Source organism: Amblyomma mixtum, chromosome 5 (genome assembly GCF_055824585.1).
Source record: "Amblyomma mixtum isolate Tamu chromosome 5, ASM5582458v1, whole genome shotgun sequence".
Lineage (NCBI taxonomy): Eukaryota > Metazoa > Arthropoda > Arachnida > Ixodida > Ixodidae > Amblyomma > Amblyomma mixtum.
In genome coordinates, this window is record NC_143016.1 from 75,298,703 (window position 1) to 75,370,791 (window position 72,089).

The 72,089-nt window shown below is 46.7% G+C and overlaps 2 protein-coding genes and 1 pseudogene across 2 annotated transcripts; 2 read left to right on the forward strand and 1 right to left on the reverse strand.

Annotated features, from left to right (window-relative positions):
* Positions 1-6,973: 6,973 nt before the first annotated feature.
* On the forward strand, positions 6,974-40,506 carry LOC149342703 (gonadotropin-releasing hormone receptor-like). Its single transcript, XM_089542213.1, has 3 exons — positions 6,974-7,005; positions 37,599-38,614; positions 39,421-40,506. Exons 2-3 carry the CDS (start codon positions 37,832-37,834, stop codon positions 39,829-39,831), a joined length of 1,194 nt encoding a protein of 397 aa, XP_089398339.1. The 5' UTR covers positions 6,974-7,005; positions 37,599-37,831; the 3' UTR covers positions 39,832-40,506.
* Positions 40,507-56,350: 15,844 nt separating this feature from the next.
* Positions 56,351-72,089, forward strand: part of LOC149342704 (uncharacterized) — a 17,270-nt pseudogene continuing 1,531 nt past the window's right edge.
* On the reverse strand, positions 59,143-70,695 carry LOC149342705 (uncharacterized). Its single transcript, XM_089545162.1, has 3 exons — positions 69,681-70,695; positions 68,313-68,420; positions 59,143-62,466 (listed from the first exon to the last, which is right to left on the reverse strand). The coding sequence occupies exon 3, from the start codon at positions 61,983-61,985 to the stop codon at positions 60,711-60,713; it is 1,275 nt and encodes a 424-aa protein (XP_089401288.1). The 5' UTR covers positions 61,986-62,466; positions 68,313-68,420; positions 69,681-70,695; the 3' UTR covers positions 59,143-60,710.

Consider the following 72,089-nt stretch of genomic DNA (forward strand, 5'->3'; position numbering starts at 1 on the left):
CAGCGTTGCAAGACGCTCTCGCGTTCCACTCTTAGAGGCGAAGCTTAACATCTTAACCACACATCAGTGACCACACTTTAGGTCAAAAAAGTGCACCCCCCCCCCCCCCCCCCTGAATTTTGACGGGTGTCCACCGAGCTATGTGAGACAGTTACTGCGTAATTTTCTTTCCTCAAATACAATTTTCATTTTCTTCAGTACGGGCCATCTTCGTCTTTCTTCTTTCACTCCCACTTCCTCCGTTCCTCTACGGTGCGGTTCAGGTGTCCACCGAGTTGACAGAGATTTACTGCGCCATTTCCTTTCCTCAAAAACCGTTGCGTTGAAACGGCAAGGCATCGCGCCGAACGGGTGGTGGCGTTCCGTGGACTCCCTGGCAGCGCTACAACACGCTGTCGCGTTCCACTCCTAAATGCGAAGCTTAAGCTTAATTAGCAGTTAATTAGTATTCAGGCATTAACCAGTAATTAACCATTAATTAGTGATTTGTCATCACTTAGTAATCAGTACTCAATTACATGTGACGCCACCAGTGCCACAGAAGCACTGAAAGTGGTGCGGAAAACGCTTTCGCCTCTACGCACTTTAGACAAAGTGCCCCCTGAATTTTTTCCCCACCAATGTGAGTCATGATGAATGTACTACTTCCCCCCCCCCCTTATGTAATACCCCCTGCCAGGGGCCTTTAAGGGTCAAATAAATGATGATGATGATGATGATGAACAGCTTGCGCAGTAATAGCTCCTCTTTTGCTGTTTGAGACTACTACTCTTCTGCTGGGCTCACAGCCTGCCATGTGCATTCAATGCATGCACAAACACTATTAATAAAAGCAAAATTTATGCAATTGCGTTCAAGTAACCTCTATTTCCATTCAACGAAATCGCACTCCACCGAAGGTCTTCGGAGAACAATCGTCAACTGAACCTTTCGCGCGAGTCATTCTCTTTGGAGGGTTATTTCTTGTTGTACGTTTGTTTCACATTAGCCTTTGCATTGAAGCTGCGCGAACTGAAATGACAAGTCCTAAAACATTTCCACAGAGCCTACAAAAGTGAGCAGTTCGTGCAATACTTTATTAATTATTGAAAAGCATACATCTCCACTTTCTCGCTAAATTTGTTCTACAAAGCAGGGCCACTCATTTTCAAGGACTTCCAGCTAGGCTTCAAGAATTAAAATATCCTTGACAATTTCTAAGGCACAGTGACAGTCATTTTATTAAAGAGTATGTGGGTCAAGTGCTCTGTAAACTCTCTTCTTGGATGATGAAGACGAGCTGGTCATGCAGCTGCGCCGAACATCGCAAGGCACTTCAGGATAGAATTGAAGGAAAAGTGATGAAGTGGGCAAGGCCACAGGACAAGAGAAAAAATGGACACAAGCAGGACAGACGGTTGTACCTAAATCTTGTGCTTTAAGTTTGGGCACACCTCTCCCTCTTCTTCACATACACACACAAGTATATTACGATGGTGAATCGCGGCACTTTTTCATTATTACTTGGCCAAGTCCAAACCTGAATGTACTAATGCTGGAAATAGTGCTCCTTTATTAAATTTTGTCGTCGTACTGTGTGTTATTTCGCTGCTTTATATCAACTTTGAGTTTAATATAATCTTGTCCCTATAACTGTTTCGTTTTTTTTTTTGTTAACAATGTTTTGTACACATTCATTAATGTCCCTCTTTTACTGCGTTCTTCTATTAATCTTGATAAAAATTATTTGTTGCTTCTATTACTCCACTACTAGCCCGTTCTCCTTGTCAGTTTCTTTCTGCTGCTTTTGCTCTGCACATGTGAGCCAAGCTCTCGACCTTGCCCAGACCCGCGCATTGCGTTTTTGCTCACGCGTTCTTCACCCTCCATGCAAATTGCACCTAAACCTTGATACACTTGGCTTCGTTAAGCTACTCTGTTTTCGACGCGTGGGAACGCTTCACGTGATTGCCTTATCACTATTAATTAAAACCTTGACTGAAACAAGCCAGACCAGCATAAATGGCGGAGGAGGGAACGAGCGGAGGGAGGGGGACAAGAAGAACTCATTCCAAAGCGAGAAAATATCTCTCCCTTTCTTATTTGGAGCGCCCAAACACGCCATCAGGAAAATCGGCACTGCAACTCCAAGCTTACCGCGCACACAAGGCGGATTTGGCTGTTCAGCTGATTCTGTTGTTGTTGCGGGCTTTGAACTTGACCTTTCTGATGACGTCAGAACGTCTTCGTCTGCTCCAATACTTTTATGTGCTGAAGAGTTCATGCCTGTTTTATTTGCTTATCATGCCTGTTTTATTTCTTCTATCCAAGTGTTATTTTTCTCGTTCTAGTTCAGAATTTGTAGTTGCTCATGGGAAAAGGAGAGTTTTATTTACGAAGGCTAAGTTAATACCTGCACCGGAATCTGTAACGCGCCCTAAGACTAAGCCTGAGTTAGATGGCGCCGTCTGCTCTCCCTCTATAGCCAGCCCCGCCACTTGGGCTCTCTACAGCCATCTGGTAGAGCTTAGCGGCGGCTCAAGCGCAGCTGCATGGCAGCTAGGATTAGAGGAGGATTACACAAAATCTCGCATATAAGAAGTCTGGAGCAGTCTTGGTTTATCTTGGATGTTCGAGATTGGATTCGCGCTGCGTTTGGAAGCCGCCCATTGACTGCAAAGGGATTTGAAATTCTTATTACACAGCTAGATTTGCTAGATTTGCACAGCTAGATGCTTGATTTGTTGTCTTTGGTCTATTCAAGTTTGGTGCTTAACTGTGTACTCTAAGTTTTGCACGGGGCAGTCGAACTCTATTTGTTGTAGTTAGCGTAGCCGAGTTCCGCTATGCGTCTGTCGGGGATGCAGGGCGGCTCACGGTTAAGCATTGTTTAGTGACGGCACATCTCTCACGAGAAAAGGCAACTGCCACTGAGCTCCGGGTTCATTTCGTTGTGTGCCAACGAACACTAACAAGCTCGTTTCTCTCGAAGCATGCTGTCTCAGAGCTAGAGTCAGTGCGTGTGTGTGCTTATGTGTGCGCGCGCCGTTCTGTCCAGTACTTGCCTTCTACACCAAATTTGGACCTACGCTCTGGCCGTTACTTTTCGCGCAAATTGTTACTAGTATCACTGGTTCTAATTACGTTAGTGTAACTATACTTACGACTACTCTTGCGTCTCCCAATTCTATCGTCCTCTCTTTTCGCTCGTCTCCAGTTATTTGCGATTCCTATCTGCAGAGACAAGTTGTGCTTATTGAACGGCTGGCCACACTTCTGCACACAGAATCAACCTTTCTCTTTCCTCTGTGTCACTTCTACGGACAAATAAAGTTTCTTTCTATACCCATCGTAACCCCACGCAATGTGCAAAGCCCTTAGATTGCATGAACAATATTGTTACATAGTGTAAACGTACAGTGGTATTTGTATGTGTTTTCCGAGGAGGCGGAGAGCGTAGCACGGCGATGCCTACCAGCTTCTTCCTCCAATACACTGATTCACTTCCTAAGCTTCGGCGTCGACAAAATGCGCATGCCATTTTTTCTTTGTTAAGGGTTTACGGCAAGCTCCCTGGGTGAGTTAAACAGAATCTACAGAGTTGAATATTTTGAGCCGAATGACATGCACCACTTGAACCTCGCATGAGCATTCGTCGGGCCTTATTCAGTAATGCGTGATACAATGTAGTTGAGATCACTGATGTGCTTCCGCACAATAAAATGCCCAGTGTAGTGTGACAGGAGGCTCTGACACAAACGATGCTTTCGGCGTCCACTGCCACCCTAAATTACCGGGGACATAGCAGATTTCTTGTGAAATAAACCAGCGCAAACGACACAAGGGACGTATGAAGGAAGAACACACACGACAGCAGATGTGCTGGCGTCGGATGTCACAGCGTGGCTTGGAGTGTTTCCAGGCTTCCCATGCTTATTTTACTGTTTTGTTTTTAATTAATTCGAACCGCCACTGCCATCTCATTAAAAGGTCCTTTAAGCATTGTGGACTGAAATAAATCAATTAAAGAAATTATTCAAGAAAGCACCTCCAATGGCGAGTTCAGTAGAAGAATGGAAAAGGAGATCATTGCCATCTAGTCAAGCGAGTGTGTTTCGAAGAAATCCTTTTCGACCCATGTCGAGGGCGAATTCGGTGGAACTCGATATATTACGGAGAGACTTTCAAGAAGGGCGGTCAAAGGCACAGCGCGGGCTTTCTATGCTGTTCTTGCTTTGACACACTCAGACGTGTCTTACTTTGCATGTAACGATCAGGTCGGCTCGTAGAGCGGCAGTAGCTCAGCACAGGAACACAGGGCAGCTCTTGAAGCCAAAATTCCGAGAAAAAAGATATAACAGCAACACTCAAGCTCATTCAAAGGAAGCAGATAATTAGGGATGCATAAGAAAGAGTCCCAAGAGGTATTCCAAGAACTAATGCTTTGTTGTTGCTGCTGTTTTGCTATTTTCAACTGTATTCGCCTTACATTTATATTTGGGCCTCTGCCTACAGTATGTAAGAAATAAATTACCTAATAAAAACAATTAATTAAAGCTGCGTTGTATAGAATTGAGTTTCAGTGTCCCTTATTTGCATTTAATGAAAGGCGCATCGCAGAAAATTTCGGCGGTGAAGTTTTCGTTCAAGTTGAGCTCTTTCAACAGGTGTCTCTAATTGAAATGAAGAAAAAAAAATTGTTTTTCATCTGTCAGACAAAATGAACGAGAAAATAACGCCATACACATTACAAAAATTCGTATTACAATTCATATTACAAAATTCAGATTTTTCAAAGCCGTACCTTCGAGCTTTTCAATTATTGAGGTTAGAAAGAAATTACTGACTCCCATTGCCTTACACCTGAGATTCTAGGGGTCAGATATATTCATTTGTTTGGTACCATTCATAACGATAAAAAATATGTCCTTAACAAAACACCCTTGTACACTCGCAGTGTGGATTATTCAACGCACCGGAATAAATTACGGTCGGAGAACTCCGTGCTTTTTCAATATTTGTTATTTAAAGCAACTATTCATTCATTAATACTAAGGAGAACAATTACTTATTGAATTTTAATTTTTTTATGCCCAGTGTTCAATCTCTTATGGCTCCGTCTACCTCTTCAATTTAGTTTTTCTCTCCTTGCATCTTTCATGGCGATCTCTCCATCCTCCAAGCTTGCACAGAAAATTTCTTTCTTTTTGCAGAGCCTTCAACATTTGTGCAAATGATATTGGCAACTAAGCTCAGATGATTTCAGTGAGATACTTGATCATCAAAGAGTCCGAACGCTCTTCCCGATCGCCTTACTATTCATTCATAAGACAAAAATCCAAGCAGCGTGATCTAACCTCGTCTGTCCTCAGGAATAAATTGTTTTCTAGCTTTTGGCCTACCTGTATACGAAGCTACACGTAAATATCTTAAAACAGTATAGGCAAATAATTTTGGAGGCGTGTTTTATTCCGTACAACGATGCGAAAGACACTAATATGCATGAATGCCCATGTAGTATTCGCCTCCGACCGCTAAATAATTTGTAATAGAATTTTTTTTGTGCTCTTTCGGTTTCATTTTTAACAGCCGAACAATGGCTGTGACGTCAAAGTGTGGTTATACGTCACGCGAGGCACGGAAAAACTGCGACATAATCGCTGCTTGATCGTTTTAATCCACTACAGTGCTGAAGACAGCCTTCCTCAAGAGCCGGAATGACAATGCACGTAGAAGCAGTGATTATATTGCAGTTTTTCATGCCTCACGTGACCTCTAACCATTCTTTGACGTCACAGTCATCTTTCGGCTGTTGAAATCAAAACCGAAACAGCACGAGAAAGAAATTTGATTATAAATTATGCAGTGGTCGTAGGAGAATACGACGTGGTAATTCATATATAATAGTTTGGTTGGTTTATGGGGTTTAACGTCCCAAAGCGACTAAGGCTATGAGAGACGCCGTAGTGGAGGGTTCCGGAAATTTCGACCACCTGGGGTTCTTTAACGTGCACTGACATCGCACAGTACACGGGCCTCTAGAATTTCTCCTCCAAAGAAATTCTAGCCGCCGCGGCCGGGATCGAACCCGCGTCTTTCGGGTCAGCAGCCGAGCGCCGTAACCACTCAGCCACCGCGGCGGGTTCATATATAATAGTGTGTTACGCATCGTAACACAATGTAGAAGAAGGACGTCGGGGACGGCGTCGAGGTCGGCGAGGGAGCGGGGTGATCAAGACCAACACGATCTGCGCGATGGCAGTTCCACAACTGATTCTTCTTCGTCGCATCCAGCAAAGGGGTCCATCTTCTTCTTCACACAAAGAAGAAAACACGAACTCAAAAGTTAGGTGCCTGTACTCTTATAAAGAAATGAAAGGTGCTTGAAATTTCCACGGGCCAAAATGGCAAGGAGAGACTGGTAGCAGTCAATACCGTAACCCCCTCCGTCCGGATACCTGGTGTACACAGACCACAACGAAATTTACTTGAAGCTTCGTCCACCCTAATCGCATGACTGCTCATAATGCATACTTCAGAACCCCCATTGGGCAAACCACATAGCTATTTCTTTCGGTTCAGGAGCACGCATAACAGCCTCCAACATCCCACTCCTCACTTACGCCCAGCTGCGCTGAAAATCAGGTGCCATAAAGTCTTGCACACCTGTGCTTGTAAACAGAGGATATCGGCGAAATGCGAAAACAAACAGGGCGTCATAATAATCGTGCCCGTGGCCCCGAACGCGCCGCAGGATCAAAAGATAGCGAGAGAAAGACAAAGTATCGGACGAACAAAGAGAGGGGGAAAGAAAGAGATGAAAAGTTTGGCGCGAAAGGGAGCAGGCTGGAAAAGGAGGGAAAGGGAGGGATTGCCGGCGCGATCGGTGGCGCTCCTGTCGTTCGGCTTTCTCGCAGCGCACTCGCGTCCACCACACATGCCGCGCCGGCACCAGTCGGTTGCGGTTCGAGCTCGATGGACGACGTCCTGATTCGGATTACACCAACCACAGCTGCGCCGCTTGCGGTAAGTTCCTCGCACTGTTATCCATCGCTGTAACGGCTTATCTAGGTGCTTGCCACCTGCTGGGAGCAATTTGATAAGGAATCGGTAATTACGTTGACAACTTAGGTGCATGTGCACAGTGTTGGCAATTCTTCATGCGCAGGCCGCTGGGAAGTTCAGGAAGTAAGGTAGGTGGGAAAGATAACTTGCTACTTGCGCGTTAAAAAGAAAGTTATGCGTATGAGAAATACTGTGCATTTTAACGCTTTGGGTTTTTCTCGTGTTTTTGATATTGTCCTGTGACTAAGACAATAAAACAGGGAAACAGCAAGTGTCAACGAAAGGGGAAAGTAATGAAGTGCCTTCTTGTGACAACACAGTCTTTCTGGTCATTTATACTTGCCAATTTATTTACTCTTTTTCATTAACAAAAATTTCAGCAACTTCGCCAGTTGGCGTAATATATACAGCGTGCGCGCATTTGTCTGAACAGTCAGTTGTAACAAATCCGAAAAGAAAACAATTACTGCATTGCACTGAACTCTATCGAACTTTCGCTTGTTTCCATTCGCCGCCGCGGTCACTCAGTGGCTACGGCGCTCGGCTGCTGACCCGGAAGACGCGTGTTCGATCCCGGCCCGCGACAGTCGAATTTCGATTTAGGGGAGATTCTAGAGGCCCGTGTACTGTGCGACGTCAGTGCACGTTAAAGTACCCGATGTGGTCGAAATTTTAGAAGCCCTTCCCTACGGCGTCCCCCATAGCCGGAGTCGTTTTGGAACGTTAAACCCCCGTAAACTATAAACCCCATAAACTCTTGTTTCCTTCCATTCAAACTATAAGTAAAAACCTGTGAGTAAAAAAAAAAGTAACGGATGAGCTCTTACTTCTTTTAAAACATTTCCACTTAAATTCTAATGCACTGGAGCTATGATCACTCCTAAGCGAGCAGCAATTACGCAGATGATGACCAAAGGTAGCGGAGGAGGTTGGTGCAGTGTACAGAGCACCTTACGGCGATAGCGAAGCCTTTTCACCTTTATCAAACAATATACGGGTGCAAACTTTTTGACTAATACAGTACGATATGATGTGTTTACTGTCGATTATAGGCCACTCTTGGGCTCTTCCTACAAGCAAAAAAAACAAAATTGACTGGGCATAAAAGAAATGATCGGAGAGACGCGCTTGTGAAGGCCTTCAGTCTTGTGAACGATTTACTTGAGAAGATTAACGGTGTAACTTTGAGGAGGGCCCGCGTTAGACACCGTTGTGTCATCTCGCTTCCGTTGGTATGCTCTCCGTGTCATTGGTCGACGACCTGCGATATGTCCGAAAAATAATTTGAAGTGCTCTTCTTTTCATAGAGCACTTGAAGCACCATTTCAAGTTGTCAGCATTAATTCCTGGGGGTCTCGGTAGACTTTTTCCAGCGTGATTCTTCGCATCATTTTCTTTTCGGCGGGAAAACTTTGGTTGCGCATCGCGACGTCTCATGACGCCGCTTCAGTACTCAAATGCTTAAACATGGGCGCAGTGTATTTAATTATTGACTGATTAATAAGTGTATGTGTGTCAGAACACTTCTGTTGATTACCGGATGTATCAGGCAAGCGAGAAGGAAGTATCAGGAATGTATTTGGCCATCCGGGGGTCTTTATTGTGAATAGAAGTCTTAGTACACGGGTGTTTCACATCTCCCCATCAACCGAAGGCGGCCTTACGCGGCATACGGAAGTTGGGCGGCTGAGTGCAATTCTCGTCCAGGCGTTTTTTGCGCAGTAATTTTTTTCTCTTATTTGAGGTGCCGCGATGCAGTGATGCACTAAAATGTGCGTGCAAGGCTACCTGAAGTACATGCCAAGAGTCTTAAGTAATGAACTAGAGAACCTATATAGAGAGCGATGCTGTGAGTAAACCAACAATCTTCATTCAGCCGGACGTTCGTCCAGTTGCGTAAAGCCGCCGGGATCACTTGGTACCACGGCAGGAAAAAAAAAATATGGAAAAGTGCAGTCACCTTAAGTGCTGCGCAGTCTGCGCAGCGAGATTGATGGAGTACTAGATCAAGGACCGCTATTCACCCCAGCCTCTATCTCGTTGCGGTCAGAGGCATTTAGTCCTAAACCTCTCCCGTGACCTGACACTTGCAACACAGCCATGGGCGAGATGGCGAAAGGTTTCGGGCGTAAATATGCTTTTCGGCCATTATTATCGTGTCAAGGCAAACAAGACATCGAATTGTTGTGAGTGGTGATGTTGGGTTGGTTGAATTGCAAAGCTAACGACGAGAAGACACGGTTGTCATCATACTTCATTTAACCGCGAGTGTGCATGTGGCCTGTCCGTATGCGGCTCGAGATCGCCGTAATGTGGGATGAAATGGGAAACAATGCACAGATTTCAAAATTTTCAATATTAGTATTAGTGAACAGCTGACAAGTTCGCCTGCAGAATGGCGCCCTGAACAAAAAACTTTTTTGGACCCAGCTTGCATTCACTTTACGGTTTATGTGCTCAACGCATTCCTTCTTAGATTTCAAAAAGAACAACACAAAGGGGCAACATACTCTACACAAAAACATAAAAATTGTAACTGCATTTCCATGGAAATCGCTGTAGTCCCACTCACACAAAAAGTGGGTATTAAAACTCGAACACAGAGCACAAAAGACCTTGCCTTTCTTTACTGTTCATAGTTTGTTTTTCCAGATAGATCAGCCACTCCTTAGTACCCCTGTGAGCATTGTTGAAATCCTGTTTTGAATCACTACATTCGCAAGGCGCAGTCGAGAGTCGAACGTTGCGAGTATAGCTTCGCGCACGGCTGCAAAAGCACGAAAGCAACCAGAAATTATCGGCCTAGAATTGCCCCACTTAAAGAAAAAAAAGCCTTCCGATTAATTCAGGCACCTCAGGAAGCTTAAATCACAGCAACGTAAGCGCAAAATCTCCACCATTTCTCGCTTTAAGCGCGCTGGTCCTAGAAAAATCTCGTTTTTCCCAAGGCTAGTTGTTCACCGGCTAAACAGATAGTTAGAATTATTATTTGTGTGAAATGTGTCTGCCAAAAGCAGAATTTATTTCCACACTTCAGTCAACCATATATTATCCCAAACAAGGGAAGGGGAATGAGGGGCTCGTTATAAGTATGAGAGATGCCAACAGCCACAGAAACCAAAGGATACAGGGGATTTTAATTTATTTATTTAATTTGTGGTGTTGATCAATTTAGAATATTACTGAATATGTTATTGCTTAAAGCTAATTGATTAGAAAAGCAGAAGAAAAAACAACCACATGCCGCCGGTGGGATCCGAACCCACGACCTCCGAATTACGCGTCCGGTGCTCTACCGCTGAGCTACAGCGACGGCTGTCTGATCTTCTGCTTTCGGGGGTATTTATGTTTGCTAGTGATCTAACCTTGACAGTGTTCATCAGCGCCACCCACGTTCATAAGCGGCGGACGTTCTAATCAATTAGCTTTAAGCGATAACATATTCAGTAATATTCTAAATTGATCAACACCACAAATTAAATAAATAAATTAAAATCCCCTGTATCCTTTGGTTTCTGTGGCTGTTGGCTTCTCTCATACATATATTATCCCATAATTCGTGCTAGAGTCTCCAGTTTGGAGCGTTTCCGATGTGTACGGTGTTAATTCCCTCAGGTGACACCAGTGCGAACTTCACCGCTGTTCGCGTACCCGTGGTTAACACTTCATGCGCCAACCGGCATTTCTGTTCACATATCTTTTTTTTTTTTGTCAAGTAGCTCATTCAGGCTTAAATAAAACAATTTAGTCACTTAGCAAGGCATAATATCAAAGGATTTTTCTTTACAGGTATGCAGAACGTACCATACAAACTGTCACAGTGGGTGGATATTGCGACCTCGAGACATCAGGATGAGTCAAATGAACACTCAAAGAATGAGGAGATCGTAAAAATTTTCCAAGATGCGCATAATTTGGTAACGCAGGAAAAATTATGTTATTGTGCCTGATAAAATCTGTCTTCACGAGAATTTCGAATGGCGTGCAGGTAAACTCACTGCTTGGAGAAATATTATAGACCATGGAATACTTTCTTTTAGCTGTAATTTTCGGCAAACTAGAGACCACATCATCCAAAAACTGCGTCGAACCTCAGGCCGAACGTGAAACCGAACCTTTGTGAAATAGTCCGAAATGCACCGTCTGAATAGTATCCGGGAGAAAAAAAAACTTTACCGTGGTATTGTCCCGTGCAGAGATACGAATCAGTGCCGGCGCAAACATGGTTGCTTCGCTTCCTGATGTCTGCCGCCGCGGTGGCTTAGTGGTTATGGTGCTCGGCTGCTGACCCGAAAGACACGGGTTCGATCCCGGCCGCGGCGGTTGAATTTCTTTGGAGGAGAAATTCTAGAGACCCGTGTACTGTGCGTTGTCAGTGCACGTTAAAGAAACCTAGGTGGTCGAAATTTCTGGAGCACGGTCGAAATTTCTGGAGCCCTCCAATACGGCGTCTCTCATAGCCTTAGCCGCTTTGGGACGTTAAATCCCATAAACCAAACCAAACCTTCCTGATGTCTTTATGACCTGTAGGTCATCATCGCAGCTTCTCGCGCTAGATTTTCAAACCATTGTCTTTACATTACATCTCTTAGTTTCACGTTTACATATGATTGGCACTAGCAACGCTGTTGTCACAGCCATGCATTTGAGCCGGGTGTCTTAAGAGGTGAAAAAGGCCCGCCTATGTCGCCAGTAGCAGCTTTGTATGTTTAGCAGCACACGAATGTGAGAAGGCGGCTGAATGCATCGTTAATCCCGATGAAGAGCGGGCGAATGTTTGGGAGTGTCAGACAGAGAAAGCAGACAGGGGGCACTGAGCATGCACCTCAGCGCGAGGAAGTGAAGCGGCTGAAAACTGCGGCAAGTAAAGCACCAAAAGCAGCGAGGAAAGCTGAGTGCGCTGTACAGCTAAAAAAAAGCGCCCAATGAGGTAGACTCGTCAAGCTGCGAATACTGCCAGGGAGAGACTGTACGTTGTGGATTATATTTAACAGAGTACACTGTGGGGCCAGTTGGTCATACATAATCTGAACGAAAGAACGTAGCATTGAAACAGGACACAGAAAGATGAGGACAGGACGGGGCTACAACTTACCACTGAATGAAATCGATCAACGAAAGACACATCCCTTCTCGAGCAAAGACACGCATGCACAAACTTGAAAGAATGGCAAAACTGTGATAATCTAGAAAACAGGCAGATGCCTAAACGTGAGGCACAGTGAACATGCATCTTCGCTTCGTCAGCAAACTGATGAGCACTTGCCAAAGCATTGCAAGAGCTGCACAGGTTGCTTTCCCTCTTTGAACCGCACGAATGTCTTAGGAAGGGGTAAAGATCAATTGGCGAGGGAAATCTTGGAAGCTCATGAAATATCACAACGTGGTAGTGACACGTGCATTAGCACACCATCTATTTAACTAATGGAAAAAGAAAGAAAGTTTCTAAGACGCACTTAATGTTTGTACAACAGTCTTCATGAGCGGTGGCTATTCCTCCCCTTTTCGTCTCTGTTTCTTTTACCGGATTTTTCTAGATTATCACAGTTTTGCCATTCTTTCAAGTTTGCGCATGCGTGTCTTTGCTCGAGAAGGGATGTGTCTTTCGTTGATCGATTTCATTCAGTTGTAACTTGTAGCCCCGTCCTGTTCTCATCTTTCTGTGTCCTGTTTCAACGCTACGTTTTTTCGTTCAGGTTGTGGATTATAATCCTGACTTGCAGCAATTTTTGTGATGATTCTTCTGCCTCCGAACAAACACCCCAACCGACAAGTATGTGTACCACGTCCTGCTCAGCCGCACTTGCAAACGCAGTCGGCGTTTCTTGTAGCTTTTCTTCCTTCGACATTATGAACGCTCGTGGACACCGGAGTACCGTCAGCAGGATGAATGTCAAAGGGCACAGAGAGCGTGACATAGTTTTATTTTTCATTAGATCGCAGCAGTGTTACATTGCTTAGCACCATCCCTCGTGATCGATTCCCAATCAATCGACCCTGCACACAGGAGCACTGCCCAGAGATCATAAAGAAGAAAACTGGAATTTTCGCATATCCATTTCTCTTTTTTTTTGTCCAAAGCGCTCCTCCACGTCATTAAGCGAAATGAACTGATATGAAGGGAACTCTGGGTGGAACAAGAATTTGAGAACTGAGCACTAGATACCGCGGTTGTGTTCTTGCCTTAAAACATAAGCTTCCTTACTCGTGCAGAGTGAAAGGAATGTAGCCCTGGGGCGTAGATAAAAAAAAAACAGCACATCAGTTACTCAACTTGACTACTTGGTTGCAGTGGGCGAAGTTTAAAAGATCGTGGTGTGGCAACTCTTTTAAGCAAATATGCGATCAAGAAACACAAAGGAAGAAAATTTTAGCCAGAAAACTTAGTGCGACTGGAAAATTTCCCGCTAGCAAACTTAACCATCAAGTTGCCACTAAATTAAAAAAAAATAATAGTTCCTTAAGATGGCACACCTCCACGTGATGCTAGTCAACTACCCTGGAAGAATGCTGCACTATGACTTCAGGAAACGCACTTTCAACCTTATCTCCATCGGAGGAAGTGTTGCAGGAAAAGGAAAATGGGATGCTTGAACAAAAATCGTCTAAAAATCAAGAATAATACATAGAACTTTTTCCGCGAAAAGACGCTAAAAGGTGGACTGCACGATGAGTAGAAACACTCAAGGCACATTCGTCGTCGCCGACCTGTGTGTCTTGCGCGTTTCTTCGCTGTCTGCAGTTTACTTTTGGTCGCCTTTTCGAAGAAAATGTCCGTCCAACTCCCCAGATAGCATGCGTCTACCGTAGAAAGTACTCCGCGAGCACCAAAAGACGGAGTTAACATGTGTCGTAATGCTACGTAATGCCTTTTGCCGCAAACGAATGGCGAAAGTACGAGACAGACAGAGAAGCCAGAGGGACAATCGAAAAACCCACCAGAAGCAAGCTTGCTCACTGCATTGTTGAAATTGTTTTGCCTCTCAAGGCAAGTGACGCCTGTCAACGCCTCTGCGATCTAGAGAAAAATTAGAACTCAAAGAACCGCCATCCCGTAATCGCATCAGACGTCACACAAATCATCAGGCATCAAGACACTGTGCGCGGTGAAAGCACTCTTTTTATTGTAATGTCGGCGCTACATAAAACAGCACTATTATCGTATTAAGGCGCGTAAAACTCACTTGTTTTATGTGTTAAACTCTATTCCTTACAACAAAAATGTCGCGTACGTACGTATCGTTCGCTCCTACTTTGTGTTCTTGCTTAGCACGAAGCCGAGGCTCATGCTTTAGACAGAGGTCTGAAAGGCGCCACAGCTCTTTTTCTTTAGAGTGTACTGGTTTTCCTAGTCACTTTCCTTTTCTTTTGTTCCCCTGCGTCTAATTCGTATGAAGACAGGTTTTCCAGTGCAACGCCTCGGTGTAGGACTGTCACAGAGGAAAAGCACGCGTGGACAGGTTTTTCTGGGACGGGACTGGGTAGGAAGATAAGCATGGTTGCTGCTGCGCGCGGTAACAAAAGGGGGGGGGGGGGTGTAGGAGCTTGTTTTATTTTTTATTTAATTTCTCTATTTTGTTTTCTGGCACTGAAAAACAAATGCCTCGAATTGCAACCGTGATCGATAAAACGACTAACTGGGAAAAGAAACACATCCCGGGTTTCCGCGAGCATGGGTGCACGTTGAAGAGATAGCGCTCACCGACCGGTGGGGCTCAGCCATTACAGCCTCCCGCTCCGGGATACGAGACTGCTGGATTGATATTCAGTGGAGGCAAAATGCAGTTACCTCCATGTGTAGAGATATCATTGCAGTTTTAAAAGCACCGGGTGAGCGCGTAAGGATTGATCAGATGACACAGTGTCCATCTCAGGACACTATGCGGCCTTGTGCAGATTCGATTATAATTAAAAGAAGTTGTAAAAACCCGCCGTGTCACACAGGTGAAACCACAGAGTACGTATCTTAGAAAGAAAGAAAGAAAGAAAGAAAGAAAGAAAGAAAGAAAGAAAGAAAGAGAGAAAGAAAGAAAGAAAGAAAGAAAGAAAGAAAGAAAGAAAGAAAGAAAGAAAGAAAGAAAGAAAGAAAGAAAGAAAGAAAGAAAAAAAGAAAGAAAGAAAGAAAGAAAGAAAGAAAGAAAGAAAGAAAGAAAGAAAGAAAGAAAGAAAGAAAGAAAGAAAGAAAGAAAGAAAGAAAGAAAGAAAGAAAGAAAGAAAGAAAGAAAGAGGATGTATGGACTGCGTTATAGAACAAAGAAAAAGGGAGCCGTGGGAGGGGGAAAGAAGAACAGAAACTAGAAAAAAAAATACCGGTTTGTAGCGGCACAGAAAACTGATTTGGAGTACGTAGGCTGGTGGTGGTTGTAGTGGTAGTAATACTGAAGTGGATGCGAGAGTAGCAGTGCAATAATCATACAGGTTGCAACTTCTATGCGGGCGCCTCATTGCAAAACAAATTATATCTCCTACCTCGTTCTCAAAAGCCTGGTGTCCTCTGAAAACTTCGAGAATTGACTAGCTAGGGCGTGAGTCGAAACTCTCGGACAATCAGGAAACAAAGCGAAAAATACAGCCCAGTTGCACATTCCATATGCCTTGTTTGAGCATTAGTACCTTGCTCTCATCACGAAAACATGGACAAACAAAGAGAAAGCGCTGAGCATCTCTCGCAAACACCCGTTTCAAGCAGAGAGCTGATGCGGCACACTGGATCTTGCGTAGCCTCGCCAGCATATAGGTATACGTGGTGCGTAGGCGATGCAGCACGCTGCCTGTCTCTCGCTACAGACTTGCTCTGTCGCAAGGATGCGGGGGCGGCCGAGTCGAAGTGCGGCGGGACGCGCCGCTTTTCGAAATTCTCGTATTTTGAAACCGCCATCCGACGGTGGGCGTTGTTGAGCTTCTTGCCCAAAGCAGTAAGCCGCCTTGTTACCAGCGGCTTTGATGTCATAGAGATTCCGACTTGGACCCAGGAACACAGCGGACTGAGGTTCGCATAACGAACCTCATATGCGACCTGATATTCACCAACTTTACATTCTTTGTATTTAACGGATGCTCCGACAAGCCTTGACTAATTTGACACAGTCGCTACGTAGTAGTAGTCGTAAGTGGTTGTTTTATTAACTAAAAAAAACGAAAGTAAAAAGATGTTGCTAGCCGCGCTATCTGCCATCGATTCCTGAAGCACCTGAGCTGCGTCTAGCGGAAATAAAAGGGATAGGAAAAGGAGAGCAAGGCGGAATGAATTACGGGAGTGACAGCGAGGAAGGATATGGGGAGGAGATATATATAAAACTGTGCATATAAACAGTGCCACGCCCGCCACGATAGTCCATTCCTGAAGGGTAACGATGACGGCGGGCGTGCACTTTCGCCCTGTGTCCACTCGCGTGAGGTAATCGAAGGGGATCATACGCGCGAGGAAAATCTGTATTTCATCAGCTTTACTTGCACTGCGTGGGCTTTATTGAGTTGCGACGGAGTTGCTGGTGTGTACAAGACATTATGGGGGCAAGCGATTCATGCCATAATCTAAGAAAAATGAAAAGCAGCTTATTCAGCAGAGTGACAGTTAATTCAATTTAGTACTCCCAGTCCGGAAAAAGCACTCATGGGAAGAGTACGGACTAGCTAGAGAACGGGGAAGGCGCACAAATCCGCCATAATCAAGGTTCACGTCCGCAACGAATTTGTGATATTTGTAAAGACATGGACAACGGCAACACCCACCACGCGCAGGCTCGTTCCGTGGATTATGCTCTATCTCAGAAGCATTTTCAAAGGTGTAACAACTGAATTTTTTGGGCTAATATTTTTTTTTTCCGCAGCGGAGAACATTATGCACAACATGCCCTATTCCGCAACGGTTTCCTTATCGAGAAAGTCTGGATAAGCGCTCCTTTTAATGGCAAGTTGTTTATGAACCCAATTTTTTCGCAAATCGAAATATTTCATCAAAACAATCAGTATTTCCGCAGATCCCCCCGGGGAAGCTTGTAGTTGTCTGCTATTTATTGTCGAAACGCAACCCACTGGTTGTCAATGGCAGTCTTAACTACTCGGTACGAGCGTAGGAATAACATTAAAAATACGAATTTGGTGCACATCGGAACATTAGGTCATTCTCAACAATATATTCAACAGTATCTCACAATATTGCAAAACACTGTCTCCTCGCAATTACTGTCAAAAACGCACATCACTGGTTTCCTATGGCAGTCTTAACTACTGAGTGCGAACACAGGACCGACTTTTTAAATGAAGAATTTGCTACATCTCGGAATATTACACCATTCACATCAATATGTTTATACCAATATCTTGCAATATCCCACAGCTGTCCCACAAATAAAAGTGATGTCCAAGAAAGCTGACTTGGTTAAAAACGGAACAGAATTTTTTTACAGGTCAGTGGATGCGCTCGTTTTAAGTATCCTGATGATGGGAACCATGATGAGTGAGCATGATAACGATAAAACTTCGGCGATATTAAGGAAACAAAAGCAAATATAGATCGAACCGCCAGACACTAATCAGAGAGTTTTAGTGGGGCAAAAAGTGTACTTGGGCTCCCGCACTCCAAGCCGTTGTGGCACACTTGCGTACGCCTCGTCGGTGAAAATTTAAATGAACCGACAAATGCAAAACACTGTGGTGCCATCTAGTTACAACAGCACAAAGCACTTTACTCGGTGGTGTGGGAGAACGTCACTGAAACTTGCATCTTTTTCACACCAAAAGGCGCCTTTGATATAACGCAAATGCCAACGCAGTGCAGTGAATAATTTTGAAAGGAGAACAAAATTTGCAGTAAAGAATAAAAAAGTCATATTTAGCCGTAATATGGTCACTTTATGGGATACGCCGATAATACCGAAGTTCGAGATTCAGCTTCGCTTCAGCTTGGTCTATGCGATTTTCAATGCCGAATTGTACTTACAAATTTTCGTCTCAGGAATCGAAACAACCGACTTTACCAATGTCAGCCGATATTTTTTATTTCTACTATAATTTCCTAACTTGTTCTGGTCAGCTGTCCGCCAATTCAAGCCAACCTAGAGCTCACCTAGAGAGTCCGCCAACCTAGAGCTCGAAATTATCATTTCATATTTGTTGACAATTCGGCGGATGTTTTTTGCTACTTATTTCAGAACACAACTTTTTGATTTGTGGCTGAAAATGCTATTTTCTTACTAACCAATTATCGCTTTTTTTCGGTCAAATATATGATGTTCCTGTCTTATCAAAAGTCGCGTAGAGTTTATCTCGTACTTTTTTAGCGCGACCAGCCCATGTAGCACTAATTAACACACAAGTGGTCGTATTAAGAGCTATCTTTGCAGAAAGAAGTCGTGAAGTTGTAACAAAAAGTAAATATGTCGAAGTTAAATGATCGGGTGGCAAGACAAAAGCGTAAGTGGAAATTTAGTTATAAAAGCTTACATGTGTTTTGGTGGCACTGCGTTGAACCACAAGAGCACGCATTGTGTGGTTCGCATAATCTCGGCAGCGATGAAACTCTCGCCTAATTGTCGCGGAAGCCAGAATATGACACTTTTTCTGGCCCTTTATGAATGATTTCGCGTTAACTGTTGGATGTTGGGTGTTACGGCTCCAAAAGTTGTTAGTGTCCTTACATCGAAAAGAAACTTGACTAAGCGATGGCCCTACGCCGTTGATAACACTCTCAGTCGACCGTAGCCGGCAACGGTTGGCTAGAATGTGGAGCCTTCCGATTTGCGATGGCGTGTGAGTTCACGGTTCCCAAAGTCAAAACACATAACCACAGTTCTATATTTGAAAGGTACCGCCGTTACGTCATGTTTCTGGTTCCAGCGCTTAGTTTTGCCCAATGGCCCATTTTAACTGGTACTGAATAGCCAGCTGGTTTCGGTGCATGTCACCTTTGTCGGTTAAAACACAGTTTCACAAAATGAATTCGACGTACTGCTATCGGCGTTCTTCGTATTAAACTGAAAATCCATAGACCATAAACCACTGATTTGGCTTGCGTGTGAGGAAACTTTGTAACCACAGTGCTGGAAACGACTATCATCTGGCCCTCTACTTGCAACTTACCTAGACCATAAACCACTGCCTTGGCTTGCGTGCGAGGCAACTTTGTAACCACAGTGCTGGAAACCAATTATCATCTGGCCTTCTACTTGCAACTTACCTAGACCATAAACCACTGCTTTGGCTTGCGTGCGAGGTAACTTTGTAACCACAGTGCTGGAAACCAACTATCATCTGGCCCTCTACTTGCAACTTACCTAGACCATAAACCACTGTTTTGGCTTGCGTGCGAGGCAACTTTGTAACCACAGTGCTGGAAACCAATTATCATCTGGCCTTCTACTTGCAACTTACCTAGACCATAAACCACTGCTTTGGCTTGCGTGCGAGGCAACTTTGTAACCACAGTGCTGGAAACCAATTATCATCTGGCCTTCTACTTGCAACTTACCTAGACCATAAACCACTGCCTTGGCTTGCGTGCGAGGCAACTTTGTAACCACAGTGCTGGAAACCAATTATCATCTGGCCTTCTACTTGCAACTTACCTAGACCATAAACCACTGCCTTGGCTTGCGTGCGAGGTAACTTTGTAACCACAGTGCTGGAAACCAATTATCATCTGGCCTTCTACTTGCAACTTACCTAGACCATAAACCACTGCTTTGGCTTGCGTGCGAGGTAACTTTGTAACCACAGTGCTGGAAACCAACTATCATCTGGCCCTCTACTTGCAACTTACCTAGACCATAAACCACTGCTTTGGCTTGCGTGCGAGGCAACTTTGTAATCACAGTGCTGGAAATCAATTATCATCTGGCCTTCTACTTGCAACTTACCTAGACCATAAACCACTGCCTTGGCTTGCGTGCGAGGCAACTTTGTAACCACAGTGCTGGAAACCAACTATCATCTGGCCCTCTACTTGCAACTTACCTAGACCACAAACCACTGCCTTGGCTTGCGTGCGAGGCAACTTTTTAACCACAGTGCTGGAAACCAATTATCATCTGGCCTTCTACTTGCAACTTACCTAGACCATAAACCACTGCTTTGGCTTGCGTGCGAGGTAACTTTGTAACCACAGTGCTGGAAACCAACTATCATCTGGCCCTCTACTTGCAACTTACCCAGACCATAAACCACTGCTTTGGCTTGCGTGCGAGGCAACTTTGTAACCACAGTGCTGGAAACCAATTATCATCTGGCCTTCTACTTGCAACTTACCTAGACCATAAACCACTGCTTTGGCTTGCGTGCGAGGTAACTTTGTAACCACAGTGCTAGAAACCAACTATCATCTGGCCCTCTACTTGCAACTTACCTATCCCTTTTCACTTATTCGTTCAATCCCAGCTCGCAAATTCGAATATTCGCTTTAAGAACCGTCGTTCTTGATTTGGAAGAAGGGATATTCGCTTTGTAGTTTATCGAAGTACACTTTGATTTATTAGTGACGCTGATGCTTCCAAGTTCTCCAGCAGATCAAGATACGTGTTTCATTTTTGGCTTGGTCCCACTTTCGTTTGAAAAAAGCGAAACAGTACAATGTCCTATTGTTTATTTCCCTAATACTCTGCCGCTGAACAGCGAACCCATTCAGCTTTTGTTTGTCGCCTTGTTTCGCGACAGAACTAAGATGAAGAGCTCTAGTGTGATCGAGGTTTTGATTATCGGCTACAAATTATACTAAATGGATGCAAAAAAATGATTTCGGGAGATCGGACTCGCTTTGTTCCTAGCATTTTTTCATGCATACGTATTGAGCCTGTTTCCAACCGGCTATTTAAGTTTCTTTCTCGCTGTGGTACAGTGAAAGATGATGCGCTAGCTACACCATGCCGAAGAAACAGTAAGTGTCGCCCTCAAAATGAAGGACTAAGGTTTCAAAGAAATGGAGCAGAAGTGTCCGGAAGAAAACTTCAGTCAGGACAACACCGGTGTCTACAATAAACAAACTTTTATACCGAACTTAGCAACCTAAGTGAAGTGAGAGTTTCCAACAAGCAACAGGGCCCGAAAGGGGCATAATCAGCACATACCTTCGCAATAAATATTGCTAGTTTAATTATAATATAAGCCTACAACTTTTATATTGGGCCAAGATTCGGCTCCTGTCTGCATAGTTGATAGAATGACACAGCTATTGTGAAAAGCTGCTCACCCTCTGAGCTCACACATCTTAAAGAGGCCAGCTGTGTAGCACACAACTTCAGCCAATGGTCAATATACATTTAGCCATAAATTTATGCAAAGCCGCAGAAGCCATCGAGCTGCGCGTTTCAAAAATTTTGAAGTGGAACCTAACGTGCTTGTTATGCGAAAATAGGGGTGCTTCTTGGTTTGCTGTGGACATAATAGTAAACATTAGAGTTCAGATTTTAAATAAAACCTCAGGTTAGAGATAGATCCTGATTTCCAGAATCCGGTGCCGATCTACACTGTGCAAAAGACAGGTTAAACGCTAGCCTCTATTGTTAGTTTCATGATGTCAGCACTCAGGAAGGTTCTTTCGTTCTGTAAGCCCGTGGACAGTCGCTTTGACCTAATCAACTTACTAAATACAGCGGGCAAGTATTGGCTGGAGGTTCTGCAAGTATATGCATCTTTTCACTTAATTATATGTATCTGACGATGTCGAAGTAGCACAAGAGGTCTCATCAACCCAATACCTTCTCAGTTCTTTTTCTGGTTCTAGCTTTCTAAAACCTTATTTGCTTTCTTTCAGAGAGCCTTTTTAACAAAACAAACGAAAACCAACAACAAGCGCTATGCGCGGTAAAGCGTTAGTTGTGCAAGTGCCAAAAGAAAAAGCACACAAAGGGTCAATGTGATACTGAGTTAGGTTATGTTAGTGCAAACAAATGCAGACATTAGGACCGCCTACTGATCGTACAGTCAAACTGGACTGGAGGCTGTACTGTCGTTTACACAGGCTGTGCACGAACCAGGCCATTTCATATTTCAAGCAGGCAGAGTTCTAATTTTGTGGATGCGATGCAACGCAGCTGCTTAAGAAGTAGCCATCGGTTCTTCTTCCCAACCTTCAATCCTTTCTCCTTACAGGAAACGGCTGCCGCGTAAGATTCCTTAATCACGTCTTGCGCGTTTGGTGGCTGTGCGGCATACGGCACATTTTCATTTGTTGGGTGCTTTGGAACTCGTCTAACTGCATTGCTATCTAGTGTGAGTTAACCTGCGACGTCCTCTGTTTTTATGATTTTTATTGCATTCAGTGCCTTATCGTTTTTGTTAAGACAGTTGAGGGTTTCAAGGCCGCGTCAAGCTACCTAGAGGAGTTTTTTTTGCCATGAGACCCCCCCCAGCCTGTTCTGCAAAATAAGATTGATTGATTGATTGATTGATTGATTGATTGATTGATTGATTGATTGATTGATTGATTGATTGATTGGTTGATTGATTGATTGATTGATTGATTGATTGATTGATTGATTGATTGATTGATTGATTGATTGATTGATTGATTGATTGATTGATTGATTGATTGATTGATTGGTTGATTGATTGATTGATTTACAAGACGAACTACGCTTGTAAAGCTGCATGCCCAACAAACAGGCCACACACAAGATATGCGGTGAGTTCGAATCGGTGAATTGACTTTCAAGCATGTCTCCTATGTATGCAGATTTAGCCATGAACAAAATGCTCTTTTAGACACAAAACTGTACGAACTACGAGTACCCATGGCTACATGGCCCACTTGTTTCAGCACCACCAATGAAGACACTTTTCGAAAGAGAATGTTGATTGGTTCTGCACCGCAAGTTTCTGGGGGGAATAGCAACCCTCAGGGGCCATCTCCTTCCGCTAGCACCAGCCCCGCCCACCCACCACTGAGAGCGTGCTAACCTGAGGGCCCGAAGAAACAGACACCAAGATTGTCCTTCTCCTCCTTCTTAGAGCGTCATCAGAAGCAGCACTTTGTCCCGGGACATTGCAGGGTTAATAAATAACAGAGATAAAACTTCTGACTCCATTACAATTACAAAATTAAGCAAAGTGGCAGCAGTGTGGTCGCGCGGGCTACTCTGAATTATGGTGCGTGAAATCGTGACGTCAAAGAGTTCAACCACACTGGCACGAAACATTTATTTATTTGTAGTTTTACAAGTTTCTGTTCTGAAAGCCACTTTTAGGGCAAACAAGTAAAAGAACAACAGCGTAAAGCTGTATAATGTGAGTGCACTTAAGTAACAAAATGCTCTGCAAATGAGTTAACATTTTTCTTTAAAAGGAAGCATATCATACTAGGCCGAAAGTAATAACGGTAGTGGTCGTGTTCAGCCGAATCGGTGTTGTAGCTCCAGAGCGACGGCTGGTGAAGGGCTCACTATATCGTAGCACACGACGTTAATGCTAAATCTATTTCAAAGCGATGTGAAAGTAATTTTCTAAGAACCTTAAACCAATAGCGCAATCAAATACCGAGCCGAATAAGAACTGAGCAATGGATGAGCTTAATCGAACACGTATAGAATATTTCTGTGATTACTTGCTACTTGCGCGAGTGTTCGTACAAACCGAGTATTCATCCGAAAGAGCGAAGTGCTAGTGGCGGCGCTATAATTTATGATGTTAAACCCGTAGCTGTCGAGAGACGCAAAACTGATCGTCACTAGGGGACATGCTACAGGAAATTAGGGTATTAACTCTGCTAAGGCTCATTCCGCCTGTGCATAAACACCACCACCCACCTTAATACCTCTTATGACCGCCATAAACGCATGAAAAAATCGCCTTTCGCTACTAATGACGAGAGCGAAAAAACTCGCGCTAAATCTCAATTGATGTGACGGACGAGGGTTTGCGCCCAATATCGATAGCGAAAGCCAAGTTTACCAAATCTGGCCTACCCACGTCACGTCGCCCAATCTTGGAAGCTATATGTATCAGCATTCTGGGCACCGCCACAGGAATGGAGCGCATTGCGGAGCTTAACTGTCCATGCTGCGCAGACAAAACGCTGAAGCATTTGCTGTGCGCCATCGGAGTAGGCCCCGTTTTCGAAACAGTTGTCAAAGAAAACTGGGGCGTGCTTTATTCGAACTTCGTGTCGGTTATTTGAAAACTTTTCTTAAACTTCGCAACAGCTTTGATTTGTTTTGAACAAACAACTCGCACCGAGAGGTGCTGTTCAGCTGCTGCCACCTCACTGAAGTTTCAAATTTAGGCACCCTACCATTGCGTGCCCTTATTTGCCAGGTTTTCCCAAGGTTCGTCTTTTCCCTTTCAGACGACACAAACTTTCAAAATTGAAACTCAGGTTTGCATATGCCGACGGCAGAAGTGCAGCAGCATTTTTTTAACGCACTTTGCTTCCGGGCGCTGCTGTATTGTCTTGAGCTTGTTTTTAGACGAGTGAAAACGTATGTATGCCGGGGAAAAAATGGCAGTGGTTTAGCGCAGCGAGGCCAGGATATACATAGCGAGAGTACGGTTAAACTTGATCACAACTTGTCGTTTAGCTTGGTTTCCATCCGGCTACGTCCAACGTTTACCTTCGGTTGCTATCCCCCCGTTGTGCCTAATTGCGTCTACATTAAAGACGTGACATCTGTTATGCAGCAAAGTGTGACGCATTTATTTTATTTCCGGTTCTTCATCTTGTATCTCAAGCCTGGCTTTTTCAGTCTCTCCGTCTCACTATCCGTATCCACCGACGTGGAGCCACCATCTATATATATAGCTGCACCAACCCCCTCCTTCTAAGGCGCATGCGCACAGCTGTTGCAACTCGGTTTCGCCGGCACGCCGCGGCACCGGCTCCTTCTGTAACGTCACGCCAGATGGCGCGGAGAGCGGCGGCCGCAAGCTGCGGCGGTTGCTAGGCAACGGCTCAAGGTCACGGTGCGGCCACGGTGAAACTAGTGCCGAGGCTGAATTTCGAGACTTGCGCGTAATGCGCGTAATGTAGCCCTCGCTACAACACTCTGTTTCTAGAGCAAAAGATACAGGAGGGACCTTCTCCTAGGAAAATGTCTCGGCGTCGGGATAGAGGTCATACTAAAATGCCGCCACCGTCTGGAAGACGTTCAAGTAATGAGCGTTAGCTGTTCGGTAGCGCCATCTATCGTACATGTGATGTATTGCCACGTGATTAGGCTACTTTTTCATACCTTACGGCGAGCGGGCGCCTACCACCTTGAGGTCCGATATTTTTTCACCAATCTGGTTCAAAAAAGTTTTTCGACTCTTTCGAGGGCCATTTTTCCTTACCTCAAGGCGGTAGGTGCCCGTTCGCCATGGGTATTAAATTGTGAGATACCGAGTGCTGACGACATGGCCGCCATGTAATTAAGCCTAACCATAAGTAAATATTAACCTTAAATAGACAATACTGAAGTCTAACATGTCCTACTCATCGAGCCCGTTACGAATATCCATTAGTTAGATCATGACGTTATCGGTTAGTTAATAACAATCAATTAAATACAAACACAACTATAACTAAATTTTAACTTCATTAGTTAATTTTGGTGCCTAACCTGTCCTGCTCATATAGAGGATTCCAAATATCTAATTCGTCTTATGATGCCTCATTAATTACTGAGTTACAAGTGATTAAACATAGTCATGTGACTAGTAAATTATGGCGCCACAAAATCAGTGAAGTCAATAATCACCAATTCGATATACTAATGACGTCACAAATCAATCACCAATTGGGTTGCTATATCGATTTACTACAGGGGCCTCCATCTTTAATTCCTCGTATTTCGAAAATTTCACTCCGGAGGGAGGTGGCAGCAGACCCCAATAAATGGAGAAACGTGATGAATAAGAGCTAACGTTCTTAAAAACCTGGGCTGCCGCTTTACCGGAGATCCCTAGCACCGCCCAGCGGCCTTAGCCGCACTTACTGTATAAGGTGAAAGCTTCTACCGCGTATAGAAGTGTAGAATATGGACCGAAAAAACGTCAAATACATCAGCATACCGCGACGTTTGCAAGTACCATATAAAAACGGCTATGATAAACGTGTTTATACTTGTTTTCGTTCATGGTCGCAGGAAAGAGACAGGCTCCAGAGATGAACGCAGGCGGTCGCGTGAGTGCACCAAATCCTCTTGAGGCTCACTCAAATGTTAGTTGTTTTTCCACACAAGCTTCTTTGCTTGAATCAATGCGGCTTCGTCAGTCGCGGCATAAGCAATCTCGGAGCTGGGAGCTGCACAGAGGTAAACAAGCCCAGGCGAACTGTTTTTATTGCGCCGCTCACCCTGCCCGCCCCATCTGCGCGTAAAAGTCACGAAAGGAAAGGAAACGCGAACTGGCTCCTTGGGTTTGTGGACACCTCAATCGCGCTTTGATCTACGTGGCGGTAGTGGCAGAGAGATGTGCGCTGCTTGCGTTTGCATTGACGTTTTGACAGAACCGCATTTACTCCAACAACTCCGTTTTCTCTGGCGCGGCGTCCCGCCGCGACAGATAAGCCTAGTCTGGCTTCGTGCTCATGCCGGGAACTCCGGCAACGAGGGAGTCGACCACCCAGCCCGAGGTTTACGAGCCCGGCGGCCGACGCGCCTTCCTAATCGGACGACACTGCGGAAATTCCCCAGACTACTGATCGCAAATTACGCGACCGCATAGCCAAACTCACAGAGCAGGCTGCAGCGTATGCTGCCGAACTCTCAGATTCAAATTGGATAGCACGCTGCGACGCCGCAGCTCATCAGATGAGCTCGAAGGGGACGTGGCGTCTCTTTCGCAGTCTAATCGACCCCTCCCAAGCAAGAGGGGAGACGCAAAAGCAGCTCCGGCGGGCTCTGCAAGGGTTCCAAGGTACGACGGCGCAACTTGCGGACACTCTGTGCGACAGATATCTCTGTCGTATGGACGACCCGCCTGGGCCAGAGTACATGTACTCTGGCAGGCCTAATGAAACACTCGATGCCCCTTTTGAGTTGCACGACCTTAAGGCGGCCTTAGCAAAAATGCGCCGGGGTACGGCTCCAGGACGGGACCACATAACAGTGAACCTGTTGGCGAACCTACCGGACTCGGCCTACCTCCATTTATTAGAATACATCTACCACATCTGGGACGGGCGTCCACTCCATCCCGAGTAGAAAACGCCACTTGTGACGTTTATCCCTAAAACAGGTAAGGCCGTGAATACGGACAACCTGAGGCCCATATCACTGACCTCATGTGCGGGCAAGCTTATGGAGACGATGGTACGGGATCGCTTCTCTCCATACCTGGAGAGTAAGGACTTCTTTGCAGTCACCATGTTCGGGTTTCGCCCCCACATGTCTGCACAGGACGTCCTTCTCCAGCTGCACAGGGATGTAATACGACCCACAACTATGCAACACAATGACAAAGCCATCCTCGCCCTTGATCTGAAAGGGGCTTTCGACAATGTTAAACACGAAAGCATCCTGGCCAACTTCAGTTCTACCGATTGTGGGGCTAGGACCTACGCGTATGTAATAGATTTCTTGACTAATCGCCAGGCCTTTCTTCGGACTGAGGGCGAGGAATACGGCCCTTACATGACGGGAACACGGGGTACCCCTCAGGGAGCAGTGTTATCACCGCTCCTGTTCAACATTGCTATGATGCGCCTCCCAAGCCAATTGGCCCGGGTGGAAGGCATTCAACACGCGTTATATGCAGATGATATTACAATTTGGACCACTCAGGGGAGCCTTGGGGATAAGGAGGACCGCCTTCAGCAGGCTGCTTCCATAGTCGATGCGTATGCTATTGACTGTGGGCTCCAATGTGCTCCAGCGAAATCAGAGCTTCTGCATGTCAGAGCGAACCCAAAGGATAGGACAGCAATACACATCTCTTTGTCAGGAGGTCCTATTAGAGAGGTTGAGGAGCCCCGTATTCTGGGCCTTTTCATTCACCACAGACTCACACCGGACTCCACTATTGCGAAACTCAAGAGAGTAGGTGAACAGGTAGGGCGCATGATCCGCCGCGTTTCCAACAAGCGGGGTGGTCTGCGGGGCAGGGACGCGCTTCGGCTCGTCTATGCCTTCGTGACTAGCCGGATCCTCTACGCCGTGCCATATCTCCGCACTACTAAGCAAGACGAGGTGCGAATAGACGCCATCATCCGCAAGGCAACTAAGCGAGCCCTGGATCTCCCGGTGGCTACCTCTAATGCCAAACTCAAGGCATTGGGGGTGCTAAACTCCTACCAGGAGCTGCGGAAGGCCCACCTCGTGCTCCAATACACGCGGCTCATGCAGATGGCTCCTGGGCGCCGCCTGCTAAACCGCTTACACATCCAACACGACTGCACTCCAGAGGAGGCGGAGCGTATCCCAGTACTGTGGCGCCATATGCTCTGGGTCTCCCCACTCCCCCGTAACATGGACACCGACATGCACGAAAACAGACGACAAGCGCGGGCTCGGGCTCTTGAGAGACAACACGGCTCCCGACCCGGTGTATATTATGTAGACGTAGCAGGGCCATCGCCCACGGGATTTTACACGGCCGCTGTCGTTCACCAGGAAATGCACGTTTATGGACTCTCCTTTCGAGCCCAGAATTCAATGCGGCCGAGGAAGTAGCGATAGCACTAGCTGCCGCCCACGCCAATTCGAGAATAATCATCACGGACTCCCGAAAAGCATGTGATCATTACTTGGCAGGGGAGATCTCCACCTTAGCTCCTTGTATTCTACGACGGACTGCCACTGATCCAACACCCAAAAGAATCATTTGGGCTCCTGGCCACCAGGGCTTATGAGGTAATGAGGCCGCTGACGCGGCTGCCCGAGCGCTTACTCACCGGGCTCCTCATCCCAGCTCTTCTGGCTCGGAAACTAACCAGCCGCTGCTGCGATTCAGGGAAATATTAACACATTATAGCGACAACCACCGCCTTTTCCCGGCCCCTGCAAAAGGGCTAACTAAGTAAGACGGAGGAGTGAACTTTAAATCGCCTGCAGACAGGTACTCTACTCTGTCCTGCAATCATAAAACATTACGATCCTAACACGGATGGGCGATGCCCATACTGTGGGGAGACCTGTGATAACTTCCACATGGTGTGGGCATGTACTCAAAATCCCCACCTCCCCCCTTCCCCTACCCCTTCCAGAGAGGCATGGGAGACTGCCCTCCTCAACTGTTCCTCGCTTGAGTCCCAAAGGGCTCTGGTGAAACGGGCGAGAGACGAGGCCTCGTCATGCGGTGTCCCGGGCTAGGGACGCCGACCATGTAGCGGGGCCACTCTGTGGCTCCCAAACTCTATGTCACAAAATAAAAGTTTTCACCACCACCACCACGCTTAAATTGCTAGCTTACACAGAGAACAACACCGTATATACCCTCCCCCATCCTGACTTTGGCAGGTCACAAGCCACCTTGTTCCGTCGATTACAAATCCCTTCCTTTCTAAGTTAATCCCGTTTGGCGCTTATCACCGATGATGCATTCGACCCTTCTTGTCCGAATGGTAACAAGCCTCATTAAAACATGAGCAAACATGTGTCATTTCACCGCAAATGCAAGCCCCTTTTGTTCCCTTTCGCAGTCTCTGACGTCCCAGTAGACTTGACCAATTACTATAAATACTTGAGTGTAACCCTAAGCCAAGATATAACCTGGAATTCGCATATGTCACTAACATTCTGTCATCAGCTAACAGAACCCTTGGTTTCTTGAAACTTCGTTTGCGTCATGCACCACCAGACGTTAAGCTTCTTACCTACAAGTCCCTTGTTCGAACAAAGCTAGAATATGCATCCCGCATTTGGAGCTCTAACCAAACTATATGTTAACATAACTAGAATCGCTGCAGAACCGAGCCACTAGATTTATTCATTCATGTTATTCATATGATATCAGCATATCATCTTTAAAAGGAGAGTTGAGCCTAACAAGCCTTGCCTGACGTCGTCGTATCGCCAGTATGTGTTTATTTCATAAGTTTTTTTACAGCTGATTGCGTATTCCACACTGCATTGGCCCTCCAGCACGCATTTTACTCCGCCTTGGTCTGCAAGTTTCTCGTCCGCAGGCTCATACCACAACGTTTCCTGCATCACTCTTTCCTCACTCAGCCAAAGACTGGAACTGCCTTCCACACGACGTCACGGCAACCACCTGTCCATTCACATTTTCTAATTTTTTAACTGTCATATTTAAAGAATAACATCTTCGTACTTAAAGTTTGGTTCTATCTGTACCTACCCCTTATGTAATACCCCTTAACTGGGGGTCTTCAAGGTAGTAAAGTGAAGTGACTGGTACCCTTGGAACACGGGTTCACATCGTCAATCAATCAATCAATTACTGCTTTTTAGTTTGTCCGCTGAGGTGGATCAGTGGTTACCGCTACTGAGCCAGAGGTCCCGGGTTATTGGTGGCGGAAACATTTATTAAGGCGGAAGCCTTTAATGCCTCATCATTGTAAGCAGAAGTTGTCGACAGAGTCACGCTTTTCAATTGGTCGAAATGGTCGTGACGTCACAGTGCGCGAATTTCAAATGGGACCAATTGTACTTTGGCTAGTAATCATGCAGCCAATTTACTTGGAGCGTCTGAGTTTAGTTAATTAACGAATTAGCCTAATTAACCTTTCTAGTCAGACCAGATAAATAAATAAAATCGAGTAGGAAATTGGTCGAGGTGGGGAATCGAACCTGGGTCTCCAGAGTGCGAGACGAGCACGCTACCACTCCGCCATGCCAGCTTTTTTTTTTCTTTATTGCCTGGCTTTGACACAAAAAACCGGACAACAAAAACAATCAACAAAAGACAATAACTATGTACACACGACTTGTGGTCAGCCAGCATAAATCTGGCTTCGTCCAATTAAAATTCACGCAACGTACAGAGCGGCTCTAGTCTTGAGAGCCACTCCGGAGGCTCCGCAGCTGCTTTCTGAATGGCCAGAAACCAGCTCGATAGTTTAGAATGAACAAAGGCGCGTCTAGTGAATACGGTGTCTTCGTTCACTCTCATCTTCCTGCCTTCCCTGACGGCGAGGTTCAGGTGTCCACCGATACACGCGAGACAGATGCATTTCTTTTCCTCAAAAATCAATTTACCGACCAGCAAGGTGTACAGCCGAACGGGCGATGGCGTTATGTGGACTCCCTGGCAGCGTTGCAAGACGCTGTCGCGTTCCACTCAGAGGCGAAGCTTAACAACCTTAATCACACATCAGTCACACAAGCAGCAACCCCGCGCCTAAGGCTTCCGCCTCACCGCACTTTAGGTCAACAAAGTGCTCCCCTGAATTTTTTAGGCTATTTACAAGAGAGTTTGGGACTGGCCTTAAGGACCAGCTCCTTATAAAATCTAGGAGGGGTGTCTAGTCCGCGACCCCTGTGGCTTGCGCGGCAGCTCGGGTTCAAACCCGAGCACAGCGGCAGCGTTTCGATGGAGGCGAAACGCAAAAAGGCGCCCGTGTGCTGTGCGATGTCAGTGGACGTTAAAGATCTACAGGTGGTCGAAATAATTCCGGAGACCACTGCGGCCCTTCGTTCTCTTTTCCTTTCCCTCCCACTTTCCTCCATTCTCTTACGACGTGGTTCAGGTATCCACCGAGATGTGTGAGACAGATACTGCGCCATTTCTTTTCCTCAAAAACTTATTTTCGATTTTTTCCAAGAAGGTTTAGTTCAGTCAAGTGCAGCGATGATGAAACTTGAGCTATACTTATATGCTAAGGCCGGTAAGCATCTACCTGGATTTGAAACTAAGGCTTAAGCCAGAACATCTGCGCAGGTGATGAGGCGAGATACGGACTACTTTGTTGTTGTTTTTTTACTGTGAGAAAAGTTTATGTGTCATTAAGCAGTTTGCCTCAGTTAGCTTGCAATGCATTGATACAATGTTTTATACGTAGCATGTCACTATGTAAGTACAAAATTCTTAAACGACTGTCATACATACGTGCAACAATTCGCTCTAAAGGCTGCGTGCGGAAACATAATAACATTAAATAAACTAGCTATCGCACGCTTCTCGGAATTAGCATTTTTAGCTGCACACTTCAAGTCATGACTTGTTTTGACTTTCTTGAGTCGTTCGCGGCAGTCCTTCGACCCGGTAGGGTGGGCCTCACCACAGATCACGCACTTTGGAGTGCAGGGTACGGTGGTGGCAGGAAAGCAAGAGGCGGACAGGATAGCTCGAGGATATACTAACTACCGAGCATCCAACGTCAACGACCTTGAGGAATCCCTGCCAGTACCTCAGGAAAACTCGGCCATACTCAACAACTACAAGGGCAGCAGGATGCGGTACCCATCACCGCACAAATCTTTAAACAAAAAAGAGGCTGTCACGTGGAAACAACTTCAAACGGGTCATATCCAAATCTAAACACACTAAGTAAAATTCACCCCAAACTTTACGCACACAATTGTCCGTGGTGCCATGAAAAACCTACACTGTATCACATAACATGAGCATGTCAAAAAGTCGACGTCGTCCCAATTATACAAAACCCAAGTGCGGAGCAATGGGAGGGTCTGCTCTCCAGCGACTGCCGCGATGACGAGATGTGTTTGATACGGCGAGCTCAGCTGACGGCAGCATCCAGCGGAGCCCTAGAATAGGGGCAACCGACCGTTGCGGATGCACTCATCTGACTGTATAAAAAAACACTTGTGCTTGAGCCAAATAAAGTTATCCTATCCTATCGGGTGGAAAAGGAGGCATCCTGCTGACTTAAGGAACACGCACTATACTCGGATCGTGACACGGTTTGAGCCGGTCGACTTGCTCTGTTTCACAGCCATGGTAGCGTGCATCCTGGGCCGGCAAAAGCGGTTCAATAACGTAGTTCACCGGAGAGGTCTGGCAGATAACACTGTACGGGCCCTGGTACTTCGAAAGGACTTTCGTTGATAGGCAGGGATCGCTTGAAGGAACCCAAAGCATCACGAGGTAGTCTTGAGTATAGGACTGAAAAGGAGGGTTGGGGGCTAGAAGGTGCTTCCGGCGATTCTGGTCCTCGTGGCAAGAAATCGGGCAAGCTGGCGGAATCCTTCAGCATATGTGGCTGCTTGAGAAAGGGTCACTGACTCGGACACATAAGGGCGATACGAAAGCATGGTATCAATTGTGCAGGTGGGCTCGCGGCCATAGAGAAGGAAAAACGGAGAGGCCCCAGTTGTATTGTAGGCGTATGCGACAAAGGGGAGAATGTGGTCCCAATATGAGTTGTCGGATGGAACATAAATGGCGAGCATAATGCTCAATGTGCGGTTGAAACGTTCAGTCATGCCATTTGTTTGAGGGTGGTAGGCCGTTGTAGATAGATACACGATGCGGCTTTGTTGAAGGAGTGCTTCGACGGTGTCTGAGAGGAAGACATGGCCCCGGTCGCTGAGAATTTCCTAAGGGAAACCATGGGACTCCGAGGATACCAAGGACTTAACGACTTGCGCAGACGCGGATGGCAAGGATGAGGTTTCTGCGTAGCGGGTGAGGTGATCTACCGCCGCGATGACCCAGCGGTGGCCAGCCGTAGTGATAGGAAGGGGACCATAGATATCAATGCTGACGCAGTAGAGTGGGCGCGTGGGGCAGGACAATTGCTGCAGCGGAGAGGTAGAACGGAGAGGAGGCATGTTGCGACGTTGACATTCTGGGCTGGAGCGAACGCATTGGCGGATGAAGCGGTACATTCCCCGCCAATAGAAGCGGCGTCGAAGGCGTGAGTAAGGGCCACTGCCCTTCTAGCTCACTCAGCGGAAGGTCCAGAGAATATCCAATTCTGGAATATCGACTTCGCCTTCATTGCCTGAGTTCAACGTCCTCGTACCCGCGTCCCCAATCTCTTTCTGTTCTTCCCACTTGCCTATTCAATGTGGCTGAACCTCAATGTTTTCTACCGATCTCTTCTGTTATCCCGCTGCACTGCTTCCACTGTGTCTTTCATCGCGGTCTTACCTCCTATCTTTTTTGTTTGTTGGAACCTTTCAGCATAGCAACCCTTGGCGTTGCAGGCACGCTTCCGGTTTCATTTTCTGTTCTTTTCAGCGCCTCTCTTCCGTTCAAACTCACGCGATGCTATCCGGCAGCGAAGCTACAACGCACACACCATTCGTTGAACAGCGTCGGCTACACACGCGAATTCGAATGAGCACGAATCATAGGGCCTGACGCATCAATATTTCAGTTGTCGTCTTTTTGCCTGAAGATAGCGGAGACGCCATTATAATTACGGGAGCGCGGAAGTTTCGCCGAACATGCTCCTTCTTTTATTCAGGGACTTTACCGTGTAGTGTATAATATCGCATTCAACTGACGCGTGCGCAGCGCTAACCACAACGCAGCAATGCACATCAACGTGTGTATGAATGCGCCTGTGCATATGATGTGCTACCTACGCAATCACAAATTATATATCGCCAGACAAATTTTGTACATTTTGTACATATTTGTATATATGAAGCCATAACGCACTTTCGTTGTTGCTGATCACTCGCTATAGCGACGCGCACAGCTAGGGAGTTCGGCTTCTTAGCCCAAGGAGGCGGGATCCAATTCCGTTCGTGTCATCCGTATTTCGGTGAAGGCAAAGCGTTAAAACTCCCGTGTGATATACGATGTCAGTCCATGTCGAAGACCAGCAGGAAGTGAAGATCAATCCGGAGCATTCAACCGAGATGCACTTCATAGCCCAGGCGCATTACCGGGACGTGATGCTCCTGATATCATACCGTCCCGTACCATACCTTCGCCACACCGCAACGCAGCAGAACGCATTACAATACAACACGCCACAGCCCCAACACAACATAACACAACACACCGCAACACACAAACATACCGTACCATACCAGGCCACACAACAGCATACTACACGACACTACAGCATACCATACCATACCATACCATACCATACAATACCATACCACATATGCCATGCCGTACACCATGCCATACCACATCAGACCATACCATATCATGCCATGCCATTCTATGCCATGTCTTGCCACCCTATACCATACCATGTCATACCGTACCATACCACAGCATACATACATCGTAGTTACTGTGGCGAAACAGTCGAAATATTTAGCAATGTCGACATTACGTTATGCCTTACACCGGAAATCTGGGCCACAGGAATTGTGCTAGAGGAGTGCGGAGATTTTTAGTCATCCAACGTCAAAGAAGCACGCAAATGTCATTTCATTTGTATGTCTGTATATACTGTTTGACGCCGTGCACCTGTAAGCTAAAGTAAAGGCTCAAACGCTGAGAGCGGGAAGCTAGGACATTATACCCCGCACCTCTTTATACATTAATATTTATTAGCAGGATGTTTCTGCGTTGTCGTCCGCAATTTGTGTATGTATGCGTGACGATATAAATAAGAAAGTGTAACTAAAGTGTTCGTGTCTTTTTTTTTCGTGAAAACCAAAAAATCTAGCAGCGAGAAAACAAGAAACCAGGTTTTTCACTTTTAGTGCCTTGTCTAGAGAGCATAAATGTACCGTTTTAAAACGTCGATTGGTTTACGCGTGCGCGTTAGTAACCGTCGACAGCTAACAGGAAGTAAATCAATAGAAAAACAGCGCTAAAGCAAACAAGAACAAGACAAATGTGACATGCAATAGCTATGTTCCTTGTACCACCTTTCATTTTCCATTTCCACTTTTCCTCCGTTTTATATATGTATATATATCATGGGCTACGAAACAAGCCCAGGCAATTAAGCTTAGGAGGTAGACGGGCACAAGCCGCTGCGCTATCCCGCCCGCCAGTACCTGTTCCGAGAGTCACGTTCCACAGGCTTGCTGAAGCGTGAACAATACGTTTTTAGACAAGAAAGAACAAAAGTAGCTGCTGAATCGGCTAGTACATACTCTAATAATACAACGACCCTAAATGGGAAATCTCTACAAAGAAACTACAATGCCCCCTTTCGTATCCTTTTTTTTTTTGTTTTCGGCGAAGAATGTGTAAGAAATAGCCTAAGTTGTGAAAATAGAACCGCCCCATGCCTCCTCCCCAGCTTTTCGTCCAATCGCCTTCTTCACAGGTTCCCTACAAATCAACCCCTGACGTTAAACTTTCACAGTGGACGTTTGCATAGTAAAGATTTTGCAGTGTAATCAGTTCTGCTGACTTACAGTTCATTTAGGTTTATACCCATCGCTTAATACATGGTGGAGGCCTGCCTGGAAAGAAAGTTGCATAGAAAGCTTGACTGATCTTTTCATCGATTTCTGCATCGACTGAATCGACGTTTGCAGCAACGGTTCCAGTGCAGCTCCCGTTTCATCAGTAACCATGTCTAACAAGAATTTTTTTCTCCTCTTTCATCATTTCACCGATTCAGTCTTGCAAAAACACGAGAACAAATTTTAACCGCAAAACTATTTTTCTAACTTTTCATTTTTCTTTTTTCTTTATCATGACGCTTTTTTTTCTGCCGATTCGAGCAATGTGCCTGCCAAGCCTTGTGAAAAAATGTCGGCGCAGAGTTTTGCATCTGATGGGCTGGGAGCCGAAGAGAAAGTTTAGAAACGAGGAAGCGCAGCTGGTTTATTCAATATCACGGCAGATGGCGCCTTGTCAGTAATGGAGAACGTCATGGGCTTTTATGTGAAATCGATGCCAACACGCTTCTCCTATGATTTATTCAGTACTTACTTATTGAATCTACCATTAAAACTCTCTGCCGAACTCACTACATAATGTTGGGGAAGGCTAGGGGACATTTGTCAAGAAAAAGGAGAAGAAAAAGGAAGCATTACACGCTAAATAGTGCTACTCCTTAGTGAGAACATTCATCGAGAGCTTTCGTGTACATTTCTCTGTGCACGAAGCTGCCCCTTCATTTTCTTCCTCTTCTTCTCTTTTTCTTTGCATCTTCCCTGTCTCTTGGCATGGCTGCCTCTTTGATTTGCTTTGGCTTGGCGCTGCAACGGGCTTCAGTTATACGACAACTCGTGCTCTGTTTTCATCGACTGCTATGGCCGTAAAAAAAATGTACTCTGCGTTTCGGGCTGGTACATGAAATTATTGTTACAAAAGATAAGGACAGCCGAGACATATTTTCGAAACCACGTAATGCATAGGGAGTCTTTTGCTGAGGGAAGTGCAAAAAACCTTCACACATGGCAATATGGTGCTTTGCAGTCATCTTATCCATAGATCGATAATTGTATTTTCTGCTATCATCATAATTGTAGTCGCAATCATAGCCATAAGCACAAACTGACAATTAAATAGCTGCGATGTAGATCAGAAATCTAAACCAAGATTTTTAACGTCATGACGCTACAACTCTTTTCTTATTAGAATAGTTTATTTTTATATAGTCAAAATTTTACTAAGAACATTAAAATTTTGCAGTCAAAGCATTCTTCCAGGTGCGCATTTTGCCGTAGCGATTTGTGCAATTTGTTTTTTGCGATGATACCGGTGTAATATTTCTTTGGAAGTGCTCGACCATATGTGCCAAGGAGCTGACGTAATCCTATGCGCATGTACCCGCAACATCAGGGAAAAAAAATTGAAGTGGCCTTTATTTTATGTCTACATGTCTTTTTTTTTCTCATTTACAGATGAAAACTGAGAAGAGAAACCAGGTAACCACATGGACTACAGCGTTCCGTTGTTTGCCGTGACCGCAGTGCGAGAATCTTCTCACCACGAAAGCGGAGCCGTGATGCTCTTTATATGCGTTTCACAATGTATCAAGCACGTAGAACAAGTTGCGCGTAAAACAAACATAGCCTCGCTAGCCTATGATTACCCTTGTGGATGGAGGACAACACGGGTCGCCCGACCTTAGGGAATGACTGAAACGGACGTTTTCGACGAGTCCCTGGAAGACCTGCCAGATGCCTTTAACCGATCAGGCAACGTCACTGCGCTTTGGAGCAACAGCACCGACTCCATAGCGCCCGACGAAGTCATGGGCCCTCGCTACCACAAGCGAGTGCGCATCGGCATCATCATCACCATGATTGTCCTCTCCGTGATCGGCAACAGCGTCGTCTGCTGCAACCTTCTCGTCAAGCAGAGGCGACGCCGGGTGTCCAAAGCCAGGGTGCTCTTCCTGAACTTGGCCATCGCTGACCTTCTGGTGGCCTGCATCACAATGACCTCTCAGGTGGTGTGGGAAGTGATGGGCCGCCTGTGGATCGCGGGCGACGCCTTCTGTCGCTTCTTCAAGTTCCTGCAGACTTTCGCGCTGGTCTCGTCCACGTACATGTTGGTGGCCATCGCCATCGACAGGTACATCGCCATCGCCACCCCTCTGGCACCCAGCCCGGACCCGTGGAAGCTGGCCGCCCTCACGTGGCTGACCTCGTGCATGCCATCGCTACCGAACGTGTACGTGTTCCACAGCGTCGAGGTGGCCCCTGGAAAGTGCTTCTGCGCGTCCATCTTCTACGACCGCGATACACCGCTCTATCACCGCCAGATATACATGGGTTTCGTGTTTTTCACGGTGTTCGTGATGCCCCTCGTGCTACTGATCGCGTTCCATGCCGGGATACTCTGGGCCCTTTGGAAGCACAGTGCGGCCAATCGCATGAGCCGGCAGACAACGTCATCGCTACCGGAGGCTAAGGTTGGTACGCAGCGGCTGCTTGGCCGCCAGCCAATTAGAGTGGGAGGCGTGATTTTCTGGCAGATGATATCGGTTTATGATTGCTCATTGAAACACGTTTTTTGTGTGGGCCTCGCGGATTGCGCCGGTCTCTTGCACGATGGCCGATGCTTGTGTGACACATCAGGAAGGTTCTTCAGCGATAGGCTGCAGCTTAGCTAGAAGATACAGACAGTGTAGATTGAGGCTGATGGAAGGGTGTCTCACCCACACCACTAGGGCATCACGGATAGAGGGAAAAGAAAGACCGTCCTTCTATAGGATTGTCTGCAAAGAAACGAATTTTTATCCTCTTGTGTATGGTGCCACTGTGGCTGCTATCAGCACTTTCTGCAGCTGCGTGTTTTGATCATAGTTACTCGTCGTTTCCTTATGGGGTGTGGCGGCCATTTATACTTACCCCCACCGTCCAAGCAAAGAAATTTTATTCCTTAGCTAGCGCTTGCCAATGAGCTTTTTCATAGCGCCATCTCCTGTTGGCGCTGTTCATCACAACAGCATTGGTCATGAATTCTCAATACGTATTCAACAGATTTAGATAGGAACATCTGTAAATACGTGTGTAATGACCTTGTAGCGCCCACGCGTGCAGAAAATGAAGTCACCCTTAAACAGTTTCAACTCAGGCAAAGATAAGAATTATAAGATGATAAGATGTTATCATATTTACATGACAAGGGGCAGCGAGTAGTGCAAAAGGGGGCAGGGAAAAAGCATTATCTTGTTGCATGTCTGAAAAGAGTCCTGTGCTGTCTATATTGGTGCAGGTGAAGACGCTGAAGCTGACTGCCGTGGTGTTCGGTACCTTCCTGGTGACCAACGTGCCGTACATGGTGCAAGAGGCCATCTTGGCCTTCGGAAACCCAGACATTCTGGATGCCAATGTGGTTGCCCTGTTCGGCGTCATATCAGCCTCCAACAGCGCCATCAACCCGTACATCTTCCTCTACTTCCAACGGCCGCGTCGGGACGCCAGCGATGACGGCTTCTGGCGGACCGTTTCTCGCATTGCGCGCGAGTCGCTCACGTGTCGCCTGCTCAACCGATCCCGCACGGGGTCCCAGATGTCCACAGATCCGGGCGACACCTTCTCTCCCACGTGCCATTCTAAGGCTTCCGTGGCCAGGAACGGAGAGACGGACACGCCGCCCAACAACAAGTCCCGTGCGGTGTGCTGATCGCGCAGGTTGTTGTGGTTGTGATGTGACTTCTCACCCTCAAGTCAGTGTTCTTGATATCTGTCATGAGGCCGGCTGAAAAACAGTCGCTGTTTGTGAAAGTTACCGGGTTTTCTGAAGGACCACAGTTCAGAGATGTAAAGTCTTCGTCCAAAGTTAGTAGTGTACCATCATCGTGACCCGGAGAAGGAGTAGTGCCGAGCGGTGGAGCTGTTATCGCTGGCTTTCGCAAGTATCCAGGATGCGCAGGAAAAGGAGGCATTTGCCTATCACTCTCGCGAGACCTCACTATCAGCATGAGTGGCAGACAGTCTTCCTCACTCAGTGCACTCCCAGCAACACTCTCACTTCGGATACGGCTGTAGTGGGATAGAAACTTTTATCAAAGACTGCACCAAGCATTTGCTGCATCGCAGGGGATTATTTCACTTCCCAGGGGAGGGTTTCGCTCTATGTTCGCTACCATAAGACGATAGTATTAAGAGTGACTGAAGCTCGCAGTTAACGACTGTTGTTACTCAAAACTTTCTTGTTAATAGCACAGCAAACAAAGAGACCATTGTGCAGAGCCCTCTTTCCCCCTTATATATGTGTACACTGTTTTTTCTTCTGAACACAGAGGACTTTCACCTTGTTCCAGTGTCATGCATAGACGATATGCTCTCTGTCGAAGCTCTTTCCATCGGAACAGAATAAAAATATAAAATATACACCTCGTCCCTAAGGACACCGAACGCAACTCATTTACATGTAACCGTGCTTCCTTCACACTGAACCTTGAAGGAATACACAGAAGACGAGGAGAACCAGCGGAAACGGACGGAGAACAAGACATGGGAGGCGCACACACAACAACACAACACCCAAACACAACACAGCGCTGCTATGTCCTACGTCTAAGTCCGCTTGCGCTGGTTCCGCCTTCTGTGCATAATGAACCTACTAGTTCAGCATTTTAGGCTCTTGTAATTATAATAGGCGGCAAATATTGCGATATTTGTCTTCTTTTCTTTTTGTGACCAAAAGATTAGCATGGTTATGGTTAGTTTTAAACGTGAAGTAAGTTTTCTGAGCAAACAACACTTTCCCTCGTGAACGTTTATCAACGAAAGGTTTTCAATATTCTAAAAGAGAGCGGAAGGAAAAGCAGCGCGTTCAAAAGCTACTGGAAACTTGACGCAGCTGACTATTGTCGCAGACATCCCACAAACGAAGCGTCAAATGCCCCACAAAGGCGGTCTTCCAGCCAATGTCTTCCACCGATTGTCATGACGTCGCGATTAATCCGTGGTTATTCCCGTTTCATGCTAGCGTAACAGAAGTTAGCCGCGGCTCAACCTATAGGGTAACAGAGGCTTGAACACGGATTATCCTCTGCCTCCTGGAAATCAGTCCACGCCTTTGGGTGCAGGTCCACCTTTCGCCTGCTGCTTTGTTCTTGAGTTCTGCCCTGAGAACAGGAGGTTTGATTGATGGCGCCTCTTCTCTTTCTACGACGCCAGCTGTTTTACTTCTGTTCCTCTGGTTTCACGGATTTGGTGTCGGTGGTTATGTCAGGTCTAACACTGACTTGCCACTGATCACATGACCAATTCGCACCTCGTTCTACGTGATACTTTCGTCAGCAACCGGTCAGTGCTGCTACGGAAGTCGCCATTTCCTGCTCAAATGATGAGGCAGCTGCGGCCATCGAATCCTTCCCCAGACAGTGTGCGAGACGTGGGAGGCGCCCGTGCAGATCAACCTGCCAATTTGGTCGTCCTCGCGACCGCCTATATGTATCCCGACACCTCAGAGGCAAGAGTCGTCTGCGCCGTCAAGTCCGTCATCTTCATAATAGAGCATTCTGTTCGAAAAATCCCCCTAGGCCACTCCTAGGGCGATTCCGGCGAGCACGAAGAGTTGATTACTAACATGGACACGAAACATTTGTCTTCAAACAAACCCTACATAAGTCATCCCACACCCCTTTAAAATTCATCGTTTCAAAACTTACTCTTAATAAAACTGTCCACAAAATTACACATTTGTTCAGGCATTTCTCAGATCACAAAGTGATTATCATAACCATGCCGAAGTAGCCAGCAGCCATCCTCGACCTCGTCCTGTATTTCATCACCATTGCGGCACCGTTTTTGGAACCAGCTGGAGCTGGTTACTCGCCGTGAGGTAAGCTTCCGTATATTTATTTTCTCTAAAAACTGTTTTTGGTACACCTTTATTCATTGCATTTTCAGTGCCTTAGGTTTGTTGTACTTCACGGGCAGGCTGATGACATCCCGCTCGATGTGTCAGCTCTTGCACATTTTGAGGGACACAGGAAGACATAGGAGCCGGAACTTTAATTTTGACTTTCTTTCCTACTCAAACTGTTTGTTTCTTTGTTTTTCTTCTTTCGTTTTGCAGACTACAGCTTCAGTGAGGTAATTGTAGAAGTGTGGCAGTGGAATAGAAAATAATGAAAATTTTGCGCACGCAAAAAAAAACATTGCAGAAATTACAGAAGATTAACATAAAAGAGAACCTGCCAGAAATCTGTGCAAGAGTGACAACGACCAGTGAATCGTCAAGAGAAAAAAAATTTGGCAACGGGACAATAAAAAACTCGCTATATTGTTTCCACCTCGGAGCGCGAGATTCGGTGACAGCTGTTGATGCATTTGCTTTCGCGATATATTGACGTAAATAATCTTACAGAGGCATGCATTTATGCGCTCTTAGAGGGAGTTTTTTTTCACTTTACAGATGTTTTTTTTTAGAAAGTTTGGGAGATGCGTCGGTACGGTCTGTTGAGCCGGATTGTAAGGCGGGCATTACGTGCCTCTAATGAAACATTAAATTTTTTTATTCACACTTTCATCCACCAGTTACAAACAACTTGACAAACATGTATGGTCCCACAGCCTGATTGGTCCGTAGGGGGAGCAATTGATCGGGGCCCCGCCGCGATTATGGTGCTCGGCTGCTGACCCGAAAGACGCGGGTTCGATCCAGGCCGCGGCGGTCGAATTTCTTTGGAGGAGAAATTCTAGCGGCCCGTGTACTGTGCAATGTCAGTGCACGTTAAAGAACCCCAGGTGGTCGAAATTTCCGGAGCCCTCCACTACGGCGTCTCTCATAGCCTTAGTCGCTTTGGGACGTTAAACCCCATAAAATCAAACCAAACCAAACCAAAATAATTTGGCATGCGGCAACACAGCGATAAAAAGAAGACAAAAACTAAATGCACACATCAAAACAGCCATATACTAATTGTGCAGACGGTAGTGATGTTAAAGGCGACTATCTGTTCAATTATATTGCTTAGCTACTACACAAGAGGAGCTAAACGGCCACGGAAAACTGCGTGCTGCTTTCACGTCTGTAGGTATACAATTAATTCTGTATGAGAGCGCCCTGGAATTCTATTAGTCTTCGATCGCAGGCATCTCTGGCACCCAGTTGAATAAAGCAGTTATTCGCTGCAGCTTTTGCACTGCGCGCTGGTAAGGTAAACGAGCTTTGACGATTAATTAACCTTTAATTAATTGAAACTTTCATTAAAACTTTTCATTTTTGTTTTAGCAAGAACGGTTATATTCCGAAATTGATGGCCGTAAACATCGAAGCTCAGCGCTGTTTATAAATTCTGTGATTTCGCAAAGCGGTTCGAAGTATCTGACGTCAAAAATACGCCTTTAAAAACTTGTTGAGTTGGCTTTCCCGCATTACCTAATAATAAAATGGCGTCGCTGCGCGTGGTACCGTCGCCGAAATGAAGTTACCTTCTTCTACATCATGAAATACACCAACTTCGCCTGTATTTGATTGAGAAGAAGTGCGAGAGCCGCCATTTTAGTCCTTGCACGCCATGACGTCATGGTGGCATGCTAGGAAGCAAGACTGAACGCCTTATGTTTGCGCTGAGACCGTGAGCGCTACGCGCTGCGCAGGACCAACAGGCAAGCGGAAAAGCAAACGATCAAAAATTCAAGGGGCACTTACTTACCAAATAAACTGCGCGAAGACGCCAGCGGGAACATCACTCGATGGCATAGGACCAAATTACATGAAAATGAAATAAAATTCTCGAAATACGGCAAAATAGTTTGCTGTTGTACAGCGCTTCACCCAGTTCCGTCTAATAGTGAGAATCGGAACACACAGTATTCGTGGTTTTTTTAAACCACATACTACTGAGGGTTGCAGCTTCGTCATGAGTGTCTATTTAGTTTCCTTTTCATAATACTAGGTAGCGTTCATGTGGCAGAGGTAAGCAAATTTCAGTGTACATGTCCCGTAGTATAGTTGGCCCTTTAATGCCAATAGCACTAATTAGGGTTCGTCAGCTTTGGGAGCTGAAGCCCCTTAGGAAGATTTTTTTTATTGTTAGTATTTTCTACACCCTGCCCGACTTGATGCAACCAGCTATATATAATAAATGATTGCACATGTATACTTATTCCGATAGCAATATATGACACTTTGTCCGATGGCACCTGGCATCGACGTTCTCGTTGAATGTCATAATGGAAAGTATGCAAAGAGGTTGCAAACATTTAGTTAGTCCATTTCTTTAAACTATTTCTTTAACCTGCTGTAAAGATCATGACTCTTAATTCCCGCAATGTTATTTTTACAAGACCCTATAAGTTTGTAACTTCGGCAACAAACCAAGACATTGGGAATGCACGATTGTGAACACAGTTTCTCGTCGTTCATCATCAGCGAATTATTTCCAAGGAGAGAGAGATATTTCCAAGAAAGGATGCAATAGAACCTTCCAAGATCAATAAGCGCTTACTGTCGAGATACATCTGCCAAAGCCATCATCATCATCAGTCTGACTACGCCCACTGCAGGGCAAATGCCTCTCCCATGTATCTCCAGTTAACCCTGTCGATTGCCAGCTGCACCCACTATGTGCCCCGCAAACTTCTTAACCTCATCCGCCCACCTAACTTTCTGCCGCCCCCTGCCACGCTTGCCTTCTCTCAGAATCCACTCCGTTACCCTTAAGGACCAGCGGTTATCTTGCCTTCACATTATATGCCATTCCCAAGCCCATTTCTTCCTTTTGATACCGACTAGGATGCCATTAACCCGCGTTTGTTTCCTCACCCACGCTGCCCAGTTCCGGTCTCTTAACGTTACACCTATCATTTTTCTTTTCATATCTCGCTGTGTTGCCCTTTACTTAAGCTGAACCCTCTTTGTTAGCCTAAACGTTTCTGCCCCATAGGTGTCTACTGGCAAGATACAAATGTTAGTGTTATATACTTTCCTCTTCAGGGATACTGGTAAACTGCCATTCATGATCTGAGAGAACCTGCCATATGCATTCCACCCCATTCTTATTCTTCGGGTTATTTCCCTCTAATCATCTGGATCAGTGGCCACTACCTGCCCTAAGAAGACGTACTTCCTTACCACTTCCAGCACCTCGATACCAATTGTGAACTGCTGTTCCCTTGCTAGACTGTTGAACATTACTTTGGTTTTCTGCATGTTAACTTTAAGACCTACCGTTCTGCTCTGCCGCAATAACGGATGCCATGTCCCATGTGTTGATTTCTGCTGGGCCCAGTAGGTGAGCTATAAACACCAAGCCTTAGCTTCTCCTACATTATATCCTCTCCATTTGTTTATTGTTTCCATCCTAATTCACTGCTCTGAGGCAGTTGCCAATTTTGGATCGCGACCCTTCGCTCAATCTAAAAAAACACTAACAGAAAATCACCGAGAATAATAAACGCACGTGCAACAACGCGGCCTGCAACAGCGCTCCCGCGCCACGAATACAGGCGCAGACTTGCTCATCAATCAAGGAAGCAAAATCCAAAGTTGTGCCCCAATCGCTCACACCCTCTGGTGAAGTCTGTAACAAAAAATCCAGGGCATTTGAGTAGCATGAGAAGGTTGCCTGCAGTCTTTTGCTGCTTGCAGATAAGCGCACTCAATCTTTTCCGTGACTGTTTTGCGCGTTGCATGGGCTTTTACGCAGCTCCACTACACTCATTTAGTGCGAGAAAGGCAGTCACGAAGAACCTGTCCCAGAATAGTTATGTTTGAATATTGCTCATATTTTCTCTTTGTTTTAATTTACTAGACTCGGGAAATTTTTTTTTCCTCAGAATTATAGGGCACGAGCACTAAAAGTGTTCACATGCAGCTTCCTGAAGGCCCCCAACAACTTCATGCACAAAATAGGAAGGAATCCGCATTAAAGAACATGTTTTGTTCCACGGAAGGTCTGCGTGAAGGCATCAGTTTCTCACTCGCTTAGGTGCGCTGCGACGACCTCATCAATCAAGACAGTGCAGCCTTTCCTCGGAGTTGCCCTGGAAGAAACAAAATCCCTTGAAACATGAACGCCACTGTGAAGAAACGAACTTTGTACATTTTTCTTCGTTGAGTTGAATCCAATCCACCCTTTTTCTTGTTAGGCACCAAAAAAAAAATAGCAATGCTTGTACCTGCCGAGAGAGAGCCTTCACAAGGACAAAAAAAAAGCTGAAAAGATGTTAAACGCATCTCATTTGGGAAGAATGTCAGACTACCATAAATGGGGGCAAAATACGTACTCAAAACAGCAAGAAAACCTTGGTGAGGTTTAACTCTTCTAAACCTAGTTATAGAGAGCGAAAGTTCAGTTCCGTTGCTTCGCAAGTCTAGCTTCTCGTTGCTCCTCGGTTCCAGCGGCTCATTTAGCTCGCTTCCTCTGCAGTACACCTCGGCGAGCTATGCCTACTGGATGATCGGACGCGGCTGGAAAGCGACGCCGAAGAGTTGACACACACGGCGCCCGCCTCGTCCATGGTGAGAGAGATGGGGCGGAGGTTGTCTCGTGTGTGGGAAAATTGATGGAGACGATGGTGCGGGATCGGCTGTCCGAGTACCTCGAACAACACGACACCTTCGCGGACACCATGTTCGGATTTCGCCCACATAGATCCGCACAGGATGTACTGCTCCAACTCGACCGCGAAATCTTGAACCCCATTACACACCCCCAAAACGATAAAATTGTCCTTGCGCTCGACCTGAAAGGAGCGTTCGATAACGTAACTCACGAGGTCATACTCACACATTTGAGTCAAACTCACTGCGGCGCCAATACCTTCAATTACGTTAAACAATTTCTCACGGACAGACTGTCCTACATCCGAATACAGGACGAAGAGCACGGACCTTTCCTGCTCGGCACGAGGGGGACTCCACAAGGCGCGGTGCTGTCCCCTCTGCTATTCAACATTGCCATGATGCGCCTACCCGCCCTGCTTGGTGCGGTCGAAGGGGTCCAGCACGCGCTATACGCCGACGACATCACCATCTGGGCTACGCAAGGACGCCTGGGGGATATGGAGACTAGCCTGCAAACGGCCGCCAGCATAGTGGACCTCTATGCTCGAGACTGTGGTCTGCAATGCTCCCCGCAGAAATCGGAATTCGTGCATTTACGTCCCTCGCGCACATGCTCGACCCAAATCAATCTCTCGTTGCAAAGCGGTCCCATTCGCGAATCCAAGGAAATCAGAGTCCTTGGACTCTTCATACACAACCAGCGACGCTGCGACACAACACTCGCCAAGCTCCGGCAGGTGGGGGACCAGGTGGGCCGCATGGTCCGCCGGGTTTCCAACAAGCGCGGTGGGTTACGATGCAAAGACGCCTTGCGGCTGGCGAACGCATTCGTGACCAGTCGAATCTTGCATTCGACTCCCTACCTCCACCTGCGGAAACAGGAGGAGGATTCCCTCGAGGTCATCCTCCGCAAAATCATGAAACGAGCGCTGGACTTCCCAGTTTCTACCACTACCAGCCGTCTTATGGCACTGGGGATGCTGAACACTTTTAGGGAGCTTCGGGAGGCCCACCTCAACAACCAATACACTCGTCTCACAAAGACAGGGTCGGGTCGCCGCCTTTTAGCCCGACTACACATCCAGCACACTCAATTCACAGAGGAGAGATGCCGCCTTCCCGTACATTGGAGACGCGCCCTCCACGTGCGGCCTCTCCCCACCAATATGTCCAAAGAGGATCATAATGGCAGGCGCCTGGCGCGGGCGGAAGCCTTGGACCGCCATTTTCGGAGCAAACCAGGAGTCTTCTACGTGGACGCGTCCGGCCCGGACTCCAGGGGATGGTACACGGCCGCGGTCGTCCACGAGGGTAAAACAGTAGACGCCCTTACTTTCAAGGCCCAGTCAGCAATTCACGCAGAAGAGGTTGCCATCGCTTTGGCAGCCTCGGACACCTCCTCCAAATACATAATCACCGACTCACGAGGGGCTTGTCGAAACGTCACGCAAGGGTGGGTTACTCCCCTAGCTTATCGTATTTACCAAAATTGTAGCCGAGACTCGGATCCCGCGCACCGATCTATCGTTTGGGCTCCAGGTCACCAAGGCGTCCACGGAAATGAGGCAGCCGACGCCGCCGCCCGCGCGCTCTCTCTCCGGGCATTTCCCACGGGACCCGACGCCGACCAGGACTTCCATTTCAATCCGATTTACACTTTTAAGGAAATATGCGATTTTTACAAATCCACGCACCAAACTCTTCCCACCCCATGCAAAGGGCTGGGGAAGGTCAACGAGCGGGTGCTCCTGCGCCTGCTCACCAACACGACGTTGTGCCCGGCAATTCTAAAGCATTTCGATCCTAAATTCGACGGGCGGTGCTCACACTGTGGGGAGGTGTCTGACACCTACCATATGGTGTGGGCCTGCCAGCAGAACCCATCCCTACCCCCTATCCCGAACCCCACCCGAGAGAACTGGGAGGCGACCCTGTCCGGTTGCTGCACCCTCGAGGCCCAAAGGGCCTTAACGCGGCGCGCCCGGGCTGCGGCAAACGCCAATGGTGTGCCTTACTAGGCATCCCACCTAGTGGTTGTAAGGGCGTGACCCTTCAGGTCACGACCCCCAACACCTCTCTCTACGATTAATAAATGTTTTCACCACCACCACCACCCTCGTCCATGGCGAAAGTGAAGGAGTAACCACCGGCGTAGCAACTGTTACTCCCTCTCCTCGTCACGTGGTGTCAGAACGGCGAAGTCGGCTAGCGCGCGCAGCTGTGCCTCTCCCAGCCTGCCCTCTCCTAATCACGTGGTATCACAGCGGCGGAGCCGACGAGCGTGCGCAGGTGCGCCTCTGCTTGGCGAGTCACGTGGTTTGTCTGCGCTCCGGGGCCTCAAGGTCAAACGTGCATCAAGATTGACCTTGGGAGACATGCAGTGATAGAGCTTTCGCTCTAAAGGAAATAACTTTTCCCCGATCAATGCGAGGGGACAAAGCTTAGTAAGTACGAGACAAAACACAAACTATTGAATAAATAGGACTTCCCGAGTGGAACTCGCGGTCTTCAGAAGCTGCCAAACAGTTCCAAACGTCTTCAGCGTGATGCGGCTTTCGAAGAGGCGTCAAATGAACGGCGCAGCATGGTCGCCTCGATCGGACGAAAGCCGAGCTCCTTATACGACCCATGGTGGTCGTCATTCCAGCGTCGAAACCTTTTACCGCTCCGCTTGAGCGAGGCTCCCCTCGCCCCACTACCCCTAATCTGCAGCCAGTATTGCGACCGCTTCGATGGTGAGGTCAAAGCGAGTGCACCATAAACTCCCGGACTATACAAAACCTCATTGAGAGAGGAGAAGAGCTCGGAAACGAGAAACGCTGTAGCAAAGCGACATCAGGATCGCCTTCGCAAGCACTTGGCGAGAATGGAGAACGGTAGATCTTACGCAGTAGCATCTCCAGCATGGACTGCAACCAGGCCTACACGGCGCCCTTGGACACGCGGAAGCGAGTTATGCCTTACCAGCGGACGAGGATTCGCTTGACGTTACCGAGGATCAATTGGTGTCACCCTTGGCGACACCGCCAAGTGAAATCAGTACAAGTCCAGCTTTCTTGGACAAAAATATTGAACATTGAAATGTTGTAAGGTATGGTTACGAAAATATTGAAAATAATGGCCCATCCTACCAATGTGCAGTGAAATCTTTCTTCTAAAGTTTTTCCATCGCTAGTATCGAGTAGACTGCCATAGAAAACCAATGAGGGATGTTTTTGACGACTGCAAAATCGTTCATAACAAGAAATGTAAGCCTGCAGAGAGGAGACCTGCGAACGTATTGATTGTTATAGTGAAATATAACAATATATGAAAAAATTGCGTTCGTAAAATATTTCCCGTCGAAAAAAGATGTTGCACAGAATTGCTGGGAATGCGTTTTTAGGGACAACGCTCGGTGTGTGAGAAAAAACGGCGTAGCATGTACGCGTGCATTTCTACAAATTAGTAGGAGACTAGGCGCAGCACGGACTGAAGCGAGAATTTTTCATGTAGCCTATGCACGGTTTCGAGTGTCATTAATTCTAGTGGCGACACCTGCTTAACCAAGTAAAGCCTGCAAGCAGTTGATGACAATGAACACTGAACAGCGCTACGCCAGCAAACGACATTTGGCTGCGAGGTGAAGTCTCCCAGCCTACTGAGGAGTGCCAGGTAGCGTAGCAATAACACCAAACGCACAGTTGCGCTACTTAATCCGCAGTACACCATCTCAATACGCCTCTGGCCTCCCCATTTCCCACACTTCTCCCTTTAACTGAGTGTAACTCCTACTCGAGGCCAGCTAACTGCAGCGTGCATGTCAACAATATTTACCTCGTTCGGTTAAAACCGATTTTCTAACGTTGAACTTGGCACGCTTTTATGGCTTCTTTTTTTATTTTAACCAATTCAGTCCCTATGTATATTGTGTGCAATTCAATAAGTTTAATATGTCATGGTATTCTCTCAAAGATCTGGTATTAGAAAGTTATTCAAGGAATTCTATAGCTTGTATGCAATCTTGACTTCACAATTTCAGTTTGCCTTCAGTTTGTATGGTTGCCCAGCTTACTCCTCCACCCATGTCCTTACCTTACAGGCATATTAGGCGTCCGACTCATATCAACACGTCACAGAGTAGGATGAAAGAGCCCCGGCCTGCACTCGTTCGCGTGGTGGAACACAGCAGGCAAGAACTGTCAACAGTCGCATTCGTTTCTAAGCACTAGGCCCCCAGGGGGATGTTTTATGAACGCTTTGTCAAAGATTTCATTCGCGTATTCCTCTAACGCACGGGAGGCGCGTATCCTCATCTCGGAGCGGCCGCACACGAGAGATTCTATTCAAAGCTCGGACGTTGTAGCGGAAGTGGGACTGCCTGAACTAATGCCATTAGCCACGGTCCAGTGCCTACCACTGCGCAAACGTGTGCGGGTGGTCTAGGGAAAGTTCTTTCCAGACTCACTCTCTCTGTTTCGCCCTCTTCGTTCGCCTCAGTGAGCAAGCACGCCACAGAAAACGATCATCCTCGGTGTCGTGTTCGCGCGCTGCGTTCGCGCGCACCAGGTCTCGAACACAAAGGTTTGGAGGGTATGCGTAGCCGGTTCATGCTCCTCCGACTCGAGAACAACAGAGTATTCAGCGCGGAGGTATATTTACGAAGGTTGACTTTTGTTCTGTTGACGAAAGGTGGCAGTAACTAACGCGTCAGCGACGAGTTTCTCTACTGAACTGTGAGGCGCGCTATCCGAATACGCCCTGTCGACTCCAAACTTTTAAATTACAGGAGAGGAAAATACTTTTCATTTTCCGACTGGATGGGTTCATACAAGTTCCGTCATTCGCCGTAGGCGTCACGAGCCTTTGTTTACGAATGAAGAACTGGGTACTTAATGGTAAATAACGAACAGAGACTGCTTTGCAATCAAGAAAACTTTTTACGTAATGTTCGCTGCTTCTGCAGAACCTTGTTGGTGCGGAACATGGGGATACATCTTCGAACTATTCTTCTTCTCCCAGTTTCTTTTCTACTCCTCTACCATTTTAAGTTATCGCCTGGGGCATTAGCGCAGAGCGCTAGCAACACGTGGGAGCCTCTACCTCCGGTACACTCTTAGTAACGTCCTACTTAACATCATAGATACACAGGAAAAGCTGGCCAGTGAAAAAATAAAAGAATAAAGAGAGAAAATAACCTTCGTAAACTACCGCAGCTGGTCCGGGATCACACGATGACTCTCTCCTAATTTTATTACACTTTGGGTCCCGCATTTATTAATTAGCTTAGGCGGCTCCTCGTCACCTGCTATTACCAGGATCAGCCGGTTCCAGCGGTGGACGACAGAATAGATAAGAACAAAACAAAAAAAAACATTAGGCGATACCAGTTCCGGGGAGCTTGCGAGCACCTCTGAGAGAAAGTCCTCAAACCGGACCTAGCACCCAGGTGAGAAAACATTTCCGTCGCTTAAGAACACCAGATAAGCAGTATAAGGGACATGCCCGCGTTTGTCCGCATCGGAGAGCGTTAAAAGCACAGAAGGTGTCTTTCAGATCAGGTTATCATCAGCATCATGAAATATGCACCCACATTTCGGTAATTACCGGAGGAGATCCCGAAGTCAACGGCTGCATAGGAGGCCTCCCTGTGCTCCGTTGTGGAATTCATGATCTTCACAGCTGCACAGCTGTGAGCTTTGCAGTTTATTCATGAATTTCTTTGCTCTTGCTTAACATCCTTTTCTATGCGTACTTTACTGTATTTCATTTTTAATAATGAATGCTCTAGCCTCGTACAATTATTGTGCATGGAGTTCGCAGACAGAAAAAAAAAGACTACATTTTAAGTTGTAATTATCTGAAGCATCAGGCTAGGATCGCACCAATTTTTCCTCAGTATGCTCTGCACACAACGGCTGATGAAACGATGGGGTAATGAAGGATGTGATAGTTAAAAATAGTGAAGTGAAGTGTTGAGTAGGTGTGTACGGGGTCAGCGTCGGTAGTTAAGGAACGGAAGGGGGGAGGGGTGGGGGAGGGGTGAAGGTGCGGTAAGCGTGAGTAGTGCGAGTCGCGAGGGTATAGATGGAGAGCGCGCGGGGAGTTGGCAGTGAGAGGAGTGTGCGCGATATAGCGTAGGCAGACTACTAGGGGCCTCCGAATGTTCGAAATTTTTGAACAGCGAATCCACTATCCTCCTATTCGATTCGCTTAACGAATCAAATAACGCGTGTCCAGAATTTTTCGAAATGAATCGAATATATTCTCACGTTTCAGAATAGTTTTCGAAGAAATGTCGCGTATAGTTTGAATAAGGTTTCACGTATAGCTTTCTTCGATTACTATTTCAAATGCACGACCCACTCCGACGCTGCATAGCATGCTGCTGTGATCGGACTGCGCAGAATGAAAAAATTCAGCGCCCCGACGCAGGTCGTTCGTGTGGCAGCTTTCATATGCTCATACGTGGCCTCTGTAAAACTGGATGCCGCGGCAGGGTCCAGGGGGTGTAGCATGTTTCCTCTGAGGTAGATTTACAAACTGTCTCGTACGTAGCTCACAACCACCTACTCAGAAATGCCAACAGTTTATTCTTTGGGATCAGTAGTGAACGGCAATTATCCTGTAAGTATAACATGGCAGTCATTGAGTTAATGCTCTGATTTTCTTTTACGTATACCCTAGTGGGGTTCCCCGCTGCGGCATTTGAGAACTCTATCATTAAGTCCGCAATAGATTTATTTATTTTAAAATGCTGCAGCCTCATTTACCGGCTATAGCAGGAGTGGGTTACATGAAAATACAATACAGTAGGAAATTTCATGCAATAAGAGCACGTCGTCAACAATAAAATTAGGGAGAGCACTTAAGACTACTACGTGCTCTGAAGGCGAAAACATTAATTTTTGAATGTATGTTCTTATTTTCTTTCCTTTCTAATGCCACGCCTGCTAATTAGCATACAGTCGTCAGGCACCGCCTACACTAGGTTCACCTTTATTCGCCAAGAAGCAACGTGGTCTAGCGGTGGCATGTATGGGTTACGAGCTCAGATCACAATCTGAGGGTCCTTGGTACAATTCCCCGCACCTTCGGAAGGAATTTTTTTCCTTCGCTAATGACCTCCTTGGGGGTTTTCTGGACAGCTTTTCGTGGACGCCGACAACGACACTAGTTTTGGTGCGGGCCGTTCAACGCCTTCGCCTTAAAGATATGATGACGATGACGAATTTTTATGCCGCGAGGGCATCTGAGACCAAAGAGCGTCATGGCACATAGCATTTTCGTTTTCTCAGGGTGGTATCAAAGACCCATTTCCCAAGAATTTCACCCTAAATAAGCCGAGCACCAGGCCAGGGGAAGCTTGTACCGCTGGGGATCGAACCCCGCACCTCACGCATGCGAGACGCATGCTCAACCACTAGGCCACCGCTGCGGTACGCCTTAAAGATATAAACACACAAGAAACCGCAGTACACCTCAGCATCTTGCAGCAATTCAGAGGCAAACAAAAGAACTTAGAGCTTTGTTAATTGGAAACAACATAAAATTCACTTAATTTGTTGCGCTTGTGTCCTTAGTTTGTACTCTCATGGAGTGAGTTTTCGTTTTTGTATCTTCCTGTTGTATTGTATTGTACTGTACTGTACCGTGTGATACTGTTTTGTATCGTACTGCGTTCTACAGTATTGTAATGAAATTTTTTACGCAATTATATGGTAAGTGACTTTGTGCCATCTGTGTAAGGGGCAAGAGCCATCGTCAGGCATTTCGCCTTTTGCTCTTACTCCTATTTCTTTATCAGAAAGATAAAAATAAATCAAACAAAATCTGAGAGTGGTAACGCGGGAATGTCGCCAGTCCAACTATCCACAGTAAGGGGACAGTAGCTGTATTTCAAACCGTTAGTACGCGCAAAAGTGGATTAAATATTAATGCTGCATCGACTCCCTATTTCAGGTGGTGTGAATAACGAGATATGATTGCCTTCTGAAAGACAGCAAAAAGAACGCTCTACGTAAGACGCCGTACCTTAGCGTCGCCGCCAGCGATTCACTGATTCGCGCTGTTATTCGATTTATGCGAGTATTCGCACGAATACCGAATAAAAGTATCTATTTCAAAGCCGATTGGGTTCTATTATATTCAATTTGTGTTCGATTGAGATTTCAGCGGCAGCATTCGTATACAGTTCGGTTTCGAGCAGCTGCAATTCTCGCTTCACAGCTTACGGCTTACATACGGCGCGGGCGGCTGAGAAATTTGAGGCCCTCGTGCTTTCACAATGAAGCCTCTCCTTCCGCATGAACTCAAGAAAAATGAGGAAATTTGAAGAGCCGTGTGTTCTGAAGACTACTATCGACAGCGCAAATGGCAAAAAAGCGGAATAGGTCAGCTTGGGTTAGGTAGAAAAGAACAGACAGGCGTGGCAGACTCTCACACTCCGGGACACCTGAACCGCCCTGTAAGGGAAATGACGAAGAGAAGAAAGCGGAGAGAACGAAGAAGAGAAAGAAGTACAAGTACGTACCACGCCCGGCAGAGGGTGCACGTGTCGCGATCCACCACACGGCCGCATGCTGCAGACGTGCCTACTGAAAAGAAAGAGAACAATGTCACGGGCCCTGAAAGGTAAATGGTAGCTGGAATCAATATTTAAATGCAAGAAAACGCCTGCCCGGTTGACGGCAGCCCTCAGCTACAAAGCTGGTGGGCGTTCATTCCCCATGTATGCATAATGAATCTGTCCAAACTTTATCATGCTGGCGTGGCAAAGTAGGAAAGAGGAATCCCCTAGAACGCGCATGCACACGTGGAGCTTATGAAAGCGGCCGGTGTTTCTGACAGTGTTTCTCCTTTTTTTAGTTGCCGTAGTTACCGTCTAGAACAGCAGAAAAACTGAAGAAGCCAAAGCCACGACAACCTCACAGTTTGCTATAACTTACAATTCTGGAGTAAACTTTGCGTCCCTTGCTTAATTTGTTGCCGGAGAGTTTACAAACTCGTGCACGAATGCTTGAATCGAAAATCTGGATCCTCAAAAGTAATTAGTTGAGTGAAAAAAATTATCCGCCAACTCTTTAAGACAACCAGATCACCAAAAGCTTTCTTTATGCGCCATGTTGGCACAGTGACTAATGTGTTCCGTTGCTTTAGCACGAGGTTCTGAGTTCGAATCTTGGCCGCCATAACTTAATTTTGATGGAGCTGAAACAATAAACGGCTGAACGCTGAGGGGCATTAGTGCACGCTAATATATTATACTCGTGTGATATTAAACAGGCGGTGTTCCCAATGGCGCTTCTCATTGATCGCGTGCAGCTTCGAGGCGCTAAGTGTCCATTACTATTACCTAAGGCTATGAGTGCCAAATTTATTCTTCAATCACAGATTTCGCCCATTGGACGAAAAGAAGTAGCGTCACCAGAACGAAGCGTTTATATTGGCTGGAAGGAAGTAACGTCACAGGACCGGGAGTAAAAGCCATCCATTACTGCTAGCCATATCGCATTGCCAACGCGAAATTGAATTACTTGTCACTCTGAGTTTTTAACCCGACAGCGTTAGGGCGGATGTTCGGTGCATAAGCTGTACGCGTTGTCACACTGATTCACTATTTGTCAACAGGGTTGTGACGTCACACGTTAAGCTGTGAAATGAAAATAACTAAAACTCCAGTTGAATTGATGGTACGATGTTGCCGCATGCATCAAAGGTATTTATGGCAATTAGTGATGCGAAGTAAATTAATTACGCTGAAAAGAGAGATGGCGTAATTAGTAGGGAGTCGAACCCATGACCCTAAGGGTGTGAGTCAGACACACTGCCTCTAGGCCACTGAGGCACTTTTGTTTTTTATTGCATGGAAGTACACCAACACTAACAGGTTTCAAGTGTTACTTAAGCATGTCGCATCACGCAACCCGTAATATACAATCACACCGGCATCCAGCTCTCACTCTGTCAGCCCATAAAAATTCCGGGAGCCACACACATGCATTGAGGAAAGGCAGCCTGGCAGGAGGCCGATCCTGGGCAGCATATACACCCGCACCATAGCACACTGCTCTCTGAACGGTGACTTCGATGAACGTGGTGGCTGTGCGTGGCGATCTGTCATGCGGCTTTTCCACAGACCAAAGAGTCCGATGAGCACTAAAAGATCACATGGAACCTTAGAACCTTCCACTGTAGGCAGAAATCTTATAGTATAGGGCGTAATCTCAATGCCCTTTCTGACAGTCCGTTGAAGAATGTCCAAAAAAAAAACACGATATCACGACAAAACACAAAGCAAGGATCAATAGTGTCTGGCTGCTGACACAAGCGACAGTTTAGAGACCATGGCACAAAAGACCCTTTTTCACGAAACCACGTTTTGACAAGTAAGATTGACGTGTCATATTTAAAAAAGATATGATGTGATTGTTTGCGGTCGTATTTTTTTGCGGTTTTTGCGGTTTTTGCGGTTTGCGGTCGTTTGAATACACATCTGTTGCACCCACTTTAATATATTGTTGTCAAGAAAAGAGTGGTAAGCCTACTGTAAAAACATTGCTACAGGAAACAATGTATCAATCAGAATTATTGTCACCTGTCTTGATGGATTGTATAAGAATGCTAAGGAAAAACCGAACAGTGAGGAAATGGATTGTGTCGGCGACTTCTTGAAGAAAACCCCACAAAGAACCCTCACACCTATGACCACTGGGCGCGAACAGAATAGGCAAATGAGCACTTAATCGTCTGTTAAACACAGCTACAGGAGAAAGGAAATGTTTTTTTTTTTTTGGTGGAGCTGGTGGAAAACCAGCTCCACCAGCCTCCAGAGGGAGAAACAAATTGTCACGACGCATAGATTCGCATTGAGACCGCCACACTGAAGCCGCGAAAATTCTGAGGCACATTCCTTCGACTTCGTTAAAGAGAGACCTTGTGTGTCTTGCGGTGTATCACGTGGTCTTGTTTGCCTACTGATGTATGGTTTAGTATATGGGGGCTAAAGGTCCAAAAGTGACTCTGCCTATGAGGGACGCAGCAGTGAAAGTCTCCAGAAATTTCGACCACCTGGGGTTATTTAACATGCACCGACATCGCACAGCACACGGACCTCTAGAATTTCGCCTCCCTTTAATTTCGACCGCAGCGGCCGGGATCAAACCCGCGTCTTTCGGGGCCTACTTATGCATGCTAATGACTGTGTGTAACTGGAAAGAGTTATTAAGTGTGAAAGAAAGTAGCAAATAACCGCTAACGTTGTAGCGTTATACCTTTAAGGCGGAGCTTAGTACCGCCTTTTTTTTTTTTGCTGAATGTTTGACCATTTCGGCAAATCTTCATATAGAATCATCAATATTGTGACGCCCATGAAAAGGCAATACCCATTCTGCGTGGTCGGCGTTGCTGGATAAGTCGAAGATGAGGAGAACGAAGTTGGTGGCGTCTCGTGCTCGGCAAGCGGACCCCGCTGTTTTTTCGATCCTCCGTCCCAGTCTTAATAAACCACTGGGCGTAACATCTTGGTGGAAGGTGCCGGGTAATCAGGTTCCTCCGAAGACGGATCCCCAGATTCACATTCGCCGCAGTCGTCGCATTGTTGGTCTGCCGCCTTCTGTGCCAATGATGTCCCTGGACGGCGACGCTTCGAGGTCTGTGCCCAGCAGTTCGTGGCAGCATTACCGGGAGCCACGGTCATTCGCGGGTTCATCTAGCGACGACGTCGATGAATGGCTCACCCACTACCTACGGGTGAGTCGCTACAACAAGTGGAACTCCTCCGCCCGGCTCGCGAGCGTCGTGTTTTCACTAACGGACACAGCCCTAACATGGTTTGACAACCACGAGGATTCCCTCACGACTTGGGACCGCTTTGTAGAGGAGCTGAAGAAGTGTTTCGGTGATTCAGTCGTAAAGAAGAAGCGGGCTTAACAAACACTTGCGCAAAGGGCTCAGCTCCCCGCCCTATTGAAAATACTGAACGTGGATTCTGCGTGCCTATCTTTGCGTGTTTATTGCCACGCACATTGTGACGATTGAGCGAGGTCGCAGAACGCGAGACATATTTCACACAATTTGCGCAAGCCGAGCAAGCTCGCAAATGCGACACATCTGTCACATAAAGTGCGCAAGCCGCGTAAGGCTCGTACAGCAGGAGACATCCTCGCGTGATATGCGCAAGCCGGGTGGGGCTTCCAGAATGTCCGAGAGCCAAGGGTGAGTCCCAGAATGTTCAAGAGCCTTGTCTGGCTCACAGAGCACTAGCAGTGTCAAATGGAGTTACCATCATGATACCGATAATACCTTGCATGGCTGCAAGGCTCCTACATCACTGCTCAACACGTTACGCCAATGCCCTACCTAAAGGCCTCCTCACCTGTCTGTCACTGCCTCATTCAGCATGCATGTTGTGAGATAACAAGCTTTGCAGCAATGTTCGTGGGATGACTCTCATGTGTGTAGCATGCTTGCAAAAGGACATAGATAAGGTCACCTTAACTGGCTTTATTAATGCCACATCCCTCATGACGGGTGCCACACAGTGGCTAAACAATTTCTTCAGCTTCTCCAAGTCCAGCAGGTTGGCGTCTTGATCCAGGTTCTCACTATGCAGCACCTGCAAAAAGGTAGCAGTATATGCAAAAAAATTCAGTTAATTTGTTTTCTCGAAATTCCAGAAAAGGGCACAAGTAGTTCTTCCATTAATGAACTAATGATGATTTCGAAAAGTATCAGGTTTGAAATACAGACATTGGAAAACCCGACTCAAGCACGCAGGCTTCTCAGCATCAAACCTGCACAAAATCTAATAACCGTGTCACACAGGCATTTTGAAGGCTTTCAAATGGCCATCAACTCAGTGGCACTTGAATGCAGCTAAATGGGCATTTCCAATAGCCACAGAGTCCCTAGAACAGTGTGGACATCTATCAAGATTTTGAAGGAGTAAAGTTTCACAGGTTCTTCTACTCTCCTTGCACCAGCGGTGCCCCGCCAGAGACGGGTTGGTTTCAACTCGAAGACTGAAGCTTGATCTCTGCACCAGCGGTGCCCCGTCAGAGACGGTCTCAAGATGTGTTGACACGCAGGGATAAAGAAAGGCAATAACTGAAGCTTTATGTACAGATATTTACAGCGTACAGAAGTTTAGACACTCGAGACAAATTAAACGGCAAAAGGAGAAACAACAAAAAGGGTGGAACTGGCTAATACCAGGGGAGGCCCCTACTCGGCGTGGCCGAAGATGCGTAGCATCTCACATTAGCGCAGAACCCCGCTTCCAGCTCCGGGGCCCGGTTTTAAAGCCCTAAAGGCCCGGCCCACATTTCGTAGCTTCCAATCATATTGTGCTCTCAACATGATTGGTTCTTCAAGAGCCTGGCCAGCCCTCCAGCTGCCGTAAAGTAGAGCTCTCTCTCCACCACAAAATAAAAACAAACACAAATAGACATCCGTGCCAGCACGTGTGCGAATCAGTACCGCGGGTGGGGGGACACCCGTATACCTGCCGGCGCGTTCGCGAGCGCCGCGTTCCAAGAAAGGAGACGCATCGCTTTGAGCACCCCCAGCCGCGTTCCGATGACCCCCGCGAACGCTACCGAACCCTTACACGCCCTTCCCAAGATTCTACAAAGGGCTCAAATGCCACTTTTAGAATTATAACAAAGGGATCGGTACGGGTCACAAAACCACCCTGTGGGTGACATACCGCAGCTACACAAACACTGGCACGAACAAAACCAAAAACAAAAAAAAATGCACACGGGCACCAACACAACATTAAAAAATGCACACTTAAATACACACAGTGGCATGCCTGCCGTGCGCCGTAACACAGCGTCCAAGTTGGTGCGTTGCACCCAGTTCACCAGCATGCACGCCGTCGTCCTGCTCGCGAATGAGCACACAGACACAGACACTCGCGACTGGAGCGTTCACAGCACTCGCCCAACGCCCACGTGAGCCTCCTTAGTCGCACCGAGCGTCCCTGTGTAGTAACATTCGAGCCACCACGTGTTGTCTGTAACACAATTAACGCCTAAACGGTAACTCACTCATTAGGCTGGCGCCACAACGGGGCGTGAACTGAAAAGACGGTGCCCTCCAGGATCAAAAACGTCCCGGGTTTTGATGGGTCCAAACCCCTCACTACACGACGCACCTGAGGGCCCGCTCTCTCTGGCGCGCCGGTACGAACCGCGTGCTGCGTAAGGAACATCTCTCTTGCCGAGTTCAGCTGTAACAGTGCGGCCGGCTTTGCTGAACATAATTTGGCGTACCGCAGCACGGAACGTACTGTTCCACGCGCCGACATTCACTGTGAAGGCTATGCGCCTGTCCCCTGGTACTTTGGAGCGTTTGGAGCTATTTGCACCGTTCCTGCACGGGCAAACATTTAAATCGCCGCTCCCTGCTTGATAGACGCTGGCCGGCTTCGTGGCATCGTCTGCTGCACGAGCTGACTCGCCGTCGCTTGACCCGAGCTTGCCTTGCGGCAAGTCGCCACTCATTTCCGGGTCCTCAAATGACCTGGCCGGACACACACCGGGTGCGTTCGACAACTGCGCGGCGCTCTGCCCGGTCGGCCCAGCAAGCCCGCCTCCGTTCCCTGGCTCGCATGGAACGCTCTTTCCATCAATGACGCTACGGGGCCCTTCATGCCCTATGACCGACACAGTGTGCGGTTCCAGCAACGCTAGACTTTCTCCTGTCACTAGGTCCGCGATCTGACATCTGTCGTCACTGGCCGTTCCCTGCTGAGCTAAATGCTCTTTTCCGCAGCTTGCTTGAGACTGCGTTTTTGGAATTGTGAGACTCACTTCCAACAATCCTGAGCACGCGTCCGCGTCCCTGGTGTCATTTGGGATTGAGCTAACCTGGGCGGCCGTGTCGTCGGCGTGCGCGTTCACCGCCTCTAATACCGCGACGCTGCGTTCCGTCAGGCTGCTTTCTTGATCTGCGACTCCAGCTTCGCAGAAATCTGGCTCACCCTTTACCTCTACCCGGCTGTCCTCTTGACCTGCGCCCGGCAGGCATATGCCGTTGCCTTCCCGCACTGGCGACCTCTCTGCTCGTGACTCGGAGCAGTTCTCCCTGGCTAGTTGGCTAGCTCTCCTAGACTCCTTGATCTTAGAAATCTCGAGCTCTACCTGCTGGCGTCTCGCTTCTAATACCCCCAAGACATACTTAACATCCTGAGGTTCTTCCTCGCGAAGAAGCGCCTTTCCGCCATTTACTTTCGCAAGTTGAGCCTGAAGGTCCGCCAAGCGCGCCTTCGCTAACTCAACCTGGTACCTCACATCGAGCGAGGGCCGGCTTGGATAGCTTTCCATACCGCCTTCCGTACCCCTCAGCTGTCCTACCGGCTCGAACACAGGGACGTGAACAATGCGACCAAGGAAACTCACGGTTTCGATGCGTCGATCCGCATTGCCAGCTCCTTGGCGTCGGAGTCCACCGCCACTTTCCCCGGACGCTGCGATGAGCTGTCGCACGCCGCTGCTCCGCCGCCGGTGACCGTCAAGTTATCGACGCGCTGCTTCCTTCAACCGGACGCAGTCCCACGTCGCTGGACTACTGCCGTGGTCCTTGCGTCCTTGCCGCCGTGTCTCCGCAGGTCCGTTCACGAACGCTGACCTGTCGCCTTGTCGTCACCTTTCTCCCTGCCTTGTCTTCTTCCTGCGCCGTCTTCCGATGACCGCAGGATCCTGCCGACTGCGCCAGTAAAGTTTCACAGGTTCTTCTACTCTCCTTGCACCAGCGGTGCCCCGCCAGAGACGGGTTGGTTTCAACTCGAAGACTGAAGCTTGATCTCTGCACCAGCGGGGCCCCGTCAGAGACGGTCTCAAGATGTGTTGACACGCAGGGATAAAGAAAGGCAATAACTGAAGCTTTATGTACAGATATTTACAGCGTACAGAAGTTTAGACACTCGAGACAAATTAAACGGCAAAAGGAGAAACAACAAAAAGGGTGGAACTGGCTAATACCAGGGGAGGCCCCTACTCGGCGTGGCCGAAGATGCGTAGCATCTCACATTAGCGCAGAACCCCGCTTCCAGCTCCGGGGCCCGGTTTTAAAGCCCTAAAGGCCCGGCCCACATTTCGTAGCTTCCAATCATATTGTGCTCTCAACATGATTGGTTCTTCAAGAGCCTGGCCAGCCCTCCAGCTGCCGTAAAGTAGAGCTCTCTCTCCACCACAAAATAAAAACAAACACAAATAGACATCCGTGCCAGCACGTGTGCGAATCAGTACCGCGGGTGGGGGGACACCCGTATACCTGCCGGCGCGTTCGCGAGCGCCGCGTTCCAAGAAAGGAGACGCATCGCTTTGAGCACCCCCAGCCGCGTTCCGATGACCCCCGCGAACGCTACCGAACCCTTACAGAAGGCTTTTCAGTGGTAGAAATTTGCGCTCAGACATGGAGCACTCGCAACTTACACTAAGGAATAAAATCAAAGCAATTTAATCGCTGAAAGAATACTCAACATGAAATGTACAACTTATTTCACTGAAAAAAAAGAAGGCTGGCCACAAAACACTGCAGCAAGCGGATTATCACTGTTGCCAATAGCACAAAAACAATGAATACCACCTTTTCAAAACTGCGTGAGTGCTACAACAGCTTCCCAGCAAAATTATCAACTGTGACAGTGGCTCCACAGCAGTTTGGTGCGAGATGATGAAATATCTCTACGGCGATCAAGTATTCTGTGTAGCAGCGGCATAACTCCCGAGTTGAAGTGCAAATCTCAAAGCTCAATCTCCCACCTTAACTGTTATCTTTAAATACATATTTAAATTCATTGCAGCATGCTGCAGAAGTATGTGGTCAGATCATTCGAGAGGATACCTGCAAGCTATCTCAGGAGACGAAAGATCTGATGAAGAAACGCCAAAGCATCAGGACGTCTAACTTCAGAGATAGAATAGGACTAGGAGAGCTATCGAAGTTAATTATAAGTGCAAGGTAGCCAACATAAGAAAGTTTAACATGGAGAAAACCTAGCATGCTCTAAAGCATGGAGGTAGCCTAAAATCAGTGAAGAGAAAACTAATCACTGGTAAAAACCAGATGTATGCGCTGAAAGACAAAGAGGGCAATGTCATAAGCAATATGGATAAGATAGTTAAAGTAGCCGAAGAGTTCTACACAAATCTCTACAGTAGTGAATGTAATCAGAAGGTTACAGAGAGAGGCAGTAGAGCACAGCAATGGGACACCAGCCAGTAACGAGGGAGGAAGTAAAGAAAGCCTCAGGAGCAATGCAAAGGGGTAAAGCAGCTGGTGAGGATCAGGTAACAGCAGATTTGTTGAAGGATGGAGGAGAGATTATGCTAGAGAAACTAGCCACCCTGCATACGCTTGCCTCGTGACCACGAGCGTATCAGGAGCTTGAAAGAATGCGAACATTATTTTAATTCATAAGAAAGAAGATGTCAAGGACTTGAAGATTTACAGACCGATCAGCTTACTATCCATTGTCTACAAGGTATTTACTAAGGTAATCACTAATAGACTCAGGACAACCTTCGAATTCAATCAATCAAATGATCAGGCAGGCTTTCATAAAGGATACTCAACGAGAGACCACATTCATGCAATCAATCAGGTGATAGAGAAATGGGCAGAATACAACCAACCCCAATATATAGCCTTCATTGACTACCAGACAGCAATTGACTCGGTGGAACCACAGCTGTCATGCAGGCATTGTGGAATCAGGGTGTAGAAGAGTGTTATGTGAAAATATTGGAAGATATTTATAACGACTGCACCGCTACCATAGTTCTCCATAAGGTCAGCAATAAAATTCCAATAAGGCAAGGTGTCAGGCAGGGAGACACGATTTCACCAATGCTATTCACTGCCTGTTTACAGGAGGTATTCCGGGGCCTGAAATGGGAACAGTTGGGGAGAAGAGTTACTGGAGAATACCTAAGTAATTTGAGATTCCCTGATGGCATTGCCTGGCTAAGCCACTCAGGATATGAACTGCAAAGCATGATGAATGAGTTAGACAGGCAGAGCAGAATTGTGGGGCTAGAAATGAACACGCAGAAAACCAAAGTAATGCTCAACAGCCTAGCAAGGGAACAGCAGTTCACAATTGGTAGCGAGGTGCTAGAAGTAGTAAGAGGATATGTATACTTAGTGCAGGTAGTGACCGCTGATCCGGATCATGAGAGGGAAATAACTAGAAGAATAAGAACGGGGTGGAGCGCATATGGCAGGTTCTCTCAGATCGTGAAAGCCAGTTGCCAATATCCCCCAAGAGAAAAGTCTAACACAGCTGTATCTTACTGGTACTCACCTATGGGGCAGAAATGTGGAGGCTAACAATGAGGGTTCAGCTTAATTCAAGGACAACGCAGCGAGCTATGGAAAGAAAAATGATAGGTCTAACGTTAAGAGATCGGAAGCGGGCGGAGTGGGTGAGGGAAAAAACGCGGGTTAATGAAATCCTATTTGAAATCAAAAGGAAGAAATGGGCTCGGGCAGGGAATGTAAGGCGAAGGCAAGACAACCGCTGGACCTTGAGGGTAACAGAGTGGATTCCATGAGAAGGTAAATGTAGCAGGGGGCGGCAGAAAATTAGGTGGGCGGATGAGATTAAGAAGTTTGCGGGGATACGGTGGCCACAATTGGCAGAGGACAGGGTTAATTGGAGAGACATGGGAGAGGTTTTGCCCTGCAGTGCGTGTAGTCAGGCTGCTGCTGATGATGATGATGACAGCCTGAGCACACCTACAAAGTAAAACTGTGAACTCGACCCAGCAGCACTTTACTGTGTTGAAAGAGAACAGGTACAATTGAATTACTGCATTACCTTGTTATCATTAAAAAGTACAGGGCTCTAAGGACTTCCTAATTTACATCGAAACGAATGGTTTACAGTGAACTTTCACGGATTACACTAACAGGCACTGAAAATCCAACACAGCTGCCCAAGAGAATATTAGGCAGCCGCGCTAGCCTTCTTTTGCGCTATGCTACCTGATACCAGATTAAGATTCGAGAGCAATTTACTCATACTCTAGCACTGGGATACGTTATGCCCCAGACTGATGCAGCTGTCTTACTAAAGGCAGAGAAGCTTTCAGTGTGGGTCATGTGTGCTGTGGCGTGAACACATGCACAGGATCGCCTGCTACCATTCAAGTCCTCTGTGTACACAAATGCAGGTGCAATAGAAAACCCACATCACAAATTTGGCTAGTCTGGTCGGCCAAGCATGGGCCAGCTGATAGCACGAAGCAGCAGGTGCGACACATACCATCATCATCAGCCTGACTAGGCCCACTGCAGGGCAAAGGACTCACCCATGTCTCCACATTAACCCTGTCCTTTGCTAGGTGTGGCCACCATATCCCCGTACACTTCTTAACCTCATCCGCCCATCTAAGTTTCTGCCACCCCCTGCTATGCTTGCATTCTTTTGGAATCCACTCCATTACCCTTAAGGACCAGCGGTTATGTTGTCTTCCCATTACAAGCCCCGCCCAGGCCCATTTCTTCCTCTTAATTTCAAGTAGCATGTCATTAACCCGCGTTTGTTCCCTCACCCACTCCGCCCCCTTTTGGTCTCGTAATGTTAGACTTATCATTTTTCTTTCCATAGCACACTTTGCTGTCCTTATTGTTTGGCACGTGTTTTTTTCTTTGTAATAAGGCATAAAGTATTATACATGAATTACCACATGGCATCCTCCTATGACCGCTAAATAATTTATAATCAAATTTCTTTCTCCTGCTGTATTTGTTTCGGTTTCGACAGCTGAATGATGGCTGTGACGTCAAAGCGAGGTTATTGGTCACGTGAGGCATGAAAAACTGCAATACAATTGGTACTTCTGGCTCTTAAGGAATGCTGGTGTCAGCGCTGTAGCGAATTAAAATGATGAAGCAGCGATTATAAGTGCAGTTTTACCACGCCTCACGTGACCTATAACCTCTCTTTGATGTCATAGCCATAGTCAAATTGTTCACCGAAACAGGATGGCAGAAAAAGTTGATTATAAATTATTCAGCGGTCTCACGCGAATACCAGATGGTGATTCATGCATAGTAGTGTCTTCCGCAGCATTATAGAGAAGAAAACATGCCACCAAGATTAGGTGTCTATACTCTTTTAAGCTGAACTCTTTTAATTAGCCTCCACATTTCTGTCCCAAAAGTGAGAAACATGCAGGCTAAAGAAAAGATTTCAGCTTAAGTACCAAAGTGGCTCTAATCACACGATGAAGCGGAAAAACTCTCGACACTTGAACAGAGAACAAATAGGAATACCAACAAAATTTTAGATTCTTGTAAGGCTATCAAGCATTTCTGAATATTGTAAACTGCACTTTCACACATACAGTACGCATGTATGCCAAGCTCACATTCAGTAGCCCTGTTTTCCGGCTGTAGTTATCACGGTCTGAGCTCAGTTACAGATTTAAAACCAGCCAAAAGATGCAACACAGGAAAAGAGAAGAAAACAGGTTGGACTATCAATTGAATTTTTTGTGAAGGAAAAGAAGGCTCGCATGAAGATGCGCCACACATGACCCACACCAGCGAAAGGCAGGACAACAAATAACTGTCACTGATATACAAGCACGTCATCTAAAAGAGAAAATTCTTTCCGTTGAAGATTGACTAATGGCTTCGCTACTCATACAGCCATTGCCTTGGAGATATGCATCAAATACCTTACAGATTTGTTTACCACTTCTATACACCACTGAAGTGTCACAGAAATCAGGCGTACACACTGATGGGTCATCTTATGATTTACACTCACGACATTGGCACTGTAGTGCCAGATTAGAAGCTGCCTTCCCCCTAACGAGTTAGTGCTCACTCAGGAACACATTAAAGACACCTGCACATATCCCTGAAGTAGTTTCTTGCACAAGCTAGCGGAATGTGATAAACCACTTCCTGCAAGTCCTGAACCTAGTTTTATGGGATACCATACTGCTATCCCGGGTTTTAACAGCAGCGCAAAGGCCATCAACACAATGATTGGCGCAAAAATTACATTTAAAAATTTTCCCGACACTCGATTTGAACTCATGAAGTCTACACAAAGGACTCCATGATAACCGTTCTGAGGTGAATGGCAGTTCAGCCTAGCCTCTGGAATCTGTGCCAAAAAAAACGGAGTCAGCGCATCGCAATTTATTTCCGATATCAGCCGGTGCTGATGACAATTGTATGTTTTGCTTTCTCTGGCTTATAAAGCTCCACTTTCAGAAAAAGTGTCGTCTTTGTGGTTAGGATGCGGAACTTCATCATCACAGGTCAACTTCAGCTTGCCATCAGTGTCCTTTTAATGCCTCAAAGTTGAACAATAGCTCCATTCATAGAGGAGGGCTGTGCATAAATTTCGACCACCAAAGATTCTTTAACATGCACTGACATTGCATAACACACGAGCAAATATGCATTTCGCCTTGTCGAAACGAAGCCACCACAATTCAATCCCGCGTCTTTGGGCTCAGTAGCCGAACACCAATGCAGTAGCCCACAGCAGCAGGTGAAAAACAAAAGAGAGCCCTTAATAGGCAACCTAACTTGCAAAAATCAACATAACGAGGGGTCACACAAGTAGCAGTGGACTAGGAAAATAAAAGCTACTTGTGTCGGAAGATGTCTTCAGTGCTTACCTCAAAAGCCTGCTTGCTTGCTGGGCATCCTAGCACCAAGTGAAAGGCTGGCACAGCTATACTGGAGAGCTTGGAAGAGGCATTGCTGGTAAAGCTATGTGGAGCTTGCTGCAAGGTAAAAAGACACATTTAACAGCAGCACAGTGCAAAAAATGGACTAGAATCAAGCATGTAAGGCAAAATGCAAGGCACAAAAAGGAGCCGGTCGCAGAATGGAACACGACTGTTTAACCACATTTCGAAGTGGGCCAGGCAACAAGAAATTCATAACCACGGCAGTCATTCACAAGCTAGCCTCAGACGAGACATCACTTGCATATCGATATCCAGCATCGTTTCTACAATACATGCCACCATTCAAAAGAACAGACCACAGCAGAACGATATTTTCAGTAGAAGGCTGGTTTGCTTCAAATTCTGCATGCGTCCCTCAATTTGAAATCTGGCATGATTAGCACTGATTTCACATTCTCACAGGTATGATGAATTAATAGTGCCAATTGCAGAAAAACCACACTTTTACCTTTAACATCAAATAAGGTATTGGAGAGGTACCTCATCATATTTAAGTCAAAGTCAGATTTATTTGCGCCATTGGTTATAATCATGAAACAATTAAGTTTATTCTTCGTACATATTAAAGGCTCAATTACCCTTAAATTTCACTGCAACTTCGGGATTTAGGCCAAATGGAGCTAGGGCACTTGTGTGCATTTTGCAGTTGTCTGTACCATTTCAGCTCCGAGCCAAAGTATGAAAAAGCGAATGCCAAAATAGAGGCGAAAAACTTCAGAGCAATTTGTTTTTATCTCACCGTTCTGCTATTCAAGGCTCGACTACACTGGCTCGGCTATAAGTACGAACGCAGCTGGATCATACGGAGCTTCGTACCTTAAATACACAATTTATAAAAGTACAAGTGAAATACAAGTGAAAGAGGAGGAAGCTCAATCCTAAGGCATACAGCTGAATCGCAGTCTACGTAGTTATACTGCTCGAGCGCTGTTACTTCAATTACTGCGTAACATGCGGCGAGAATGCAAAGCCCGGGCCGAAGATCTATTCGCGGGCACATATTCCATTCTCGGCGAGAGATGAATGGCAGTACGGCGGCAGTACGGCGCCGATATCGTGCACCCCGCGATCGGATCAGCTGTGCATATTTGCATGGCATACTGACCATGACCGTGTGACCACTGACACTACACGCGCATTCATGCCCGTGTGCCGCCAGCAAACAACCTTTCAGCGCTGCGTGCTGCCGCGATAGGCACTGCGTCTTCGCGTCTCTGTACTAGCTGTGTTGACGTGGCCAGTTGTGCGCAAAGGCTTTGAAATAATGAACAGGTTCGAAGAAAATTAACTTACCCCCAAGATGCGAGATGTCACCCGGGTAGTGGTCTCCCACCAGCTGCTCCGCCATGGAGGAAATGAGCCCCGCCGTCAGCATAGCGTTTCCAGTGAAGGCGCGCAAAGGACGACGCGCTATCCGTCGAGCCCGCTGACGCACGCTATAAACACAGGTTTAGCGAATTTCACTGCTGTCGGCACATCACATATCGGAAGAGTGACAAATGCTCATGCCAGCGATGGTTCACGCCCTCGGCACCACAAAGGAGGACCACGACCGACCACGACAAACGTAGCAACGCTGTCCGCCATGCTGTCCCTTCCCAGACGCTGCGTTCGTTGGCTAGCGCTTCGGCCAGTTCCGGCTTCCTTCGGCCCGTTTAGAAAGGCATCGCCTCCAGGCATTCCTCCAGGTCGTCTCTTTCGGGCTCTATGCTTTTGGGCAGTGCGATAGCAAAGGATTAAAACCAAATGAAACTTTCGTTACAAAAATAATTAAGTTCTTGTGCACATATTAGCATTAAAAACTTGAGAAATTTGTGACGCGTGGACGCATGAATATGCGTGTCGGTACATGCGTGCGTGCGTGCGTGCGTGCGTGAGTGGGCAAGGTCTAGCGCGTCAAATCCAAAGCCTATCCGACATGCTGCATGGTTTCTGAGATCACCGCCGTGAGCTTCGCTTGTTTTCTGGTGCTGCTGCTGGGCGGTCTTGTGCGCCACTGTTACTGTGCTGGAATCGCAAAAGAAGAAGGATTACCGGTGTGTGCTGCCGGTGGGCGCGCTCTCATCCAAGAGTAGTAGCAGCTCCCAATTAAGCGATCCGTCGGGGCATATGTGTTATGGTTGTCTGGTCGACAACGATAATGAGGTCAGCAGTGCGGTGCCGTCGTTTGATGAGTCGAACCTTTCGGCCTATTGCTCTGCTAACTTTGTTGCAAAAATGCCTGGCTCATAAGCAGCGACAGTGGCCATTGTTTCTGTGGTGTGTTTCGATTACAAGACGGCGCCCTTCTACAGTGTGGCTTCCTTGGAAACTTAGTCGGCGGTGTGCCTGCAACGCCTGTCGCTGTCAGCTCAAACTGACCGCCTGCGAGCGCTGCCTTCTTTTGCGATGTGAACGGTGACGGGACACTTACTGCCTGTGGCCGGAGCTTATAGCAAAAGCGAAGAGTGTTTTCTGTGAAGGTTTGACGAAGTGCGTGTGTCAGTCTGGACCCTTAGCAAGTCATACGAGATGCGACATGCAAAAGTGGTCCACCAGTCGCTTCAGCAGAAAGGAGTGCGGATGTTTTTTACGTTACTTCAATCGAGAACTGCCCATGCAAATATTTCAACTCGTCTCTTGCCTAAACAGCATAGTAAAGAAGCTAAAGCAACAAAACTGCTGTTTCCATGCTGTATATTGATTCCGCACTCGTGCTAGAGGTGGGAAATATGTAGCAGTTATTGGCGGAGTTACAGCCTATGAAGCACGTGCAGCTTCATGTAACTGCAGGTTAGGATATGCGCCTTACTTGGTATTGACTTTGTGACCAGACATAGCCATTTGTCAACTAAAAGAAATTTTCTTGCTATAGGATTCTGCAGCATTATGTATGCTTCTGGACACTGAATACCGGGTGCGTCACCTCTCTTGAAAGCACTCAGATTTGTGTACTTATCAGTACGTTTGAGATGAGAAAATTTTATCAGCTTCTTTTCTTTATTTTATAATTAGCTACACAGCATGTTGCAAAAAAAATGTTTTAAGGAAAAGTATTTCAGTTTAGAGTAGAACAGTTCAACAAAGTTGTTTTGGGCATTCTGGTAACTTCAAGATGGTATTTGATGGTTGCATACAGACGCGCAAGTCAAACCTCAAAGGGCATCAAACTTAACAGTACCGCTGAGCTTATCCTTTCGTGCTTTTTATGTGTGTGTAGATCACGTGGGGAAGTTCAGTATTGGATGTTGGATTTCATAGTTCTGCTACAACTTTTATCTTCCTTTCTACACATGAAACATGACTGAACTTGATTACATTCCCCAAGCAAATACCTGACGCCTTACAAGCGTTCCTTACTGTGCACAGTTGTCCCAGTGCATTATATCCACTCATGTGCAGCACACTGTTGTGTTGCTCTTGGTCTCCAAATGTGACTCTCAGCAATATGATGGAATCATAGTCCATCCAGATGGTCTTTGTGGTAGTGCAAATTTCAAAACAGATTGAAGAAGAATGAAGAGTGTGATACTTCGTCATGCATCATGCAATGCTGGTGCTAATCAGGCAACATGTGTGGTATATATACTTCGCACATTTGAGATTCATTGGATTTGTTCTGGAGCCATACTGGGAATTAATTAATCGATCTGTGATTTGTCACTGAAATTGAGAGAGGGCACTAATTTCTGAACTTTTGACACCAACTGTGAATTCAAAACT

Coding starts and splice junctions, on each gene's coding strand:
- LOC149342703 (XM_089542213.1), top strand. CDS start 37,832: ATGACTGAAACGGACGTTTTCGACGAGTCCCTGGAAGACCTGCCAGAT. Junction 38,615..39,420: donor CATCGCTACCGGAGGCTAAG/GTTGGTACGCAG, acceptor ATATTGGTGCAG/GTGAAGACGCTGAAGCTGAC.
- LOC149342705 (XM_089545162.1), bottom strand. CDS start 61,985: ATGGAAAGCTATCCAAGCCGGCCCTCGCTCGATGTGAGGTACCAGGTT.